The 71,098-nt window shown below is 38.1% G+C and overlaps 4 protein-coding genes across 7 annotated transcripts; 1 reads left to right on the forward strand and 3 right to left on the reverse strand.

The window, feature by feature from the left end:
* Positions 1 to 260: 260 nt before the first annotated feature.
* CZH9orf40 (chromosome Z C9orf40 homolog) lies at positions 261 to 5,884 on the reverse strand. 2 transcript variants are annotated; one of them, XM_066338770.1, is made up of 2 exons: positions 5,465 to 5,862; positions 261 to 1,586 (listed from the first exon to the last, which is right to left on the reverse strand). In XM_066338770.1, exons 1-2 carry the CDS (start codon positions 5,828 to 5,830, stop codon positions 1,428 to 1,430), a joined length of 525 nt encoding a protein of 174 aa, XP_066194867.1. In that variant the 5' UTR covers positions 5,831 to 5,862; the 3' UTR covers positions 261 to 1,427. The 2 variants fall into 2 exon arrangements, with proteins under 2 accessions (XP_066194867.1, XP_066194866.1); XM_066338769.1 differs by lacking the exon at positions 261 to 1,586 and adding an exon at positions 4,794 to 5,251 and having other exon boundaries at positions 5,465 to 5,884.
* Positions 5,885 to 6,880: 996 nt separating this feature from the next.
* On the reverse strand, positions 6,881 to 26,608 carry CARNMT1 (carnosine N-methyltransferase 1). Of its 2 annotated transcripts, none has more exons than XR_010745739.1 (8): positions 26,204 to 26,608; positions 23,586 to 23,781; positions 22,446 to 22,609; positions 15,113 to 15,253; positions 11,188 to 11,366; positions 10,053 to 10,162; positions 9,009 to 9,112; positions 6,881 to 8,758 (listed from the first exon to the last, which is right to left on the reverse strand). XR_010745739.1 is itself a non-coding variant. In XM_066338766.1 (8 exons), exons 1-8 carry the CDS (start codon positions 26,533 to 26,535, stop codon positions 8,654 to 8,656), a joined length of 1,335 nt encoding a protein of 444 aa, XP_066194863.1. In that variant the 5' UTR covers positions 26,536 to 26,608; the 3' UTR covers positions 6,881 to 8,653. The 2 variants fall into 2 exon arrangements, 1 of the variants encoding a protein (XP_066194863.1); XM_066338766.1 differs by having other exon boundaries at positions 10,049 to 10,162.
* A 4,552-nt stretch (positions 26,609 to 31,160) lies between these two features.
* Positions 31,161 to 40,175, reverse strand: NMRK1 (nicotinamide riboside kinase 1). 2 transcript variants are annotated; one of them, XM_066338768.1, is made up of 9 exons: positions 39,917 to 40,175; positions 37,893 to 37,951; positions 37,239 to 37,329; positions 36,557 to 36,605; positions 35,026 to 35,188; positions 34,879 to 34,950; positions 33,803 to 33,912; positions 32,761 to 32,850; positions 31,161 to 32,385 (listed from the first exon to the last, which is right to left on the reverse strand). In XM_066338768.1, exons 2-9 carry the CDS (start codon positions 37,919 to 37,921, stop codon positions 32,366 to 32,368), a joined length of 624 nt encoding a protein of 207 aa, XP_066194865.1. In that variant the 5' UTR covers positions 37,922 to 37,951; positions 39,917 to 40,175; the 3' UTR covers positions 31,161 to 32,365. The 2 variants fall into 2 exon arrangements, with proteins under 2 accessions (XP_066194865.1, XP_066194864.1); XM_066338767.1 differs by having other exon boundaries at positions 39,850 to 40,175.
* A 226-nt stretch (positions 40,176 to 40,401) lies between these two features.
* Positions 40,402 to 58,797, forward strand: OSTF1 (osteoclast stimulating factor 1). The gene is made up of 10 exons (XM_066339672.1): positions 40,402 to 40,562; positions 50,170 to 50,216; positions 50,879 to 50,929; positions 51,013 to 51,076; positions 52,291 to 52,344; positions 52,812 to 52,919; positions 53,363 to 53,412; positions 53,528 to 53,606; positions 54,068 to 54,166; positions 56,362 to 58,797. The coding sequence occupies exons 1-10, from the start codon at positions 40,529 to 40,531 to the stop codon at positions 56,418 to 56,420; spliced, it is 645 nt and encodes a 214-aa protein (XP_066195769.1). The 5' UTR covers positions 40,402 to 40,528; the 3' UTR covers positions 56,421 to 58,797.
* The last annotated feature ends 12,301 nt before the right edge of the window (positions 58,798 to 71,098 follow it).

The raw sequence follows: 71,098 nt of genomic DNA on the forward strand, positions 1-71,098 counted from the left end.
ATATCCAAAGAGGCACTGTGAACTGCTTAAGTCACTAAGTCACCTTCTTTCTTCAGAAGGTATTCAGAGATGTTAACAAGCTAAATGAATAAACAACAGACATATATGCGGCACAAGTACCAGAAAAAGTATCCAAATGTTTACCAAGAAAGCTGACATGCTACCTATTTTAAACAAAAAGACCTAATAAATCAACAAAGTTACAGAAGTAGCAATCTTATAAAATTAAATCAAGAACTTCACATAGTAACAGTTCCAAGTTTTGCCAACATACACACAAGCAAAACTTTATTTTCCTTTAGCAAATACATTATTAGAAAAAGATAAAATTCAAAAGTTGTCTTTTTCCATAATGGTTACAGAGAAAAAAACATTTTCTATTCTTAAAGATGAAATGTATTTGGAAAATGTAAGTCTTCCCATACAACTGCGGTCTATTATTAAAGACATGTCTTTCTACTTGTATTTCAGTTTGTAAATAAATTGCAAATCACAAACATTAAGTTCATATTTCACAGGAAAAAAAAACAAACAAAAAAAAACCACTATTTGAATTAACTTCAGCAAAAACTTTCTGCAAGATTCACAGTCTCTGCAAAAACAACACCTCATTCAGTAAAGTATGAAGGAGTGTGTGTGGTCATTTTATATTGCACTAACTTTTCTTGACACAGCTGCCAAAACCTGTCATTCAGATGCTATCAACTGGTTTAGAGCAATGTCACAAAGACTAAGAACAGCAGTAACTTTGTAACCAAAAACATACAAAACTGGGTGCCCTCTGCTGTGCATAATGTGAAAAAGGTGAAAAACTTTTTCACAATGAGAATGTGAAACCTTTCAAAACAGCAGCAGCTTTCAGCAGAAAGTAGCCCCTTTTCCTTCCCCTTCTCTGCCACACTTGATTTTTAATTTGCATAAAAAAGGGAATGTTTCATCTGATTTTGATGGACTCTTATTTTTTGGTTTAGCTATTATAAAGAAATATGAACACATCAGAAATCACTAGAGTTTGTGTGCTTTATGATAAATTCACATGGTAAATATTTCACTTTCAGGTACCATACTTTTTTTTGTTAAAGACAGACAAAATGATTTTGCATTTCCTTTCAACATGTAGCATATCCCCATTTGTTTTAACTGCATCCCAAAGTTCTAATTTTCTGTATTCTTCTTTCAATCTGCCTCCATGTTTTCAAGTATTCTTGTTAGACATTGTAGGCTCCTCCTTACTGCATACCTTCAGACAGCTTACTGTTAAGTACCCAACACCGCCTATGCCATCCACTAAGGCAACTCAGATTTGCTTTTAAACACTTCTCCAAGACAGCAAAGTATGCTTATCATTCATTCACCCAAGGAATAAAACCTGAATCTCAATGGAAACAAGTTTCCTAGGGACAGATGCACAGCTATGAAACGACTGATCAGGTTTCCATTTCGGTCTCTGTGGTATCAGTCCTTGCAGCAGTTTTTGAGCCAGATGGAGTCTCTTCATCTAGGTTCAGAATATCTGACAAATCAATAGCAGGCAGCGGTGCTCTCCAGTAAAGGAATGAGTTATATTGGCAGAATTCTTCTTCTTGCTTTGGAAAGAGACAGATAAACAAAAAGTTAACAAAACATTTATGTGTATACCACCAGCAGAAAACGGTAAAAGGAAACTTTTTATTTGAGAAACTGAAACTAGGAAGAGTTAGTCAGCTATTTCATATTAGCTATTACTTTAATTTTTTAAAAAGGTCATTATTTACTCCTGCCTTTTTTGATATACTTGCAAAGAATCATGTAACAGCTTCCATAATTCCATAAATTTCTTTAACTTACGATTTTTGCAGAAAAAAAAAAAGGTGCAAAACTTGTGCAATTACTGGACTTTGCATACAGAAATGGCTCACTGCCTTTTCTTCTCATAATGGTATATACAATTTTCATGCACATTTAGACACTGGTACTCAAAAGAATATATGAAGGGATGATACGTGCAGGATAAACAATGCATTTTATAGTGTTTAAACCACATTCTATTCCTTCTTCGCTGTATCCGAATTTTGTATTCAAGAGAAGAAAGTTCAAGAATTACAGAATGTTCTGAGCTGGAAGGGACCCACAAGGATCAGCAAGTGCAGCGCTTAAAGGAATTGCCCATATGGGGAGCAAGCCCACAACCCTGGCATTATGAGCACAGTGATCCAACCTATCTAACTAGACAGTATTTCAAAAAGCCTTGGAGAAACACATCCTTACCTACTAATTTACTGTGGCACCACAATTTTAGTTTTTTTAAAATGTCTAGGAGAAAATGCATTGCCTGTTTATAAACATGTCGTAGTTACCAAGACTGGCCAAGCTGTACATGTTTCTATGGACATGATACATGTAGGAAGAGGAATTATTTAAGCCATTCCTTAGGTCATGAGCATGTATTTTCTTCTGGTATACAAAAACAGTGAATACCTTATCTAAATCTAATCTTTCTTATCTAAATCCAAATCTAAAATAATGCATGTCCATATTATATTGGGTTTGCATTTCTCCTAACACACGATTCGAATTTTTAAATATTTTACTTCACTGTCTCAGCTGTAACAGACGATGAAGTACTTTTAACGAACAAACTGGTATAATTGTTTTGGTATTCCTCAGATAACAAAGTGCAGCTTGTAGGGGGTGAAAGCACCACCACAATCCACACACAAATTAGGTCAACTTCAGTGGCCCTCTACAGTGTGGTTCTTGAAAAAATTAATGACTAGTCCACTGGTTTTGCAACAGGAAAAAAAAAAAAAAAAGTAATGAGCATCATCCCTACACCTTTCTCAAATAGCGAAAAATAATGCTTTCCCACTTCCCCAAACAGAAAAGTACAAAAAATCACCATACTTCTCATTTAAGAATACATTTTTCATTTTGTCACCAAATAGACCTCTCCTGAACAACAATCTGTTGCACTAAGCCACATCTTTCTGCTGCCTGCAGAAACTCCTGCATGATTTAAAACCTACAATAATTAAGAGAGGATAAAAGGTGTAGACACTTCATAGCAGTAAGATGGCCCCCTACCTGCAGAATACCACTAATGTGAATTTTCTCATTGGGAAAGTCAGTCTTCAGAAGATATTAAAGAACAAATGTTCTCATTTAATTGATAACAAAACCAATTAAATGACACCATGACACAAGAACAAAAGAATTGATTATACTGAAACTGGAAGAAGGCCACACTAAAAGCAGTTGCCATTCCTGTAAACTGGAAGTTTTGTATTGCATTGCATTAATAAAAATTGACAAATGTGGAAGGGATTGTTTTTCAATCTGTATTTCAGCCCAGACAGCATCACCCACACAGAACTGTGCAGGGCAGGTGGCTAACAAAGTCTCTGGAAAAAAACCTCAGGCAGTGCAGAAACTGCCAACTACTTTTACAAATTCTCCCCCGCATAATTTGAACTCCCCTGATATTTTATTAAGTTTTCTCTCACACTGAGAGCTAAGTACCTAAAAACAGAACCCTGATGCTTTGCACACATAAAGTGAATGAGAGCACCCACGTTTCAAAATTATTGGAGTATAGAATTTCATAAACACATACTCAATTTTGGACTAAGACTACATGCATAATTAATCTCAAGAGCTTTGAGGTTTACAGATCAGCAATATTTCAATGTGAAAATGAAAAAAAGCATCCAGTACAGAAGACAGGCACAAATGTGAAACATTTGTATGTAGAAGGCAAAATACAACACCAAATATTCACCTTCAACTAAGTAAGTTTCCACATAGGTTTTGAGCAGAAATTCTATCAAGTTGGCAACACGTAGCAAGCTCAGAAATACAAAAGCTCCGTTTCTATAGACTAAGTAAGATAATACCTAAGGAGTTAGTTTTTCAACTCTAGTTGTAGAAGTGTACTTGAAAATAAAATTAAAACAATCTTTAGTCTCTGACCAATTGTAGTATAATGCTTTCAACTTTAACAAAAACGCTGTTAAATTAACAGTATCTTGACCATACTTATTAATGAATCAGAAATATCATTATAGATTTAAAATATACAGGTCGGACACAAAAAACAGGAAGAACTATCTCTAACCTGAGGTGTTAATCAAGCTTTATTTTAAAACTAAAACATTTTTTATACAATATTGTACTGAGAAACCTGTTAAAAAAACACTCCTAGAAAAGTATTTCATATAGAGAACTAATCTTTACTATGTGGAAATTCAAGGGGTTTGTGGTCTTTCAATCACTGCTAAAGCTTACAAAACCATGCCAAATAATGCCACGAGCAAGTAAAAATTCAGCATTATACCTGTGATGGGAGTCAAAGTGTTCTGTAAAGGTTTGTTCAATTTGTTTAATTACTATGTTTATGAATACAAGTGCTCTTTCATCAAAAATTAAAGAGATGCATATGTTTAAAATGGCTGTATAATATTCATCAGAGGCAAAACTTTTCCTGAATTTCTCCCTGCCTTAATTTTAGCATCCATAATCTATAAACCCCACTAACAAATCAATCAACCAAGAAAACACAAAAAGGCAGAGCTTGAAAAGGAAAAGCCCCTGCTTTCTCTACAGATCAGAAGTGGGTGATGTACTAAGAAAGTCACCGAATTCTCAAAATCAAAGTCTACAACTGCCATTCAAAGCCCATCTAACCTGACCAGACTTCCTGTCACTTCTGTATCACTGAATCTAATAACTTGGTCTTACAAAATTCAGGTGGGAAGAAAAGTCAGTTTAACACACACCAAACTTCTGTGTCTAAAAGGTGTGAAATTTGATCATGATTTTTTTTGGTTGTGTGGGTTTTTTGAGGTTTAATTAAAATTTTCTTTGTATGCATCAAATTTTGTTTTCTGAACTATTGCGTAAAACGCAGTCAAACTCGGGAAGAAAAATGTATTTTGTTCAAAAAAACCGAAAGTAGTTTCAATACACTCTATTCATTACGACACTGATGCCCTTCCTCAGACCACGGCCTCCACTAAATCTTGGTTTAAAGACAGTTCTGGCATTGCTGTTAAATGTCAAAATACGAAGTTTAGGAAGCCGGCGCCGTAGTGAGCCTAAACCTCAACCTGACACAACGGAGCCGACACCAGAAAAATTTCTGAAAGCTTCCACTGCATTGCTGGACGGGCCTGAAGCTGAGCATAACCTCAGGTAAGGTGGACAGGCTGTTTCCCATCCATTTCATGGGGCGGAGCAGGGAAGGACGCGTAAAGGTGGACGATACTTCCTTTGCCTCAAGGAAGACAAAAATAAAAGAACGTTAAGCGGCCCGCGGCCTGGAAGTGCAGGTGGGGCTGGCCGGCACAGACCGCCGGCCGTGCCCGGCAAAGCCCGCCAGCACCCCCGGCGGACACCCGCGTCCCGCAGACACGCTTCGGCCGCTACAGGCACCGCCCCTCACTTCCTCCCCGCGGACGAGCGACCCGGGCCCGTCCCGCTCAGTTACCTCGGCGGCGGTCCGCTCTTCGCCGCGGCCGCCCGCGCGTCCCTCCTCCGCCGCCGCGTCCCGGGGCTCCGCGGTCCCGCCGCGCTGCCGCCGCCCGCCACCCGCGGCCGCCGGCTGCGCACGGGGGGCGCCGGGCCCGAGCCGCTTTCCCGGCGGCGCCTCCGCCTCCTCCAGCGGGCGCTTGGGCGCGGCGGGGCCCGCGGGGCCCGGCTCCGCCCGGGAGCGCCGCTCGCCCGCGCGGGGCAGCGCCGGCTCGCGCAGCAGCCGCTTCACGGGCACGTGACACATCAGCGTCTCCGCGCGCCGCTTGGCCATGAGGGGCCGCGCGCCGGCGGCGCCGAGAGGACGGGTGCCCCGCCGGCGCATGCGCGGCGCGCGCTGTAGTGCGCATGAGCACCACGCTCGGTGCAGCCGCGGGAGGTGGGGCCTCCCGCCGCAGTGCCTGACGGGAGGAGCGGACAGGAGGCGCCCCAGCAGAGAAACCCGCACCCGGCCGTGAAGGGAGGAGCCAAACACGCGAAACATCAAGCTTTACAGCAAGCTTTAATAACCAAAAAATCCAGTCCATTACACACATGTGGAAAGTGCACACAGAGACATGAAACTTCCCATTCTTACCATCTTTGCAACCAATTTCAGAACATTAACACGTTAAAAAAATACAGGTTGGTTTACGTTTATCAAACTCCATTTCAAGAAGTTTTACACTGAAGATAATGCAGCATTTTATTTTACACCTGTTACCATCCATAGTTTAATAATGACACAAAATTAACAATCGCAGCTGACAAACACGTTGAGCATTTCCCCCTGAATATAAAACTAAATAGAACAATGATCAAATTCTATAATACACAATTATCCCTGTGCATTACAATACAAGTGGCAAAGAATTCTAAGAACTCATAAATGGGACTGCAAGTAAAACAAAGCTCACACACAAGATTATTTTGCTTCCAACTCTTAATGTGACTGTTGCAATTTGAAAACAGAATGCTCTGGGAAAAAAACCCAGCGCCTTCTAGATCAGAAATAAAAGCATATCACTGTATTACACCATGTGTCAAAACATTTCAGAGAACACAAAAATGACACCTGTGAAAACATGGAGTGGCAAAGAAAAAAAACACCAGAACACAGGACATTGACACTCAAACATAAATAAAGAGTTCTGTTGCTTATTTTTGAAAAACAGACTGTGTAAGGGGCAGCAGCTGGGTAGTATTACGGATGGGTATGCTACTCACCATCAGCTTAACTGACATTCACCTAATCTCTGTCTTATTTCAAGAAGCTTGAAAATCAAGTAAATTACTAATCATATTCTACCTAGGAGAAGAAAGGCAGGTTGAAAGCAAAGAATAAGAAATTTTCTCAAAAATTAAATGGTACAATATGGAAACTAAAGCATGTGGGTTTTTTTCTTTTAGCCACACAAGGACTTTTATTTTTAAATTATCTGTTGAATAGCTGTGTTTCATCTTTAAACACATCTTCCTTGGAACAGGGTAGAACTTTGACAGTTCATGCACTTTTAGAAATACAGAATTCAAAGAAGAGTAGTTTAAGCCAAACTTAAACACTTCTGTATACCAGCAGCCTCTGTTTTCAATCAGCATTCTGAGCAGAAAGGGGCACAATACTGAAACATATACAAGCATGTGCTCTCTTACACAGTGTGGAAAATAATTTTTTTTTAAAGTCTGGTTTCCTTCCTTGCAAATTTTCAGTTTAGGAATAAAGCCACAAATATCTGGCCTGTATTAGAAAAACTGAAAAGCCAGTAACAGATCTATTGAAGAGATGTGATTAGGACATTACCATGAAAGACAGGACAAAAAATAACTGGAAACAAACAAGCTACTGCTCAGTGTTCTTATAGCCAAATATGAAAAACAAATTCAGCCCTCATCATTGTGGTTTTATATTTTAAACATATTTTTGAAAATGCATCCAAATGGTACTTTAAAGTAATCAATGTATCACAAAACCAAAATATTTAACATGACACCTCCTCTCAGACTAGTGAATGTTAATTAAGGTTTTTCTCATGTACTTAACTTCAAAGTGACATGAGATTGTATGTGACACCACAGCCTCTTGTATAGTATCGTGACTTGTAGTTTAAACAGTCACCTACCTAATCCACATCTGTTAGGAAAAACCCCACATTAGTCGGAGGAACCAAGAAGTTACAAGGAAATTGTATACCATTTCAGCTGCATATCCTGTCTCAGGTAGAAGTAATTAGGTTATAACACATATTTACATGTAACTGCACTGGACCTGTTCCGACTGGTAGTTTTATGTTGTACTACCTACATATGGCATGGATAACTCAGCTATGTTTATCAACTTTAAAAGCTCTGGCTTAAACAGTAAGAAGATGACTCAAAATCAGTGTATTTCAAGAAGGCAAAGCAACTGATACGTTTCAGCTCCAACACTAAGATCAATCAAGAGCAGTGTTTTCCTGAAGTTAACATTCTGCTCCTCTGTCATATTTGTTTTTTCTTCACTCAGTATTCTGCTTTCATATAGTATTTCAAATTTTCCATAGGTTCTGGTTTTTGATTAAACCTTTAACAGTGGTACAGCCAAAGATCAGATTTTGTATAATATCCTATTTCACTTCACAGAAAATACCTATTTCAGTTTCACAGAAAATGCTTCAACAGTTTTGATGACTATTTTATCTGTCAAGAATAATTTTACCACTTCCCAACCATTTCAGACTTCATAATTCCAGTATACATTTAGAAATACTTCTCTAAAAGTGACACAGCTAGTACAGTAAGCACCTCCATGCATTCCTAATACCATCAAGTAGAAAAAAAAAGCACTATAAATCTATGAAAAATGGCAGCATCAGCAGAGAATTAGCCTAGCTATGGCAAACATTAAATTTTGTTCTCAAGAAAACACTTTTGTTTTTATATTTAATGCATTCCAAAGCACAAGGACAGTGCATGTGAACATTTAATCTTTCACAAGTGTATTATGAATATGCATGGCATTGTATATGTCTGAATAGCAACAGAGATATTAAGAAAATAGACACTATTTATATCCTCTTAGGAACAAGAAGGCACCACTGATTTGAGGTTGTGTCCATACATCACCAGTTGATTTTACTCTCATTTCTAGCTTTCAAGCCAACATTATTTTCTAATTAACCTATTCAGACCACTACTGTTCTGGTTTTCTCACCACAAACAACACGCATTCATAGTAGTATTTCATCATGGAGAGTTCATTCACAGTGTAAGTTGACAGTACAGATTCTTTCTCCACCTGAAAACAAAGCAGCAGTTTTCAAGACACCTTCTGTACAGGAACTATACAAGAAAATGCTATATGGTTATTAAATTATGAGGCTCACTTCTTATGAAATGAGAAAAATAGATAATTTTCAAGATATATGACACTCCCAGAAGTCATCAATATATGCTATTATACTGAATTAAATTTACAGTGGTTTATTCAAAGCAGTTTGTCTGATTCATAACAATACTGCTTACTGCAAACTACAGCACCTTCTTACCTCTATGTGGAATCCATATTGCAGGATAACATTTTTTATATCCTCGTAGCTTAATTCTATGGAAAGTTCATTTCCCAAGTTTTCAAAATGGTAAAGGAGAGGACCTAAAGTACAAAGATACAACAGAAATGACTATCAAAAAGACAAAATATGTGTTAAAAATCAAAAGTACCTACAGATACTGCAACAACTTATACCCAGATTCACATACTCTAAAATAGTGAGGGTTCCCTGCCCAGGGATGGTTGGAACTAGAACATATTTAAGATATTCCTTCCAAGCCAAACCATTCTATGATTCTATGAATACTGACAAAAGAATATATTGCTATTACTTGAATATGATTCTTATAATGAATTTCAGAATCAACACAAAATGAAAACTAATTTCTTTAGCTTTTACTCAACAATTTGCAACATTTCCTACCAGGTTTTGTTTTCTGTATCTTAAAATTTCTTCAGTCAAGCATCACTGCTGTCTCTATACCTCAGAATGTAGAAGTCTGCTTAGGAGCTCTGCTAAAGCTCTGACTGGCTGGGACCGAGACAGTGACCGATAGACCAGAGGCCGATCAATTTTTGCTATGCATAATGTTTAACTGTGTCTTGTCTAACATTCCTTCACCATGGAAGACTCCAATCAAATCTCATTCCCAAAACTTATGCTTCTCAGCAGAGTACCACTTAGACATTGGAAAAAAACCCCAAAAAACCCCAAAAAAGCAAGGATATATTTTAAAGTTCTGTTTTCTCAGAAAAATAGCAAAAGACAACACAGAATACTACATTTGTCACAAAAACAAAAGTTTGACACATGAACGCAAAACCTGCCACTGCCAAGATTTACTTACCTATCTAAACATGAGTGTTGACTTGACTGTAACTAGCAAACATTTGAACATATTTTGAATGCTTCTAAAATAATTTCCAAGCCCTATATTTTTCTAGCTGTACAGTTTACTGCATAGATGCAATTATTCACACACATTTTTCAAGTATACTACCAAAAAGAAGTCAAAAAGAGCAACTGGTCATACTTGCCTACATTTATCCATATTCCTCCAGGCTTTAGTATTTTCCATATAGTATCAATATAATCAATAACATTATGTGCTGTATCTATGAAAAAGCAAGTCGCTACACAGTCCCATGTATCTGCACAAAAAGAGCAAAGCATACAGAGATTAATTTCAGTGCTTTTAACTCTATAAAAGTTCGTCATTTAACCCTTGTATTTGTTGAGACCATCAGAATCACCTTCTACCAACTAACAGCAGCTGAAGGCTCAGAATTTTGTTTGCAAGTAAATAAAGTATTTTGATTTACATTAAAAACTGTTAACTTTGGGTTCATTTGACTTGCATTCATGTTTCTGTATGTACACATATACACACTACAGTATTACTTATACTTACTAATTCACTTAACAAAATTGTTCATACATTACATAAAATTATATAAGTTATATACTGTAAAATGTAAATGTTGTAACACATCTTATATAAATGAAGGCCCTAGTGTGCTATTTCTCACCTGTCCTACGAACTTCATTATAAAACTTGTTAAAAATACAACTGCAAAAATCCCCAGTCATTTTATGCCTCCCTAGTTAGTACCTAGAACAATACAAGTCTGCACACTTAAGTGTACTTTCAGAAGTCACTCAGCTTTAAAACATTTTAGTCAGTGTTTGAGTATGTCCCCAGCTGTTTTTAACTAGTCAATTCAACAAGCAGGGGCTTTTGAAATTTACATTTTAAAGCATGAGTCTCCCTGTTTTTCTCTAAGCAGGCATTCTGGAAATAGCAAAAGTTTTAAGTTCTGTAGATAAATAACATCAGAAGTCTTTTTTACGCCAGTTTTGAATGTTCTACTGTTAAAGACAGAATCTTCAGAAGATTAAGCAGCTATGTGGGAAGGCTCCTGTGAGATCTGTTAGACAAGGAGGTGCCCACATTTTCCATAACTAGAAGAAAATAAAAGCTAATTTGGAGTAAGAAATAGACCTATTGATACAGCTGGAGAAATATTCTGAGTAAGAATCTTGCTGCAGCTAGTTCTTTATACTAAATACTGGTAGATACACCAGTATCTAAGTACCATTCTCTTTATAATCTGTCCCAAATACTCTGAAAGGATGTGAAGTTACATGGATAGCCTAGAAGTTTGCATTTACTCACTGCACTCAGAATATATCTCCTGAAAATCCCCTGCTGTCATAGAGAAGTTTGAACCAGAAGGAAGACTGTGAGGATCAACATCTGGGAAATAAATTGGTCGTATCTGATCAGCAGATCTTCTGTTATTGCTAAACTGATGAATCCAGGGATAAAGCTTACATGAATTAATTTGAGAGCATCTGCAAAATACAAAGACCAGCAAAATTTGTTTCAATTAACTGCTTATCTATAATCTAGAAATATTCCAGCTGAAGTTCTTGTAACAGCTCCACATTTGCCAGAAGACTTAATCTCGTTCACAACACTTTGGACCTCCCATAATAACAAACTGATCAAAAACCAACTTTAATACGACACAAAATCACTACTACAATGTAACTGCCTTTTTTAGTTTTAGAATTTTCTTTTATGACTTCTTACAATTTTCTCCAACTTATTTCTCTGCTAAGAAGAAAACACATATGTTTATTTTGTAAGATCAATTACATTTATGATTTGCTAATTCCATAAAGATGAGATTTGCTGGATCATCTCTCTTCCTATTAAAAAACAACAGCAAAACCCAAAAAGCAGCAGACAAACAAAACCTAGTAGTATTACTTCCACGATTTTTTTTTGGAAATGTTTATTCAAGAGTTTTCTGAACCATAATCATAGGAAGTTTTGAAGCACAGCTAAACAAAACCATTTTTCAGATGCTAACTGAAAAGCTGCTTTAAGAATTAATGATATAAACAAGCACCATTTTGCAAAGCATAATAATAGTAATTTTAAGTTTGTAGTCATGTGAAGTTTGTAACACCTTTGTACAAGATTTGCAATCATGCTAAGAAAAGATGTTGTAGAATAGTTTCTGAATTGACATGACTAACTAAATCAACTCATTTTAAAAAGTGATAAAACACAGCATTTAAGTCTAACAGGAAGCTTTTCCCACCATCCTGTAAAATTAGTCTGTAACTAAAAAATGAAAAGCATTTTCTTTCAAAGACAACAGAAGCCATATCTGTCCCATAAAATACATACAATCAAGCATTCATAAACTGCAAGCAATCTATTGGGTTATAGAAAGTGCACTCTTTTGGCTGGTGATTAGAATATACTTGTGATAAAGTGTTTGAAATAATATTTGTTACCTTTTCCATGTCATAGCTGTATTTCATTTTATCAGTTAAAAACTAAAACTTGAGCAACAAGTTCATCAATTATACAGTGTTCAACTACCTTCTTCATATATAAGTAGGTATCAGATGTATGCAGTTGGTTAAAAAAAGCAAATCCAAAACACAAAAAAGCCCCCTAACAACTATAAAAGCAATAAAAAAATATTAGAAAGGAGTTCATGTTCACACAGACTTTGAACTAGTTTCAATTTAAAGAAAATAGCAATCTCAACCAAGCTTGGAAACCTCTATTTCCAGTTTCAACAATTTTTACTTCAAAACCAAGTACTCCAGTCCTTGGCAATTCCATTCTTTTAACAAAAGATGTGTAATATACATTCTGTTATAAAAATCTAATATATATAACTGTGACACACTTCATTATTTTCCATAGGGGTGGGGTATTAATTGTTCAACATTCAGCTGAAAAGACAGTTCTGGGTAGGTCAAATCTCACTTCTCACCACTGGTATACACGTAAAAATTTTCATCCTAAGGCATTTATAGACATGCAACAAACACAACTAGCAGTCTCCTCCAAGTGTCAAGATTTATCTAAAATTATATTCTTTCCAGAAAGTAAAGAAGAAAAACACACCATGTAAGAACCTTATGCATACAAGGGAAAGCAGAATTTACCACAAAAGGACTGAAGCAGCCTTGGAGCCACGGCAGTTTAACTAGTCTAGGGTCATTTTATTCTCGAATTAGTTTCCTCAAAAGAGTAACAATCTCTAAATAATTTCACATATTTACAGTGACCACAGTTACACTGTGATACACACTCTACATACAATACCATGTAACAGAAGTTCATGATTTCAGAGGCATAAAAGTTTTTTTTTAAATGTGCGAAAATCAGTAAATATCACTTTGCACACAAACATTAAGCCAGTGTACCACATCTAGGAGCCTAATGCAGGACATTCAAAACAGTACTTCATCTTCCTAAATATAAACCACCATCAGAGAAACAAGGTAAAGCTGTAAGCTGTAAAACAGTAAGCACATATGAGCAAAATCCTCATGCTTTTTATCAACTAAAAATAAGTATAAATTAAATTGAGACTATGGTTAAAAACTAATTGCCAAATTTTTTTCTGACCACTCTTCTTTAGGTATAATCTTCAGCTTATATTGATCATTGCTGTTTCTTCTAGTTTCAGAAAAGCAAATGTGCATTTCAGAAGGCTAACCGTGAACAGCCACTTAAGACTAAACTGAAAGAATCTTCAACTCCCTAAAACCTTCATAACAGAGACATCAAGCCCACAATAACATCTGGCAGAAAGGAATGCTTGGACTTTAACTAAATTGACTGCTGCTCAGTCATGCTAGCAGTATTCTCTTCCTAACAATTTGTCCAGCAAAGATGAAGATTACAGCAGTTGCACAACACTCAAATGTGCTGTCCAAAATCTCATACTGTTAGCAAGTTTCATGCATATACACCTCTTTGCTAAATATCCTACATAAACAGGAAACACTATATGAGCATTAGATGCTAAAATTACTACCATTAGTAAAGTATGAATCTTTAGGATTATTTCATATATGAGCCAAGACTCTTTAAGGAAGCATGTCATCAGAGGGTAGGGGAGAAGCTAACTAACCTCTGCGACACCTGACCAGTGCTCCAAAATATAAGAAATGAATGCTTTTATGCTGCTTTGAAGTTCCAAAGCATGACAGGAATATGGCTTCCTTTTAGTAGCCAAAAGACATCAGTCATAACAATTGATACATAATTTCACTACCAAATGAGTCATTTGAGAATAGAAAAAAAGAACACTTGAAGCTCCAATAAACACCTATTATCCCACAGAGCACTACTGCTATATGCAGGTGTGCAGTAGGCATGTATGAGATGCAAGAGCATCACAATGCACTGTGGACATCAGTCTATAAAACAGTCTCCAAAACAATATGGTAATACAGAAGAAAAGGCCAAGAGTTTAGGTATTTTCAGCAAAGGTGAAAAATTTCAAACTGAAGAACCGTCAAATTCTGCCTCTGAACTTGGCACTAATCCCCCCCCAAAATAACACACTCCAGACTTCTCTGAATACCTGCCCACCTGTAGCCCTCCCACTCTCTTTCTTAAAAGAACAGTTGCATGTGCTGCCTTTTTTTCTTCTCTAACAAGGTCATTTTGAAAACCGTAATTCCAATGCAAGTAGAAGAATATCAAACACAGACATTTTAAGTAAAAAGTGTAGCATGAAATTTACTACATTTAAATTTATTTTCTGAGCATGATTGTGGAACTATTAACTCTTAGTCTCTTGCTTAGCACACTTCAATTATTGTTTTTCATGTTAAAATTTTAGTATGGAATGTGATACTTTTTAAACAGGTATCCTCTGTTAATAATCACCACACTTACACCATTTATTGAGGTTGCATTTACTAGCCCATACTCAGTAACAGTAAGATAGGTGTCCATTTTACAGAAATAGGTGAAATAATGTGAAATAAATCATCAAACCTAATCAAAACCTTGCAGAAAACCTATTGTAGAATTTAGAGATTTTAAATCTCAAAAGTTTACTTGAAAGCCATGTTTCCTGTAATTTTAATGACCCAGATATAATACTTCCTTCCGTTTATCCCCAAGACCTTTTCCTTAAAGCACTCTAAAAAGTGAGTATGTGTGCCTTGTACTATCTATTCTTGTGAGACATATATAATATTCAGACTTCTGTCATTTATAATTTTGCCTCTCTAGGTTTTATTCAGCAAGTAAAACATAAGCTATATACCTGTTGAGTACAAAGTTAGAAGAAAAGAGCATAAAGAGGCTCCATTCATTTCCTTGGCAAGCATAACCGAGCATAGCTATTTCCCACGCCAATCTACCTAGCCCAGCACCAGGTACCAGGATATTAACTTTGGAGAAATCCCTGCAACAGAACAAAAATAATAGTTAAGTCTTTATCTGATACCCCTTAATAAAACTTAGAGGCCCAGCCAAACATTTTCCCACCATATACTTCGATACTATATTATGTCTTCAGTATGACTTCACTTTTAAATGGAAACTGAGACTGTTCTCATCAGATTGGTTAACTGTACAGTCAAAATAATTCACAGAAATTACTCAAAAGAACATATACAACCCTCATTCAGAACACAGAGCATAACTGCTATACACAATTTGTTTTCCTTAAAAGTTCTAGAGTTATCCAGCCAAAAACTTCTCAAGTGAATTGAAGAGTATTATCATATAGCACAACATATTTTTCTTTAAGCCCCACTGATAATCAGAAAGCATTCTAGACATATCTTTTGTTACCCTGCAAGAGAAAAATAAACAAATCTCCAAGTATTTTGACATGAGAAATGAAAATATAAAATCTCCAAAATCTGATGAAGAATTCAGAATATAAAAACCTTATAGTGACTGCTCCAGCAATGGTGGGTTCTTCATATGCTGCTCACTGTTTCCCCAAAGTACTCTAAGTGACTTATTTCCTAACTCAACATACACTGCAGCTCTCTAACCATCTACCCATAAACAGGCATCAAGCTGAAGACAACCCGAAAACATCCAGCAGTGTGTTCACTGAAATACCTAGAAAAATCTCTCCCAAGTGCCGCAACAAACAGAACTAAGAACCTCAAAATTCGCTCCTCTTTGAGGCAGAAAAAGGCAATACACACATATTCTAACACCACATTTCCACCACAATGCAATCGAACCTTCAATCATAAAACAGAAACCACTCCCATGCCAAACTGAAGATACTTAATCTAACAAGAAATATTTTTTCAGTTTCCAGTCATAAACAAGACTTCAAGAGTTCAGAATTTCATACACCAGAGTATGAATATTCATACACCTCCCCACTGTTTTGCATATCACCTTCAGAGACAAAACAAAGACCTCCCAATTTATATGCAAGTACATGAAGGAGGCCACAATCAGCATAGAAGGCACCAAAACACAAAAGCTTTGACCACGAAAAATTCAGAATGCCAAAAAGCATTCAAAAGAGTAAGGATGCTGCACAAGCAGGAAGATGATTAAAAGAGTTACATAAATCCTAAAAGCTGGAAATTTCTGAATACTATTACCCAGAACCAAAAGGAACTATTCTTTTCTAAAAGCCACACAATCTAACAAAGCAGTTTTAACAGTGCCTTTTTAGTTTTGATTTGATCATCTAGTTACGGAAGTCTCCGAAATGGAAAATCATTCCATTCATTTCCATTCCATTATACATCCAGCCTCTTTTTCTGATTTAACAAGAAGCTGGAAATCAAGACTTTCTTACTACTTAAGAGCACTCCTGTGAAGCAACGGTTCTCATTACTTCTCTTCTACAAGGGAAACCAGAAGAAAGCTAGCACAAAGTCCTACTGGGAAAAAAAAAAAAAAAACAACACAAAAAAACAACCCTTCAGGAGAAAACTACATGCTCAATATGAAATTTTTGAAAATAGGGAACCAGAAGAAAGAAAATGTGCCTTCTGGTAGAAGCTAGAAAAGCTTCTACCTTACAGCTCTTCCTATTTATAATGGTATATCATTAATCCAAACGGATTTTCTAACCTAATCTATTTCTCTATTTCTTTACAATTTCACTTTATTTATGAAATATTTAGACTAGCTCTACAGAGATTTTAGCACCTCCATGTGGACACTTCTATAATAAATGGGATGAAAAGCCATAAATCACTTTCAAGATTACAACACATGGATTAGAAGAAAAGTCTTTTCTTAATGTCACCTAGTAGCTAATAGTAATGAAGGTATGTTCACATTTTGAAATCTGCGCCTTTATGCACCCTGATAAAGCCTCTAACAGTCGAGTGAGCTGACTTTAAACTGCCTGTAGTTGTCTTGTATCTTTTCATTCACGATATAAGTTTTTGTACTTCTAAACTAATTTTCCCAATTCTGTCTTAGAAAATAGCCTTCTATTCTCTTTTTCTAGGGCAGACTTATCTAAACTTTTGTTTGCACCTTTATTAAGGGATTAAAGTCTGGAAATTTGTTAGCAAATTAATTCCTACCCCTACTCTTCATATCAGTTGCAGGAGAATGCTCCTGGCCACCAAATCCATTTCAGCAACAGAGCACAGCTAATAAAATACAGTATCATCAAATCTCAGTCCACCAACACTAACCTTCCACGAGCATATTTTTGAATTTGTAATCCAAGAAATTATGTATGTGGCAAACTTACTGCATAGTAAGTAGTGACTGTTGATAGTGTCCCCTTAATAGAAAAAAAATGTCTAAGACCTTTTTCAAGACTTGAAAATGAACTGTTTGTGACAAACTGTTAATGAATTATGTTGAATTTTGAATCCTTATAAGAGCTAAAAATCTTGAATTCCACAGAATTTGCTTTTTTAATGGCTATAATACTTCAAGAGTCTAGAAAAAAACAGCTTTTCTCTGGTGATTATGTGATTTCAGCAGTTACAAAGTTAACTTTAAAAAGGAACAACAGTGGTAACATAATAACCCAAAGTGACTGACAAGTAAAACTAGTCTTGAAGGAGCCAACAAGGACAGGATTTCCAAGACACACATCTAGCAGAGGTTAGGAACATAAATAACTATCCAACAAGTACCCCCTGAATACCTGTGGGCCAAAAGGGAAGTGGCATCAGCCCGTTAATCTCACAGGCGTGGGGAAAGCTGCTGGCCAAGCAGTGGAGAAAAGGGCTGCACTGTACTATTCAGTTCAACTACTGAAACTACAGAAATTCTTAAAACAGAAGACAGTGGAGAAATACCAAAAGCAAATCTGTCATGCCCTTTTCACATCGCATGTTTCAGTGTTATATGTTTTCAGCTTTAGAAGACTATTGATATTAATGAAGATCTTAACTTTTTAAAGATGCCATTTTTAAAAGGGGGAAATTAAACATGATAAAAATGGAGGCTTATTTCACGTCGATTGTGTTGTAATAAAAAGTAATGGTGCTGAAGGTGTAAGCATGCTCAACAAAACAAAAATGAGAGTGTCTGATCAAATATAAACCTCATTTGCATAAACTAAACACTGCAGTTCAATTAATAAATACATATTCCACACTGAGATGAGGGCTTCCGATCAGTGGAAGTATCAGCATAGAAACACACTGTGGGACTCCTTTCCTAATGTTGACGAGGTCTGTAAATTTAGATCATGAACAAAACCAATTCTTAATATATCACATTTTGTTATTTTACTTCAATCATATTGTCAGTGATTTTTTTTAAAAGACAAATGCTAAGCAGCACAATCATTTGAAGAGCAATTCTCCAAATTTGGCAGCTAAGTTTTACATACTTTCATTGAAGACCTGCAAAGCACTCAGTGATGCAGTAACACTGACAAAATACTTGCTCTTAAATCCAGTGCTTAAAGCGAGGTTTAGGCTAAGTACAAAGACCTGCAAGGACAGATGTCTTTCACATAAAGTCAAATAAAATTCAAATAAAGCAGAATTTTCAATGGCACTATAAATGTGACTGAGCACACCCAAGTAGTATAGCCAACTTTGGGCTCAGAACTAATAAGCTGGTTTTCATATTAAAAGGAAACTAAGCTCTGGTGGTTTTTTGGGGGGTGTTCTGTCAGCATCTTGGAAAATATATTGATTGCTGGACAGCATGACACTGATGAATTTCAAGTTATAGCTCATTCTAGAGGCCTAGTTTATGAGAAAACTGGAAAAAAATACCTAAGTATATTGGTTTTGGCCGAGGAATGGTAAGTAACAAAATTAATTATTTCATAGATTTCTCTTGGACATTTAGCTGATGATCTTTATAGCGTTTCGCATAAGCACGAAGAGCAACACTAGAAGTGAAAGGAAACCAAGATGACTGAAAACAAGGGGAACCAAAGAAAACCTTATGATACTTCCCTATAAAAATGCTTCAGTAAATACACTGATAAAGAAATAAAAACTTATCTACATTTTACTATTTTCTTCTACAGCAAGAGGAGTTCATTCTAGTCCAAGAAATCCAAGACAGCTTTTCAAAGTTAAATATTACAGAGCTCCTGCAAGCTGAAACACAAATTCCAACCTGAACAATGCAAGAAATCTATCAGCTCTTCAGGAAGACCTGATGTCATGGAATTTACTTAAAACTGCTTTGTTGACTCTGCTAACAGATTCTGCGTTAAGGCGCTAAGCAGAAAGAGGCAGAAACAACTTTTGCCATTTAATTTATTTTTAGATGATAGCCTTATCAGAAGACTAGGCTGAAACACAGGATAACACATGCTAAGCAGCACCTACTAAATAACTATTCTGATTTACAGCTGCTTTCAACCATTGCTTGTACTACTTCTACTTCCCAAAGAGCAAGCATATACAACACTTAGCAGCTTTTCCTGCTGTTTACATACTAACTGAACCCACACACACCAACTGTGCAAACTGCAACACTACAAGGTGTGTACGCACAGAGTGAGACATACTCGGGTAGTTTCAAAAATTTAAACTCCATTTTCACGTAATTCCAATGCATGGAATTAATAATGCCTATAAATTATGTTAACTAGAAACCGAATGCACCATTCCATTGAGTATTACAAATTTGATGAGTACTGCAATTCCTTTCACAAAGTAAAAGGTGACTGGCACTGACAGTTTCAAATTTAAAATATTTATCATTTTCAACACAAAATACATTTAGATAAAGTAGTTTTTATTTCACTTTCACTCAGTGCAGTTTTTCTCTAGCATTTTCATTTCATCCTTTCAGGAGACTTTAGTGCTCTGTGCTACAAAAGGAAACGCTAAAGCAAGGCAAAGTTGTACTCTGAGGTTGACCTACAGGCTGGCTTTTTTCAAACATTAGAGCCCACTCTAACAGCCAGACCTCTCACACTATAAACAACAGACAGAATCACTCACTGTGGTCAGTTCAGGCCCTGCCAATCCCTTCAAACTGAAACAACTTCTCCACTCCAAAAGTCACTGAATCACAGAATATGCTGAGCTAAAACAGACCTCTCAGGGTAAGACAGTCCACCTCCTGGCCCTATGCAGGACACTCCAACAGTCACACCATGTGCCTAAAAATACTGCTCAAACACTTCCAGAACTCAGACAGGCTTGGTGCTGTGATCACCTCCCTGAAGAGCCTGTTCCAGTGCTCAACAACCCTCTGGGTAAAGAATTTTTTCCTGGTATCTAACCTAACCCACTCCCCCTCCCCTCAACTCAGCTGCATGCCACTCCCTAAGGTCCAGTCACTGGAGAGTGAAGAGTTTGTATAAAATTCGTATAAAAAACCCAGACTGACCAGCTAGCCAACCCTGCCAGAGAAGCTACATCTTGCACAAAGGTGAAGTGCACAAGGACACTGCCAGTTAAGCTTCATAGTACATGACTCTGCTTCTCACCTCAAAAAGGTAAGTACACCTTACCAAGAGAGCCTCCAGTCACCAGGACAAAGGAATGAGCTGACATAGTAGCTAACAATATGGGAGGAGAGAAAAGTTTTTACCTAAGTGCTACAACAGCTCCACAATGATAATTTAAGTAATACACATTTTAGAAACTAAAAAAAAATTATGTTTTACAAACTCAAACTTGTAGTAGAGATGTTTGATCCATACAGTGATGTATTCAGATTTCAGCAAACACAAAACAAAAATCAAATGAGTTACCACAATAGGGACCAATGCCCTGCCACATTAGTTTTGTTTGACAACAGCTATGAGAATTCCCTGTAAAGAAGCACAAAGCTGTCAACTTCAGATTCATCCCATTTGTTACCACACGTTGCTTTCTAATATCAATTGAAGGTTTTGAGTTCATTGATGAAAAATGTAAAAATTAAGATTTTCTAGCTTCAGTCATGAACCTCTTAAGATTTGACATAAGCTACCTCTTCCATAACCAAAATCCATTAACAGCTATGATACAGGAGAAAAAGCTGAATTCTTACTTTGGAGATTTGAATGATTTCTTGCAAAAATAACCGTGAGTTCTCCCACATCAGAGATATATCTGCTACATTTTATTTAAATGATTTCTTATGTTATGTAGGGCACTATTAGCACTAGAAAAATTGCAGAAAATTCACTTGCAGATAGAACATTTTTACAGGTGTATCTATCTTTAGGTAAGTCAGTTCAAGGCAAAACAGAAACCTTCTACACTCCATGTTTTCTCCCACCACAAACAGCCTTTACTAACAAAACTAAACAATGGCTAGTGAAAAAGACTTTTCAAATTCACACAAGGGAATTATTAACAATTATTATAAACAATTAACAATTATCAAAACCATTTCTGCAAGAGAAAAAACACCACAATAACCCTACTATATCAAACCCAAGTCATGGCCTGTTACCTTTATGAATAAAAATTCTCAAATTTTCCTATTGTAAGACTACTAAGTTTAAACTAAAATGCACTTTAAGATGACTGGGTTGATTAACTGAGAGAACCAATAAACATGGGATTTTTATAGCACTATGACCTTCTGAGACTTTACCAGTATGCTTCTACCTAAATTACCTAAAACTCCTACATCAATGACTATTTTGGCACTGCCAATATTTACAAAATGACCCTCACACATGCAACTAAGTTTTTTAAGAATTGTCTTAGAACAGCTGTCTGAAATCAAAGTTAGATTTTACTAGTTTGAGAGCAAATTCTAAGTACAATTAAGTGCAACTGCAGCAGAGGTTAAGTCTTCCTCCTTCCATAATGAAGAGGTAAAGACTTACTTCCTGCTGTCACAGAGTCCTTCCTCTCACCTGCAGCAGATGCAATCTGAGAATACACTAACCTGCCAGCTTTACCTCGCTAAGCACAAGTGAGTTGACTTTCTGAAGTCTCTTACTTGAAAGATTTACATATATTGTTACACCCAGCTGCAGAACAACAACATAAAAAATTATTACTGGTTTACCTGGTATTATTTTGTGAAGCTTATGATTATACTCTTTTCCAACATCTTGTATTAGAAATAAAAACTTTCTTGATTGAAAAATAAATTCCACTGAGTTCATAAAAAATTTTCTGCTTTTGAAACAAAGCTTTTCATTACTCCATAAATTCTGTTTTAGATTTTTGCAACAGTGTAAGTCCACATAAATATAAGTTTTAAGACACTATTACCATCTTTCTTTTGGAAAGTTCTTTATAATTTCATTAATAATTGGCTGGTAGCACGAATCCCTCTCAGCCTTTCCCTCTTCACTCCAGTCTCTCACAAATTGTTTCAATGTGGACTTTAATTTATCCATGTCAAACGTTGAAGCTGGTGTAATCTTCCCGCTTCCCTGAATAAAGTGGAGAGAAAAAAAGTTAGTGGAAAACACATCAAGTATCTGGAGTCTTGAGGAGGAAAGCAAATTATGAAGAGAAAAAAAGCCATGCTTCAAGAACTGCTGGGAGTATCAGCTGACAAAGCACTTCCCTTTCACTCCTGGGACACAGGCTTAAATCCACCTTAATATCCTATACAAACTGAGTTTGTTTGGCCTCTCTTTGGCATTCAAAAGTCCAGTTTCCACATCAAAACCCAATATATAGCAAAGCACAATTGGTAGTCCTTATCCAGGAAAGGATCAGGGCTTAGCCAGTGCAGAGGCTGAACTGCTTACCCTGAAAAAAGGATCCCTTTAGATACTGATAAAGCAAAACTGAGAAGCTCATACCAGAGCTGACCATTACTGTATCTTGCCTGTATCCAAGGAGGACTTCAGTTTCCATCCCTGTCAGTCCTTCAAGTCTTGGTATAACTTTTTTTTGATAGAAAGTAGGTCAAGTAGTAAAATATGTTTACAAATAACAACATTAAAAATACTTACAGTCTAGAATTGCAACCAGTTTACAGTGTTGTTACATATAAGAACCTACACTAAGACAGACAATATCACTTATATTCTATACAGTTAACAGGGAAAAAAAAAACAAAACAACACTTTAAAATGTAACTAAGATAAAGCTAGAACTCTGGAGTGAAAACAATTACTTGCCAGACTCAGAATTAGATTTTTTACAATAATTGCCAGAGTCACAGTTAGTTTTCGTAAGTGTAACTAACAGAATTAACAACAAATAGCTTCATTAAGTATCAGCTTTGCAAAACATGAAAGACAAGAGTGATAAAAGCGTGAGCAAACAAGATACGATAAAACAACAAAGGGAAAAGAAAAGAAAGTTGGAGGTTTAAAGTATTAAAAACAAATGTGGAAAATCCCAAAGCATACAGAATTTAATTTTGGAGCAAGGAAAAAGCCCATTTTAACATACATCTTCTCCATATTCCTTATTTTCAAACATATGAACACAGTCATTCACAATGGTTTGTAGTATTTCTTGATTATGATCAATGCACTTCCGAATCTTGTCAAGGTGAGGAAGAAATTGAGGAAGAAGATTCTGTTGATTAGCTGGGAGAGACTTAAACTGCCTCTCTGTTCTGTTCACTCGTTCATGCATACTCGTTCTAAAAAGCAAAAGTTTTAAATATTTAGAAGCAATATACACACACGTAAATAATTCACTCTAAGCTGTTCCAACTACAATTATTCACCTTTTTTATACATAGAAAGTGACCAGACTTTGTAGTTCGTTACCAGAGAAAAAGTTTTCTAGAATTTTGATGAACAAGTTTTCTAGAGTTTTTCAGGCAAGAAAAGAATTTTAAGCTCCAGTTCTACATTATCACTCTATTTAACACATTCCAGTGGACTCTTCCTTCCTCCTCACCATTTCACCATCAGCCACACATCCAGAGCAGGTAATCAGTACCTTAACACTGATGTTAAATGGATCTATAAAATTTAACAAACAACCATCTCCCAAGTTTGTTTCACAAATCCTATTTAAATTAAATTAATTTGAATGCAGTGGTAAGGTTCAGTTATAGAAGTAATAAAGATGTGGAGTGGGAATTGGGATCCTCAAAATCCACTGCTTTCAAGAAAACTGTAAAAGTCTCAGATGGACCATACCAGAGTGATGAAAGCTAAAAATAAATTTCCATTCCTCCAAGATAAAAGTTCCATTAAAATGGTGACTCTTCTGAGATTTTGCTAGATTTGATTTCTGTCTAAAGACAGAAGGATAGTTGCTAAGCACAGTCATGATGACTCTAGAGAGAGAATTCAGTAAGAGATATTCACCCTTTGACCACCAAATTATTTCAGCTGGTCAAGTCATACTGAAGTTTCCCAAGTCTTGTGTCAATATACAGCAGCACAAAGCTGAAAAGACTAGCCATTATGAGAGACAGCTGCAATTGCTGGCACTTTAGTTACAACCTCATTCTGGAAATTTGACCAGGAAATATCTCGTTCATGTCTTACTGAGAAGGGCCTGTTTACTGCAATAGCTACACTTGCTTGAAATTACATTCAAGGACAAGAAACAAGAGAAAAAATAAACTGATGCTCTACATAAAGCACATCAGCTTAGCTCAGTAACATCTTCTTAAAAGTTTTATCAGCAAAAAAACCCTTTGAATCTAATTCTCCACCCTTTCATGCTAAATTACAGCCATCTAGCAGCATGAATAATTCACTGAATTCAGAAAAACTACAAATAACAAAGTTATCTATGTTTATGTCTAGATGACAAGAACAGGATCTGGACTCATTTGAAAGTGTGTTACTGTCTTATTCATATAGATGTTTCCAAGTTAACTGGAAATATCTGTATGAACAAAAAAAAAATTCCATTTATTAAGTACCAAAACGGGTAATTTCACCTAAATTTCTAATTTTTTCTTTGAGACAGAGGTAATTTCATTGAATTTCTGTACTGGAAATTCGAGTCGCACCCTTTTCTTATGTTTTTACTGAAACAAGCATTCAAGAGCAACCACAAAGACCGAGAAAGATATTTCCAGCTTCTAAGGCCTACGGGTACAATTACGCTAATATAAATAAATAGAGGTTGGAATTGCATTAGTAGCAAACGGTAACTAGGTTTCTAACTAGGTCTTTGATACGTCCACACTGAATTAGAGAATTCACTTTGGAAGAGACATCAGAGAGCCATTCAGACCAACCTCCTGCTCAAACACTTGTCCTGGAAGACAAAACTTAGATGGGAGAACCTCAAACAGAAGAACTTACGTAAACATCACCCACTCCTACCAAGAACCTCACTACCACGTACATGTTCTGCTTCTGCTACACAGACAAACAAGGGTCCAGCACACAGTAATGAGCCACATGATGGGGCTTCATTAGCTGAAATACAAACCTGCTTCCCAAACCTAGAAACAGGAATGGGTTCACCAAAACACTGAAGAGGACTGGACTTCTCCAGCCAGGCTCCACTATCTTGCAATATGAGTTGCTTCCCCGTCTACTAAACGGATTCAGTCCTGAAACTAGATGTCCCCACCACTGCTGGCTCATTCCATGGAGCCAGCAAACCCTCTTCTGACACAACAGATCTTATTAAAAACGGCATCCATTATCCTTAGCAATACATCTTATATCTTCTGCAAGGTAAAATGTTTTTCAAGAATTACCACCCACAATCGAAACACCATATTGCGTTTCTCTGACAGCAGGAGATACTATTGTTTTGAAGGCTTTACAGTGTCTTAGAACATTCTAGCTCCTAACTGACCTCAAGACACCCTTTTCAGGTTTGATGCCGTCTTCTATGCTTTCGAATTGACAGACACCAAGGCGACTTTGCACGTATCCCCAAAGTAAAGCGGTGCAGAAGCCCCTTCCCGACTCGGGGCTCCGCAGGCCGCCGCCAGCACAGCGCTGCGCACGGAGCGCAGACCGGGAGGCGGCCACACCGAGAGCGCCCCGCTCCGGGGGCCGCCGCGAACGCTGCGGAGACCGCTCGGGAGCGGCGGGGCTCCCGCAGGGCCCCACGCCCAGGCTGCAGGCCTCAATTACCCGTAATATCGGAACGCGTTGATGATCCTCCGAAAATGTTCCCGCTCCAGACGTTCCTCCTCCTCCACCGCTCGGGCCGATGCCGCAGTCAGCGGTCTCGGCTCTAGAGGCTGCCGCCTCCGCCGCTCGTCGCTCAGCGGCGCCGCCCGTTCCGCCTCGGCCTCTGCGCCCATGCCGCTCGTGCTCTCTCCCGCCCACGGCAGCTGCTCCCACTCCTCCTCGCGGCCTCTCGGCAGCCCCCTGCGCATCACCTTGGCGGACGGCTCCCTCTCGCTCTGGGGACGCGGCCTTGGCAGCGGCGCTTTCCGGGACACGGCGCACGTGGCCGACATGCCCCGCGCCCTCTTGTGCCCGCGGGCACAGCCGGCGCGCACGCGCACCGCCGCCCTTCCGGCGCGCGCCGCCATCCCCGCTCAGGAGGGTATCGCGAGAGGACGGGGGTGAGGGCAGGGCCGGGCACGCGCGCCCGCAGATGGGGAGCCGCGCTCCCGAGGCGGTGTCCCGGGGACGGGGAGCAGGGCCCTGCCCGCGCTCCGCGCTCCCGAGCCGTTTGGTGTCACACGGGCCTGGGGCCTGGTGCCCGGTGCCCGTCCCCGCTGCGTGAAGGGGCACGGCGGGGTCACCCGATGGCGGCAGTGGCGCTGAAGCACCTCAGGCGCACTGGGGGAAGATGCACAGATGCCGGGCTCCTCGGGGGGACCCAAGCACATGAAATACCGGCTCAGCAATCAAACCTCGACTCTCCGCCCGGCTGCCGACTCTAGGCTGCGGTCAGGTATACATCCAGCCCCGCTGGCAGGCAGCCGGGGCAGCGGAGTCACTGTGCTGAAAAGAGGCACTACTTCACTTCAAGACGGGCTATGTTTCCCGGGAGGATGGGCCAACTGTGGGGAGGGAAAAGCAAGGTGTCTAGCCCTACATGAGTCACTAAATACTAGATTTTCCCTCACAGCAACAGACTTCGGCCTGGATGATGGGCACATCCTCCTCCACCTGACAAAACTTGTTTTACCAGGTGCAGACACCATGCCATGCAGTAAGTCACACCATACACCTTTCCACCATGCTTTGAGAAGAGGTGGCTGATACAAGACTATCTCATTTGTAAAGGCCCATCCCATCAGTATTAAAAACTAAAGAGCACTACCCTATCTCCTGCCTATCTAAAGACAGGCAGTCATTCAGTAATCCAAGTAATGCAACAGAAATAGGAAAGGGTTTTGGCACACTAACTTCCTCTCTGTGGAAGTAGGAGCATCAGATTCCTAAAACAAACACTTTCGTTTTACTCTCACACTGCTCCTGCTCTCTTGTAACCACAGTAACTGACCAGGCAATGGACGGACACTGGACACTGACAATGACAATGCCAGAAAGAAACCAAAGACATACCAGTTTGATGGACAGAAGATTCACTGTTCCCAAGTGGGTATGTAAATCAGGAAATTTGCCTTGTGTGTGACAAAACCATCATTTGAATAAATGGCACATAGTCTAAACAGAAATTTAACTTTTAGACTTTGAAGGTTAAAGTGGGAACCACAAGCTCTGAGAGATAAAAAGTTTGTTCCTACTTTATCAGTGTTTATGACTTGTCATGCTCTGTTATTTTAACATCAGAAAATATCAAACTAATCTAACATCTAAATATCAAACTAATAATATACTTTTATATAATATAATGTATTTCTGTTCTTACATAAAGCCATTAGCTTTTTATTAAAAAAAAGATAAAAAAAAAGTCACCACCTCTCTGACTCCTCATTTCTTAATATACAGGACACTTTCTTTCAGCTTTCTTTCAGCTGTGACAGCCTGAAAGTTCTGCCAGCAGATGACACTACTTCCAGAAAGTTACCTATTCTTCGCTAAAGAACCACAGGCTTTTGTCATGCAGCTCTCTCCAACCACTTCACAACTAGCACAGCCCTGGCAATCAAAAAGCATTCACCAAGAGCAAATCAGAAAAAAAAAAAAAAAAAAGGTTTTTTTCTGTCAAGGGCTGTACCACCTTCAAATCAAAAGCATTCTGCCAACATGCCAAGTTATAGGCCAGCTCTGTAAGCTTTTATAATGGTATCTGAAATACTTTATCTACCAAACAGACTCAGAAAAATGTTCATTATCTTTTGTGGCTGAGTTGCTCCAGCAGAGCACACAATTCTGGCACACTGGGTGAGCCTGGTCAGTTTCTACAGTCCATCCATGATATAGCACTGCTTGCTTCTTTACTATTTCTTATGGGTGAAGTGTCAATGAATCTTCTGGATCCCTTCTGAACTTGCTGGTACTGTCTGCCACCTTTGCCATTACATCTCAGTGTTTGCTGCATATAGTATCATCTCTATCCCTGTGAAATACACCCTAACATAAATTGGTCAATCTGTTTCAAATGAGGAAGTGCCCTCCAGGCTAGTATTTGTGAAATGTGAGGAATACTAGTTTTGCTTCCACTTTACTCACAGCTTTCAAGATGTTGTAAACTGTGGTTCATTTTCCCCTTGGTCTTCTCTCCACAGTGAGTGGTCCCACCATTTTCAGTGTCTCCTTGCAAAGCAACTTCTCCATTCCCTTGACATTTAGTTGCCCTTCTTTTAATTCCACTATGGACTGCCTCTAAATGCAGAAACTAGAACTGCCCAGCTCTGAAAACATGGGTCCTGATCTTAACAGGAGCCAAGTTAGACCACCTGTTTTGTTTGGAGCGGGGAAAAAAATTATGCAGGTCCAAACTGTGGCATGGTTACAGAAGAACTGTAAAAGATCTATACCCTGAGCTCTTATTACAAGTTGCTGAAGCACAGTTCAGTGCCATGTTTATTCCAATAATGATGTACACCACAAATGCATAGATCTGTATTGGAGCTCATCTACTATTTTTCCCTATAGTAGGATCTGACAAAACTGAGCTCCTTGCCACAGCACCAGTGTTGGGACTACTTGAGAATAAAGTCAGGTGACACCATTGTTCATTCCATTCCCTCTTCTGAATCCCCATGAAGAGCAGGTGAAAGCAGAAGACTGATCCTGTGGGAGGGACCCCACTCTGGAGCAGCAGAAGACTGTGAAGAGGAAGAAGCAACACAATCCCCATCCAACTGGGCTGCTGGGAGACAGGAGGTAGAGAATTTGTGTGGGAAGTCAAGCCCAGGAAGAAGGGAGGGGTGGTGGGGGTGTTCTATGATTTGTTCTTAATTCTCATTATTTCTGATTTTATTGGCAGCAAATTAAAATAATTTCCCCAAACCACATCTGTTTTGACTGTGTGGTGGTTTAGCATGAATGTGAAAGGGGTTTTTTCCCCACTAAGGAAGTTCTAGCATGGATTGACAGCTTGGCTGACGAATAGGAGTGTTGTATATGCCTCTGGAGACCCACTCTTAAATCACATATCCCAGGTGACTTGGCCCTTTCCTTTTCCGGCTGGCAAGGAGCCAACATCACCTCGTGAGTCAGAAGTTCGGGCTGGGCCCCCCAGGCCAGGCCTGAGGTGGGGCCTGCCTGTGGGAGAGCAGCTGAGGCTGGCCGTGTCCCCTCTGTCCCTCTCTGTCTCCTCCGATGGGGAGAGGGGGAGGATTGCAGATCAGCAGTGTTGGCCCTGCCCACAGTGGCAGTGCTCTGGGCTTCGCTGCAGAAGCCTCTGGTCCGAAGGAGGAGAGACTTTTGAGAACTTTTCTCCAGAGCCCCAGGGAGCTGATCCAAGTTTTGAGTTGCTCTAGATCTGACCAGGGGTGGAGGAGGGTCGTCCATCAGCATTCCTAAGCAGCTGCCTCTCTCCTTTCCTCCCCCCATCACCTGTGGCCTTGAAGTTCTGAGAGTCAGCTGGAGAGGAGAAAAAAAAAGACTCTGGGCAAAAACATTACCTGTTTTTTCTCCTCCATAGAAAACAAGAGAAAATTTGAAATGTTGAGCATTTCAATGACAATGACAGCATTAAGACAAAGTCAGTGAAAGAACTGAAAAAGACTATTAGAAAATGGGATAGAAGAAGTGGACATTTTTGACCAGACTTCTCTGGATATGAATTATAGGGAAATGAACTGGATTTTAATATCATAATGCTGCTTGGGAGAATGCAAGTTCTACCCAAAGGGTTGTGTGTATTGATATACATGGGTTTTAATTGAGAATTTTGAATAGAATATGTCCCTGGCTCCTGAAAAAGAATAAGAAGGTCTCTATTTCTTTTGAGATAGAGGCGATTTTAAAGATTGAAGAAGAGAATCCTTGTTTTGTACTAGAAAAGCATTCTTAAAATGATCCCCCAAACATGGGATCAAACAAGGCCCATAAGCAGCTTAAGAAACTGTTGTATGGGTGGGACTGCACAAAATCTGCAAAATTCCAGGCAGTTGCAAATCTGTGACACTGAAAGCCACCAGACCTTTTCTTGTGGCGTGTTCTCCATAACTCTAAAGAAATGCCTCTCCCAAGGTGATGTAAAATTGTATTTAAATAGTAGCAACTAACCAAAAATCATAGTTTTCTCTCTGTGTTGAGTGGGAAAATTAACAGTTTGAGGTAGGGGGGGAGAAGGTATTTGAATGTCTCATTTTTTTCCGTCTCTCTTTCTTTAGTGTATGTTAACAAAGTCTATCTGTTTTTACTTTAAAATTGTGCCTATTTCACCTTTTTCTCCCAAAATCCTATCTCCCAGTTGATAAACAAAATTTGGCAAACATGAAGCCGCAACAGACTGTATTAGAGTAACTGCTGAGTGATCTTCTTGTCCTTATCTTGATGCATGAGTCAAAATGCAAATCCATTGCATTTTTTCCCCTCTCCTGTCAAGGAGGGTGAAGTAATAGAGCAGTTTTGGTGGCTAGCCAAGGTCAGCCCACCACAACCATTCCATGCATTAGCCAATCTCTTGCAGTTGTACCCTTTCCAAGGGGAAATAAAAACAAAAAAAGTCAGACAGTCCATCACAGCATATCAGCAAATGCAAGATTAAGTATTTTTAGTGCAAAATAATAATATAAAATTATATTTGGAAGCACTTTGTTTTAAAAACAGCTAAACACAGCTGTAATCTGATAACATCTTTTTCTTATACATAGATTTAGGACTTTTACAATTAAGTACGACATTTCAGTCACTGACTAGTTCAGCTGTCACATATCAAGTAATATAATTCATCCTTTGCTTTCCATGTTTGTAGTTTTATTTTTATTTTGGCTGATAAAAATGTAACCTATTGTATAGAAAATATAAGAGTTAAGACATTACTTATTCAGCAACAAAATATGATCCAATTTCCCAATTCCCTAGTTTGCATAAATATATCTACACAAATTTTATAACAAAGCTTTCACATTTGTTTAGCATTCCTGCTCTCTGAACATTTCATTCACAACATTAGTTTCATTTCATTTTCAATGTGAGTTACGAATGTCAATAACAATTATTTCTTCCTTCCTTCTCCCTGAAGCATGAACTTACTATCTAGTTGTCTGTGCCATCCCAGCCAATCTCTGCACAATGTATGTACTATGTCTTGTTAATAACACATCTCCATTCTCTAAATCTTACTTCCCCATCTTTTTTCAACAATCTGAGTCCTGTTTAGACTTGTTTTTATTTTCTTAACATCTATTTCCAACTGCTTTAAGCAATACACAACACAAAAATTACTGTGCTAACACCAGAGAGGTATTTAGCAAGTCTGAGTAAGTTCAGCTGTGATTCAATCAGTTACTGAATAAGCAGCATAACAACTTACATAAACTTACACAGCTAGTTGCTCTAAGCATATTTATCAGCGATTATAGGCTCCTAAAAATATTAGAGGCAGTCACTGTCATTCCTATATGATCATTTCAAGTTGCAATCATCCATGCTTATTAATCCAACAGAAGTGCATATTTATGGTTTAGTTTTGTGCCCAAAAATCTTCTCGTTCTTCAAAATGTACACATTCAATCAGATTTAAAGCTCAGCCAAAGCAGGACTGATTAAAGGAATTTTAAAGAACACACTCCTAAATGGAGTCTCTGTCTCCATATTCAAGAGAGACTCAATAATTACTTACAAAAACTCTTGTGTTATATGAAGTAGCATTATGTTCATACACACAGCATCTGCTCAGTTGGCTGGCTTGTCATGTAAGAGAGTCTTGGTGTTTTCAATTCATATCAAATGGAATCCAGGCTTTCTATGTTATCATGCTGTGACCTGATGATCTAAAATAAATACAAAGTACATATCTAACCTGTAGTGTTTGCAAGTGACATCACTGTATATTAGAAACCAACACATTTGTTTTCATTGATATTTTATCCCATATTCCTTCTATTCCCTGTTTTTTATTATTTTATCATTAAATAATAGTGGATTCAACTATGATCTTAGAATTCAACTATGATCTTAGCCCCATTTCAAGGAACTCACAGCTTTAACTGAAATTGACTCAGAGTAATGAGCAAACATGGTACTATAGCACATAAAGACATATAGATCTATATAATTCTTGTAGTATTTTCAAATAAAAGTGTTAGCTTCTTGTTAACACTGAATGGGATAGATACATAGATTCACTTTCTAGTAGCGTTACTTACTTTCTTCCCTCAGCTTGTTTAATTCCTTTATTATATCGCTATACACATAAGATAAAAGCTCCTCCTGGGATTTTGTTCCATCCAAATAATCTGAGGAAGAAAAAAAGAAGTGTTCATGAGTTCTATGCCAGCTATCTGTGATGGCAATTGGCAAAGTTTTCAGTATTCCTGTAAATGCCATCAGAAGAGAAGAAAAAAATAAAAACCAAGAACAACACCTCCCCTTTTCCTCTTCCCCAAACTTGTTTTACATGTTAAAAAAACCCCAACATAATGCTAAAGTATTCTAGTTAATAATTCATTCACAATTTTTTATGGTACAAAAATCTCCATAAGCATAATGGTAACTATGTGAGGACAGTGGAGCAATGGAATAATTTGGCCAAAAGGTTTCTGTGCAGTAGGTAATTTCAGGTTCCTCAGTTTCAGCCTTTGAGCAAGTTCTGGAAAGGCACTGCAGTTCTTATTCTTACCACACAGCAAGAAGCAATGTGCTAATGATGAAGAAGCCACCCAATTTCCCTTCCCTCTGGCCCCCACTCCAGAAGTAGGTGGTCCAAGAGCTGCTGAAGTGTGAACATCACACAAACCTGTGGCACTGCCCCAGCAGCTGGCCCGGCTTTGACACTTTTCATGCAAAACTTGTGACTGTATTGTAGACAGTCAGCACCTAGAAAGTATCTTCAAGACTTAAGTAGGATTTCAGTTTTGTTCTGAAGAATTCTGCCAGTGCATCAGCTATCACCTCAGAAGCTTCTTATTTAGACATATGTGTATCTGAACAAGTTGTCTTGTTAAGTGGACTTAATTAGTGATCAGAACATTTCTATTTTTTAACTTCCTAATTTTCATTATTAAATAACAAAAATGAAATCCCTATAGGCTTTAAGTATAAACCAACAGAAATGTCAAAATCTACTAAGTGCAACAAAAACATTTGAAGAAAATTTTGTCCCATTTAAAAAAACTCCTACAATTCAACAAAAACTGCGCAAGTGCCACACTTAAACATTTCATAGGTTTAAAATTAAGGATACCATACCAACTTGCATACTTGGATTCTCTTCCAATTCATTTTTATATTTCAAATACATAGGCCACACGTGTCCATCAAAGTACCCTGGTGTATCTGCTGGCTGATAGACTCTGGTGCTATAAAAAAATACATATGTGTTCCCATATAAGTTTTATATTTTCCCCTAGTGTTAGCTGGTTAAATAAGAGCTTATATCCAAAATAAAAAAAAGAAAGGCTGGCTGTATTTTTGTTGGAGCCAGGGAAGCTCCTTTGTTTTAATTCAATCCATGATATGAACTTCTGCAGTCTTTTGCTATCTCACCTATTTCTGCCAATTAAACCACATTTAAGATAACATAAAAGTTTGGGGGGTTTAATTTTAAAAGGTATTACAGATAATTTCAAACACTAGTATTGACACTATTACCAAAATAAGCTACTTTTTCTCTTTTTATTACGCATACAGATTTCTCAAGCTTTAAATTACTAGTTGTTCAGTCTAGACTCTTCCATTCTGGACACAAGTCTAGCGAGAAACCAAGAAAGTGGTATCAACCAAAGCCAGCTGAATACAAGACTTCTTTCAAAGTCAGATTCTGACTTTGTGCACATACACTGTTCCAAGCACACAGTATTGTTCCAAATTTAGAGGCAGGTCAGACACTGGGTCAATAATCTAGTTTAGATCCATGGTAAAGTTAATGGACAATCTAAACAAAACCGTACACTAAACCCACACATGAACATCATTACTCTAAGAATAATCATCAGCTAACTCTACTTAACCAAGAATAAGAATGCTTAGTATTTTTTTAACCATTTCTCATTTTAAACATGGTTTCACTGAAATATGTGATCTATCAGTAATTAAATAATTTATCAGGACAAGAAATTCCCCTTTTGATGTTTGTAAAGCACTTAATACTTTAATAACCATGTGCTCTGAAGTAAAAACCAAATCAAACCAACCTCAAACTAACAGAGGATAGTTGATCTGAATAGCATACATTTTGCAAGCACTGAAGAAAAGCTAGTTCAAAAGGACCACTTCAGTTCATAGGGTGCAGTGACTCTTTTTAAACAGTAAGTCAATAATCTTACCTCCTCCTCCTTTTGCACTCTTCATAAGGAAGGGTCAAAAAATATCTTCTATTCCATAGTTTATTAAGTGGCCTAAAATAATAACATCTTTAGTTCCCTCTTCCATTTTAGGGTAGTTTTTAACTTAGGTTACATATTATTGCTTACTCATAATTGTAAAGGAGAAAGCCTTCAACAATCAAAATATAAACATTTTTCAGATTGTCACACGTTTTCTGTGGCTCTTTTGTCACAACACCTGAGCTTGCTGGGCTTTTCATCCAATTGTGAATACTTGTCACCATTTCATCCATATAGAGGGCATCAAGTACTAGATGAAAACAAAGTTAAACATCCCTTAAAAACAAAGAAGAGAAGAAAAAAATAGAATCCTCAAGTACCCCTACATTAGTCAGTACTAATCAAATAATCTACAGACAAATTTCAACAAAGGAGAACAGGACTACCCCAAAGACTGCATCTGTACTTCTGTGTTTGCCACTGATGATTTCCTGAAACCAAAGCTTGCACCAAGATTTGGAGTATTTCTGTTGGATGTAGTCTCTTGGAACTTTAGGGCATCTAATATTGTCTGAACTGAATTCACAGCTTTTCACGTCATGACGGAAACTTCAGGGACTGCTGTCCACTTTCACAAAACTTGAAAAAATTTACTAACCCTGAGAGCTCCACCTTTCTGTCAGCTGTCAGAGGGGGGAGTGGACACTCAACATTTTTTGCTTTGGGTTTTTATAAGGTTCATTAGGTGGGCATAGAGAGAGGCAAAGGAGCACGGTGTACAAAGGAGAACAAAGCAAAATGTAACACCTGTTTCTGTCTGTAGACACACAAGAATATACTGAGGAAGTACTGAATGGTAGAAATAAGGCAGTTTTTTGATACCATAACAGCAAACACATTTTTAAACAGCTTTTAAGAGCAGCATTAAACCTGGATATTTGAGTAAGAATGTCCAATTTATCACTCTAGTTTCACATTCCATTTACAAGAAGTCTAGAAGTTGAGCCAAAGACTGCATTAGCTGGTAATCACTGGTTTTCAGGTGCAACTGAAGCATATGCCCAATATACTCAGCAATATATTTTGTGATCACAAAGTATCAACACAGATTAGCTACTAACCACGCATCTATTTACAAGTAGATATGACCTGGCCTAAAGTGGGTCTGCATCTAAACATCTCTAAGAATAAACTGAGCCGGCATTCATCATGAATTTAAAAATATATGTTCTTTATGTGAGATCTGACATAGAATAAAGGTGTTAGGAGAGATACAAGTTTTGACTGACTTGTAAAACCCAAAAGTGATATCCCCATGAGTTCACTAGCAAAAGTGGGGCAAAAAGGGGCAGTGAGATTAAGCTTATGTCAGTACTGCCAGACAAGACTTTAGTACCATTTGCTACAAAACCAGACACAAGTGAGGAAACAAAGGAAAAGATTCAAAAGAGAAAAGGTAAGGTCAAGCCCTAGCTTGAGCTATTTACTAGTTAAGCAAGTTTTCTTAAATATCTCAGTGAGCTGAATGAAACTAAGAGAAGGATTGCTCTGAAGCAACCACTTGTTTACTGCCTTGCTTGGAAGGGAAGAGACCAAGGGAATGGGGTGGAAGAAGTGTTGAAGCTCAGCACAACAATTTCAGTACAATGCTCAAAACTAGTGCATCAGAATTCCTTACCATCATATAGCTTAAATCCACGTTCATCTGTTTCTACTTCAGACTCTGGCTGAAGGGGGAAAAATTATTTTTTCAAAGTTGCTTCTATGACCATGCTGAGAGATATATACTCGGGTTATAAACATAAAGGTTATACACTCTTGTATCCAATTAGTTACATTTATCTTCAACATTAAATTGATGTAAACTACTGCTAAAATATGCTACAAAAACTTTATTTAATCTAGAACAACAAACACTCCAAATCATATGACTTAAGTTCATTAGAGCTTTGCTTGAGAAATAAGACCTCCTTCATCCTTCTTAACGAACATCCCCAACATCAACACACATGCTGTTTTGACTTGGGAGACAAAGAACTACTTATTGTGGTATGGGTGTAGGCTTAAGACAGTATCATTGAACTCATTAGCACAAAGGATCTTGAAAAATGCATCCATCATACACCCATGCCTTATTTTAAAAGAGCGGCAAAGAAGACAGGAAATTTCTTTTGGCCGAGTATATTCAGTGGTTTGGACACTTAAATTTCAATTACCCCCAGGGTTCATTTTATGATTCTTATGAAATTAACATTACTTTAAGCAGCACCAATTTTAAAAGTTTATCAATGGCAAAACTGATAAAAGAAGTGAAATCTACCCAAGCCTATTTTTACCTATTTTACCATTAAAACTGTTACCTTAAAGAAGTCATCTTGGGAGATTATGTCACAGTTGGGAAGCATATTCTTAAGTTTTTCTGCTAGTGTTGTTTTTCCTCCATTTGTTACACTATTAAAAAAATTATAAAAAGTTCACCAACACAAAAACTAATCTTTTAAACGAAAGTAATGTCTTTAAACATCTAATCTTTAAACAAAAAAAAAATATCTTTAAACAACTAATCTTTAAACAAAAGTACAAGCTCACACACTATATAGTACGTACGTTTAAAAGATTTGGTTTTGCTCACATTACTATGTAGTTATATGCAAAGAAACAATACAACTTCCCCCAAATTTTAGTCATATTAAATACTCTCTATCTCTAGAAATTTTCTGGCTTTCTAGAAATCTTCTAGAAACTGTTGTTCCAAAAGTTTTCAACAATCAGTACAGTAAATCAAGCAGTGTCAAGAAAGATGCTACAGACACCTGCACCTGAGGTCTCCAACAGACACAGAACAATTTCTCAAGAGTTACATGCTAAAAAAATATACAATTATATATACAATTATATGCTATTTGTAATCCAGTTTCAAAAAGTATGTATTCAGAAACAGAAATTGTATCATGTCATTCTGAGAAGAAGACTAGTCTTAAGCTGTAGAGGAAATTTAATCTTGTATAACTTACCCCCCAAGGCCAATAACCAATACTTTCATAGTTTGTTTTCTCCTTGGTTCTTCCTTTTACTGTGTAAAAACAATAGCCAGTGAAAAATCTTAATTCAGGAATAAGAAGGCAACTGTGGTATTAAGAAACACCAATTATACAGATGATTTATTTTCTCTTCTGTTGTCCATAACTTTTCTTTTAGCAAAGATACAGTCAGAATCTCAGCTGCTTGTTCTCATGCTAACAAAAAACCTTCAATATATACGCCCTATGAATTCCAATGTACTTTATTTTTGACAATATTTTAATAATTTGAATGAGAGTCTGGGAGACTCGGTTCTAACAATACTAATATCATACAAGTTCCTAAAGAAAAGTACAATCATTAAAATAAAAAAGACGAGGTAAACAGAAGCTGTGGTGGCAAAACAAATAAAATCATTAAGAATGAAACAAGTGGCATGTTGAGGAGAAAGATGTTTTAAAATTTAATGAAGACTTTTAACAAAGAGTATATTCAAAACCTCTTTTATGAACCTGGTCTCAGCAATGTAATATTGACTGTGTAATTCACCACTTTCTTTCTGAGGATATTAACACCACAGATCATACAAATCCTCCTCCCTTGCTCCACCGCAGATTCATCTAGAAGCATTAAAACTACTATAAGGGCAGTTTAAGCCATGCTAGCTGAGTTAGCATTAAAAAGGACTAGGTAGCACTTGATTTTCTCCTGAAAAGATCGAAGAGTAAACTCTAAAGGTTAATTTGTCCAACCTGTTGCCATCTATCCCTGTTGCTGCCACCATATCCCACCAACTCTGAGGCTCTGACTGCCTGAACATCTTCAGTAGTCAGAGCTGCCAGGAGACACAATTCTGCCTTGCCCCAGCTCTTTTCCCTGAACTTTCTTCTGGAATGGTTTGCAGAGTACATTGTGAAGTGTACTGGAAAGCTACTGCAGCTGAAAAACAGTTCTGGGAAGACAGAGGGAAGCCTGTTTTCAGTTTCACACATCAATTTACAACTATTTAACCACAGCAAACACCCTTTTTTCACCTGCTCTAGCCTCCTAGGTCACACTTAGGAAGGTAAGACCTATGACTCCTAAGACCTGAAAGGACTGAGCAGGTAAAACTCCCTGCCTCTGACGAGAAGTTATCTGTACCGCACTAGAAAAAAGACATGGCATCAGCATGAAAACAAAACCACACTGTTTCTGTGAAACTAAGCTTCATGAGGAGCTTGATATAACATCCCCTTGCATTTGGTGCAACGACTGGAAGTTCCACGTTTCACATGTCTGTGATATGAACTTTGCATGTTTTTTAATGTACGGTTATGTTTAAAAAAAAAAAAACAACAAAAGATCTATCAACTAGTCCATGCCACCACCTTTATGATAGGCATTGCTTTGTCATGGTGTCCCTTATCTACAGTAGTCAGCATTTGCAAGTTTTTAAAGTTAGTATACATTAGTTGTTTAAGAATATAATAATTTTCAAATTCAGTGATAAGAATGCTTATAGTACCGGCTATCAATGCAAAGAGAGAATATAGATAATTTGTTCTTAAGAAGCGATGATCTTCAGGCTACTTAAAAAATAAGATAAAAAACCTCTTTTCTAAAAATCGTCAGAAAAGTTTGTGTTGCAGAGGATTACCCTTTGTCCCACAAAGGACGTTATGCAACAAACCGGACAAACACGTTCACCTTTGGACTTTAATTAAGTCATTGTCTATATGCAAATTAATCCCTGTCTACAGCAAAAAATACCATCGTAAAAAATCACGCCAACTCTTCTGCCGCCCTGAGTAATGTGTAAAAGAAATTTCTAAAGCAAATTTGTCACAAGTGCTGCAACACAGAAATCCTGAACTACTCTATCTTGGGTCAGTTTGGCTCTTTAAATAGAGCACAAGCCCATGACAACGCTAACGCATCATTGCTGCCACCCCGTTTTTCAGGGCATACCGCGGCAAAGTTCCCAAGCACGGGACGCCCGAGGGAGCACCGGACCCGGACCGGGAACGTCTCTCACAGGTTTGGGCCCACACAGCGGGGCTGGCGGAGGTTCCCGGCCGCGCCTCCACTAGTTGCAGTTCCAACACTTCAGCGCCTCCGAAGTTCGCACTTAACTTCACCCACGCCGCGAGGGTGCTAAGAGCACATCCTTCCGGTAGCAGAGCTCGGCCCCGGCGGAGCGCCCGCCTCCTGCGCGCTGTGACGGCGCTGTCCGGGGCGCGCCCACCTCCGAGCCGGGCGGCCCCGCGCACACCGCGGGCCCGCGCACACGACGCCGCAGCGCGCACGACGCCCCGGCCGACTGCGAGGAGAAGCCGCCCTCGCGGCCGCCCCGTCCCTGGGGCCGTCCCATCCCTGCGGCCGCCGGCCCCGGCGCCTGGGCGGCTCCCCCGGCCCGGCGGGCCCGGAGAGGGAAGCGGCGGGGCCCCGTCCCGCGGCGCGCGCTGATTGGCCGCGTTCCGCCCGGGCCGGGGCGGGAGGGACCGGCCGGGACCCGCCCTTCGTCCCGGCTGCCGCCGCCGCGCCCGGGCACTGCCGCCGTCCGTGCCTCTCCTCACCGCGGGCCCGCGCCCGGGAAGCCCATCGCCGTCGCGCCGCTCCCCCCTCCGTGCTTAGGCGGGCTCCAGCCATGTCCAAGCCGCCACCTAAACCGGCCAAGCCAGGTGAGGGAAGGACAGAGCGGCCTGGGCCGTTCTCCCCGTGCGGGGCGCGACGCAGCCGCTTGCCCGCTGGCACGCGAATGGCTTGGGTCTCGGGTCTGCGCTCTCAGACCCCGGGCGAGGGTGGGAGTGGGGCAGAGCCGCCCTTCCCGTCCGGACCGCACGGTGACGGCGAGAAGGGCTGCCGCTTCCGTGGCTGGAAAGCACCGGGGGCTACCCGCGGGCGTTGTGTCCAGCTCGGGAGAAGGTTCGCGAGTGCCGCCAGGTCGGAGCCATCGCCCGGGGACAGGCTCCGTGCCGCCGGCTGGGCAGAGCCCGCTGGCCCCCGCCTTCCCCGTCTGCGGCGCCCGGCGGTGGCACTTGGCGTCGTGGCTGCCCGGCCGGCAGCAGCCGTCCGGGAGCTGCTTGCGTAGCCTGAAATGCGCAGGAAACCTTTTAGCCTTTTCAGAAGCTGTGCTGAAATACTCGGAGGTTTGCCTCGTGATTGCGCGCATTGGCAGTATATTGACGCATAAAATTAGCTTTATAGTATAGTCGCGTGCAACATTGTTCATCTTAAAGGATGGAATCCACTGTTTCACCTTGTAGGACTCCTCTAAGAGCCAAACTCTGAATGTGCTCTTTGAAATTCAGGTGTCGAGGTACACATCACCCTTTCTAGTGCGTTTAGTCATCGATGTGTAGGGATTTGCTCCCTTAGTTTTCTTCAGAAAAATTCACTGCAAAGCTGGTTTTCTAAAAAAATTAATAGCAGCCATAGCTTTTTCTAAAAAAAAAAAATATTGAAAAGCCATTCAAGTTGCACAGTTTTAAATTTTAGAATAGAAATGACATTTTTCAGGTAAATACACATTCTTACATGAAAAATTTAACCATTAGCTTTAGGGTTTTGAGGTTTTTTAAGTAAGGAATTGATCTGAAAAATGTAAAAAAAAAAATTTAAAAATGGCTATTTAGCATGTTTGTGTATTATCTGTCAGTGTAAAAGCATAAATTCTTACTTAGTGGATTTAAATTTTAGAAATTAAAAATCCACTGTGAGTTTAATTAAATAGATAAGACTAGTTGATGTCTCCCAAAACAGGATTATCTGATCCCTATCTGATCCCTACATCTGAATTTCAATTTTTTTTGCACCTGGAATATTGTTTGAGATTCTAGTGTAAAAAAAAGAAAGATTAATGCTCAGCCTAACTAAGTGTTTTAACTAGACAATGTATAAAACAAGTTTTTAGTTTGAAGTCAAATTAAACAAGTTGTTTAATTTGAAACAGTTCAGACTATTTAAACCATCAATCTCATCCTGCGTGCAGGAGCAAAATCTGCTAAAGCTCTCTGGCTGTAATTTTATCCTCAGAAGAATTTCCTCTGCCCTGTAGATTGCTAAGCTTCTTTTAAAACAGCTTACTTTAAATGAAAAATACAGTAAAAAGCATAGCTCTTGTGGACCTTTACTGAAAACAGTCAGTTCTGAGGAAATCTGCATGCCTCTGAAAGGATGTGGTGTTTCACAGCTGAATATGTGTTAAACGTGGGATTTTCCGATGAAGTTGATAACTCAGTTTTCTGTTTTTCGGGAACATAAGTTAAATCTAACGTAAGATTCTTAAGGAGTTAAAGGCTTTAGCCCTGTCTAACTTACAGGAGCTCTCAGACTGACTCAGGCATGTTCTGCCTAATACTAGGCATCTCTCCCTGGTTTGGGGGGTACGGCTTGTGGTGTGCTTGATCTGATAAAATGTGGACTGTCATCAAAAGGACAACTTCCCTACCCCCACCATCCCTTTCCGTTTCGTTTAGTTACGTGACAAGCTGGTGGTGCTCTTAACTTTTTTTATGTAAGGTTATTTTTATGTCTATGTAAGGTTATTTTTATGTCAGGTGAACTTGCTGAGCTGGTTTGCCAGCATGAGTGCTTGACACAGCAAAAGGAAACTTGTAGTAAAAGGAAGACACAGAAAATAAGACTGTCTTCCTAATGACTTTCAGAGTTGATTAAGGGTAATAAGATTAATTTTTCCATATCCCTAACTTTTGAGGAGAGGAAATTTTATGGCATCTGTTGTGTCAGATTTTTTCAAAGTAATTTTCTGAAAGAAATTGCCTTCCAAATCCAGCCAGTGGAGGATATGGAATCTTATACTTCAAAATAGCTCTGTAGTTGCATATCTGACTTCTGTATGTTAATATAGAATACAGATAACACGCCTTTGATACTGTAATCAAATTTCTTAGGGTTATAGATGGATGTTATTTAAAGACATAAATATGGGAACAGCATGTGGTGGTATAGTTTCTACAGCAGTGGAAGGCTGTCTCTTTTGGTGGCATTTTGACTGCATTTGCTAGAATGTCTTGGTGCTTTTGGTCAAGCTGTGTTGATTTCTCTTCACTGATCATTATTAGGTATCAAGTGTGTAAGTTCTGTCAGGAAATAGCAATCCTGCTTGCTTTGCTGATCAATTACTACAGTTCAGGACAGACAGAAGAGAAAAGAAGACACTGGTCATCCAATCCTCTATGTTGGGAAACAAGAAGTGGAGATTGGATAGAGAAGGAAGGAAATATTTTGGTGGTGGGGAAGTGAAAATATATAGTGAAATAAATATCCTTTCTAATACAGTGAGTCTTCACTGCTCAGCTCAGGGATTTTAGACACTACATTTGGACAGTGCTTTAAAAATGTAGGGAAAAGAGGAGATGTGAAGGCGGAACACGAGCTAGCTGTGCCACTATAATTTTCTTCAGTACATGACAGCATTTTTTCTGACAGATTGTTTTTCTGTAAATCCTGTTGCATGCACAGCACATAAGGATTTCAGTTACAGAGAGATGGTTTTTGACATCAGCATATGTTAGATGGTTATGTTTGTGAACATTTGAGCTCATCTTTTGAGTCTCTGGTAAGTCCTTGGATAAGATTGTTTATAGAGGCTCTAAAAGTCTTTTAACTTACAGTGTTTTGAGGTACCTTTTTTTTAAGAAGAGCTTTGCTTTTCTCATGTAATTCTGTATTGTTATTGTTTTCTAGCTGTAGTTTTTATTTAGACTTACTATTGGAAATAAAAGGGAGTGGAGGGGATGTTGAAAATAGCAGAAACATACTTTCCTGCCAGCGTTACCCAAGAGTAGGGTTTCCCCTCCATCTTTTAAGAAATCTTTCAATGTCTCAAACAACATTGTTTGCATTATTATATATCCTGTTGGATATTAATCCTGTTTATGAAAGTTACTTATTAAGTCCTTTGGATTTGACGAGCTTTAATGGCTTCTGCTTAGTTGTCTGCTGCTACTTAGGCAGTGTCTTCTTGAAGAGCGCTACTGTCTGGTGGTATCTTTTGATTAGAGCCTTATACAGTATGCAGCAAAAGCTTTTGGGGAGATGAAAGGAGCGTATTGATATTTTTAAAAAACCTTACTTTCATGTTCACAGGAAAGTTTGTTGATCCTGGCCTAGAGTTGACACAACATTTATGTTTTATGGAAAAAGACCAGTCTTTGTACTAAGGAAATTATAGTTTAAATTACTCCAGTTGAGAGGGAGGCAGGAGAAGACATAAGGATTTAGCATAAAGGGTTGCTACCCCAAAGCAGTTTTGTTGACTTTTCTCCTATTGGTAGCTGTCAGAGTTAAAAGTAGGATTCTGGACATAAATACTTAGTTTGAATCACAAACAAGTTCACCTCAATTCTAATGTGAAGTAGGAGCTGTGACAGCATTCACAAGAGCAGAACCACTTGCATTGAGTCACATGCCTAAGGCCTTGGCAGTAGGCTTAAATTTGGCATAAGTGATGGTGGTTTGGGTTTCTTCTGTACTCAAAGAAAGGTTTCTGTTACTCAGGAAGATGTGAGCATGTGAATGTGGGGAGTTACACTGCAGTCATCAGATCTGAGGGGAAGAAAATGTCAGAGAAACAAACAGTTCCCAATCTAGTTTCAATATGAATTAAAAACTTTCCTTTCTGACCTTAAATCCTCTTATTACTGCAAATTGCTGGGACCTCCAGCAAGCTTCCTGCAAGTGAAGGTATTTGTGAAAATAAAACCGATAAGAAACAGAAGATTTCAGCATCAGGTTATGACAGTGACATTGTGTTCACTTGTAGCTTCTCTGAGAGTGTTTTCACTTCTGATTTTCTATAGCAAAGTGATGGGTTTTTCTTCGATTCCAGACACTAATTAGTGCAGTCCTTGATTGTTCCTAGATACCCTAGTTTGTCATCTAGGCTGATACCAATCTATCCTTTGCGTTCTTTTTAGTATGTTCTTAAACATGTTACTAGGCATGCTTGCCTTTTTTTTTTCAATGTGCCCTTTCCCCCCTCCCCCAACATGTATTCTTGTGTTCACTTCCCCTTTCTAATAAGCATTAGAAGTTGAAGATGGTTCTCTAAATACTGAGGACTCCACCTTTTTCTGTCTCAGTTGTGGCAATCCTTAAATGCTACGGCACTCCTGTAAAAAGTATTTCCAGTACTTTTGTAGCTGTTTGGAGCCCTGTGTGCAATGCACCTTGTATTGCAATTCTGAATGCCGCAGGCTTGGGACAGAGAGGCTAAAAAGCTTCCTGGAGGAAAAGGACCGGACGGTGCTGGTCAACAGCTGGCTGAACATGAGCCAGCCCAGGTAGCTGAGAAGGCCACTGGCACCCTGGCCTGCATGAAGAGTGGTGTGGGTAGCAGACAGTAACTGGTCTGCGTGCTGGTGAGACTGCACCTCACGTCTTGTGTCCAGTTCTGGGCTCCTTGCTACAACAAAGACATTCAAGTGCTGGAGAGAGTCCAGAGAAGGGCAGTGGAGCTGGTGTAGGGTCTGGAGAGTAGGTGGTACAAGGAGTGACTGGGGGAACTGGGGTCTTTATCCTGGAGGAAAGGAGGCTCAGGGAGACCTTACTGCTTTGTAGGACTATCTGAAGGGAGGTTGCAGCAAGGTGGCTGCTCATTTCTCGTGACACTGAGTGACAAGTGCCAGGACAAGAGAAAATGCCCTCAAGCTGTGCTGTGGATTTTTGGGTTGTATATTAAAGAAAATTTCTTCACGGAAAGTGTTTGTCAGGTGTTGGAACAGACCTTGAATATTGTCTCCTTTTGAGCCATCTGTTACAGGTAGGGGTTCAAATTAGTGTTTTTAGTCAAGTTGGTGCTAGAGTTACTGATTCTGAACTGGTTTTGTGCAGCATTATGGCAGCAAGGAGAAAGGTGGCTGATGAGAGCCCAGGATTAGCTTGAACCTTTTAAGGGATCGATAGATTTGTGGGTTTTTAACCAACTGTGGATGACTGTAGTCAATTCTGATTTTCTACAGCACAGAGATTATCCCCTCTGTATACTGTAGGTACTGACAGTGCGTTGTGACATGCAGTGAGTCGATTTCATCTTGAGTTAGTTATTCTGATTTTTATGGTAGTCTTGAGCTATTTAGTCTTAATATAGCTAAGGAAAAGATGCTGCATCAGGATTGATAACTGATTAGTAGCATCTTTGAGTCAGTGAGATTTGATTATGACTCTCTATGACAGATGCTGACAAAAGACTTGTATCAGTCCAGTGGGGCCAAGCCTTGGTAGCTTCTGTGAATATTGACTTACAGCCATCATTATTTTGTTAAAATATGTATGTTTTGAACCAGGGGACTGTGTTGGAGTGGGTTTTTGTTTGAGGACGTAACTGACAGCCAATGAAATTTCATTGTCTCCCCTTCTGTGCTGAAATTTCAGCCTAACACAAATACCTAAGTAATGCCATGCAGGTATAGGTCAGTTTTTTCTTTTTTAGCTTTTCATTGCGGGGTTGAAAGCAAATAAGAGTGGAGAATGTTTTGGTGGCAGAGGGGATTTTCATGCTAATATCTGTGGCGGTTTAGGGAAGCTAGAGTAAAAGAACAGAAAGGAAGTGGGAAAAAATAAGTCACTGTGAGAGAAACAGTAGCTCCTTGTCACTATGCTCCTTATCACTTCTTTGGAAGCAGTCTTCTGTTAGTGATTCTACAATTGATTTAAAGTAAACCTCTAAGTTGTAAGAAGAAAATAAAAATCTTAGTCTTTTTAGAAAATGGTGTTTTGATTTTGTGAAGTCTTTTTATTACTTAGCATTATGAACCACAGCAGGTATCTCTCTTCAGTACCTATCAGAAACTGTATTTTTAAGCTGTTTAGTTTCTCTTTTTCATTGCTTTTATGCACTTAGCAGGGAAGGGATCGTCTTAGAATTATGAGTTGCATGTTTCCCTTCCTCAGAAAAGTTGGAGAAGTTTATGGGTAAGTTATTTAAAATAAATTAAATGGTGTGGGGTCAGCCTGACGTTAGTTTTATGTTGCTAGTTACAGAGAATAGTTAGTTTGACTGCTTCACTGTGGTGCACTGCTGAGGGAGGATTTGGCATGCTGAGAATAAAGTAATTTGTGTGTGCCTAGTGCCTTGAAATTTTGCAAAAGTACATATATGCTCTGTGTTCTAGTTACTTCGTCATTTAAAAGTATGTGGTGGGGAGGTGCAGTCATTCGACTTTGGGAAGTTCAAATCAGTGCTAATTACTGGTTCACTGTCCTACAGAAATCTTGAAACGCTGTTTGTATTAGAACGATGGTAGTAAGTGGGAGCAGAGGAAGATCTTGGGTGCTTTCTAACTTTTTGCATCTTCCAAAGCAAAAATTACTGCCAATGCAAGTTCTGTCTGCATGCCTAAAGATAGGTATTGCTAGATAAAAGTACTTCCAGTGATTACAGGTACCCATAAATAATATGATAATAAAATATTGTTTTATTAATAAAAATAAATTATAATAATTTAATAATAAAATATTATTTCTAATAAAATATTATTTCTCCGTGTTTGCAGAGCTGGGATTCAAGCCTAAATGCCCCCTGCATGCTAGCATTTTGTCATTTTAATTTTCTAGACTGAATTTTTGCATTAGAATTTGGTACCAAAAAATCCATTACAAATGCTGAAGTCCCTTTGTTCTAAGCTCTTAAATGAAGCAAAGTGAACAAGCCTAATCCCTCTTTGTCAAAACATTTTTAAAAGATTGGTGCCAGATCAGTAATGAGTAGTGTTTAACTTCAATATAAAGTACAATGAAATTAACATTAGCCAGACCTGTAGTTCTATAGATGCAGATGTGAAATACAAATACTTTGTGTTTCATCACAGAAGAATGTTTCGGCATCTGTTGGTCTGTCTGCGACACCACAGTTGGACATTTGGGGAAGTAACTCCCTGTTTCAGGTTTATGGAATTTAAAAGAACCCCACAAACAAACAATGTATTGCTTTTTGTTTAAACAATGTGTCAGACATACTGCAATCAACAACAGCATTTTCAGTTTTCTTTGTCTTCACAGATGTGATAGCTTTAGAAAATCTGTTTGCATATATGTGGTACATTAGTATGAAAGACATACGCAACACACAAATGCATATTTCCTCCTTTTCCCTGTCTTCTGCAATCTTCCCATTTCCCCTTTTAACATTTCTTACTCTTCCCTTTTGTTGTCTATTTCCTCACCTTATTTACATTAAACACTGAATATTGGTGCATAATGGCTGCAGTTTCCATAGTTCTTAGTTGTGCAGTTCTGTTTTGTGTTTCTGTGTCTTCTGTGTGAGAAAGCCAAGGAGAAGGGTCAGTACTCCTGTCTTCCATCGTGTTGTGTTGTCTCTTGCTCTTTTTCTTTTTTTTCTTCTTTTGTTTTTTTCATGTTGTTGCTTGGCTTCTCCATAGCTGCAGTTCACATTTCGTGCTGAAGCTCTTTGGCCTAGATGCATTACTGTGTGCTGTCCTTGTTCATCATCTCTATATAGGTAGTAAACATCACTCAGGTTTCATTCTTTTTAGAGTTGCTACAGTTGCAAGTATTTTGTTTCTGAGGCAAAGGTTTGAGAAGTGTTGGACGTTTTATGTCCAGGAAATGGCTGCTTGTGAAAGAGAGAACAAATCAATAAAGCCAAATTGAATTTCTGTTATTAAAAATCAGGAACTGCGACGAGCAGTTAGATATTGGAGAAGAAAATCCTTACAGTATCTACATGCACTTGGCAATGTGTTTACACAGGTTCATTTTATGTGTGTAGTTTAACATACACTTTGTAATAAAAGAAATGTTTTGCTTAGTATTTATGCCTTGGCAAGTATGCCTTGGCATTGCTGTTGCTAGAGAATATCCAGAGGCGTTTGAAAGTATGATTTAGGAGACACCCCAAGGGATGCTGCAAGATGGCAGTTGGTTACCATCCTCGTTTCTCAAAGTCATCAGCATATTCACCTCCAAAATGTCATTTCTACAGCCCTTTTGTTAACTTTCTAAAATGATCGCTTTTGTAGGCAGGATTTTAGATACTGGGATCTAAAGGCTACATCTAGCAGAAAAGAAAAGACAAATTCTAGATCATTCTTAACTAAAAACATAAAGGCTTGCTCTTGAGACCTACTCTGTCTTTAGCTGCTTAGCTCTGTTTAATAAATGACACAAACTGTTGCATATGTACACTTTATTGTACAGTATAGCCTTTGGTAGTAAGTTCATCAGTTTCTCTGAGAACACAAAATAGCCTGGACCTAGTGTGACCTACGTAACACATTCTGATGGATTATATACTGCTTCAGTCACAAGTTAATCTGTATAAACACATATAGTGTGAGAACCTGTGTGTAACCTACTTGCAAGCTGAGAACATATAAAAGTAAACAAACCTATATGCTTAAGGCTAAAAGTAAACAATACAGAACAGTCTGCATAATAAATTCCTCCAGTAAGTCCAGCATGGACTCCAGCAGTTTGGATAATTAAATTATGTAACATACATGTTTCTTCTGTGTTTGTACTTTCTGTTCATGCTCTTGAAATGTATCTTTAGTATTTATTTTTAAAAAAGGTTTGTAGGGAAGCTTCTTTTGCAATTTATGCAATTTATTTTGAACCCCTCTGCAATAAGGTTATTTTTTCCTGGCTTGAGTGCTGCTGACAGTCTCTTCCAAAGGCCCTATAAAACATCTGTAAGCCACTTACTGGAATTGCAAACTCCATGCCTTATTTTAAGCATCTGAATAGAACAGGACATCAGTTGTACACTAAATAGGACTTTGTGACCATTTGTCATATGAGTTTTGTGTCACTGCATTATTTTCCTAATAATGTCTGCAAGTAAGTATAAAAACATGTTGGTGACATTGGTTTGTTTCTTTTTTCTTTTCTTAATTCTTTGTCATTTGACAGATTTGATGTTAGTAATTAAAGTACATACAGCATATATGAGCGTGTGAGGGAATATATGAGTGAAATTACTCTTTCCCTCAGAAATCAATGACAGCACTTCTCTTGCCCAGTGAGCTATAAAGACCATGTTAAGTGTGCAGAAGAGGCTACTTACATGTAGCTGATCAGGTGGCCAGTTTCCTTCATAGCCCATGTTGCTGGGTTTTTTAACTCAGGCTGCTGAGTCTTTTCCTCAGGATTTTCTTTGATAGAGGCATAGCACAAATTCATTCAGCAATCAGCATTAAGCTTGAAGGAAAGGAGTATATTTGGATTTAAGGGCTGCATTTAAAGGCATGATACTAGTACTGATTTTTTTTAATTGGGTTTTTTTTTGTTTTGTTTTTGTTTTAGGGCAGGTTAAAGTATTCAGGGCCCTGTATACATTTGAGCCCAGAACGGTAAGTATGTCTAGACTTCAGTGGTTTGAGAATCTCACTTTTAACCCTGTCTATAATATTTCTTCAGTTCTGATGTTATTGCCATATTAGATTTACTCTACTAAATTTTTAATAAATTGTTTATGGATAGTCATTCTTAATGTGAATAACATTGTCTGATTAATCATCAGTCTCTTTTAAGAACAGCTCTGTTTAAAACCAGCATGCTTTCTTCTGTAGTATCAGTTACCTACTATCAAAGATCAGAAATAGTTAATAATTTATTTTTTCTTCCAAAGATAACAGTAATAGTTGAGAGCTAAGAGATCTGGAGAACTAGGACGAGCCAAAAAGGGGACAAAGTTAACAAACATAAGATATATTTCAGTGCTTCTGTTGCACAGTGCTTTGTTGGAAATGCCACTGTTGTTAGGAAAATTATTGATCCGAAGGTTAGCTATAAGCAAGTCAAACTATGGACTTGCTTATAGCTAACGTCAGTTTGTTGTTATCACAAAACCTAGTTATCACACTAGGTGGAGAATTTGAGTTATCATTATTTTGAATGAAGAGATGAATGCATTATAACTTAGCCAGGTATTTGTTTTTCCAACATACACACAATCAGATATATTTTATTTGTCCTTTTTTTTTTTTCTTTTTTTTTTTTTTTATTTTTTAAGCCAGATGAACTGTACTTTGAAGAAGGAGATATCATTTACATCTCAGACATGGTGAGTCTGAAACATCCCACATGGACTGAATACTTCTGAGATGCAATATATCCCATCTAAAATATTTTCCCTTTTTTCTTCAGAGTGATACAAATTGGTGGAAAGGAACTTGCAAAGGGAGAACTGGACTAATTCCAAGCAACTACGGTAAAGTCTAGAGTATTTTTATTTGGTAAGATCATTCACAATCAAAGGAAATCACTAAATAAAAAGGTGGCTTTTCAAAAACAGACCATAGTACCAATACTTAACGGTACTCCACCATGTATTTCAGAATACATCCATCTGCAGTATCAGTTACCCCTGTACATCAGCAGTGGACAAACTGTCTTGTATTTTTATAACCTAGGGACACCTTAAGTTTGCTGAGTGTTCATGTTTCTGGTTATGCTCTTAAGAGATACTGAGCTTCTCTCAGTTTTGAGGAGAAGAACACTTAGATCTAAAGGATGGAGTTTTGTTTGCCTTTTGTTGTGTTTTGGTGAATATATTCTGCCACAGAAAACATTGGTTTCTTGGGGTTTGCAGCACGTTAAATATCCCATATTCCTTTGGGCTGAATAGAAACTACTTTTTCAGATTGAGCTAAAATCACTTTTAAAAGCCATGAGTACAGACACATATCACAACTCCTCCAAGTCCTGCCAAGAGTACCAGTTGTCATGACAGATCACATCACATCAAGCTGCCAATATGACTTAGGCTGATTCATGTTGTTCCTTCTTCAGTAGGAGATTTTATGATGGCACTGCTGTTTCCCTGCCCCATAGTTAGTAGAAATATATTAATGGCAATCTGTGGTGTAGTCATTGAGGCTACATCAAATTTCACTTTAGTTTGTGACTTCAAACTTACTACTCTTGCTGTCTGCCAGAGATCAGAAGTCATGCACTGTTCGTATGCAAGAAGACTAGTTTATACATGCTGCACATCCACATTCAAATTTCTTTTGAATATTGAAGTGTGTTTTATTTAAAATAAACCAAACAATCTATTAATTCATGTTCCCACTGAGATTTGTAAAGCTTCAGTTTTAGACCAGGGTAGGAGATTTCTCTGTCTCCACGTTTGCAAAATTACATATATAAGCAGAATAGAAGCTTTTGCAGACCTTGAGAGTACTAGGAGCAAATCTTCTGATGTAAAGCAGTTGTGCAGTGTGATGCTGTTTGAAAAAAGGTTTTTTCTGAATTAGCTTCCCATACACTGGAAATTAAAGTGCATTTCACTAGTCTGTCACAAGTCTGTGAGTGTGTCTCACTCACAAATCTCTTTTCAATTTAGAATCGAATATGTTTTGTTTCCACACAGGTGTCAAGTACATGTTTCAGAAGTAGTTAGAATTTACTCTTTCATTTCAGTGGCAGAGCAAGCAGAATCTATTGATAATCCACTGCATGAAGCTGCCAAACGAGGTATGTTTGGTTTTTCAATTGTGTGATGCTGCGGTATGATTTACTTGTTTTCTACTATAATAATAATGCATTTAGGATGAAGATGTTCTGCCTGTTTTGGTTGTCTTGTTTATTTAGCAAGTTGTCTGGTAAGTTTTACAGCTTTGAAAAGGTGAGATACCGCCTGGTAGAATTATCAATCTGTCTATACAGACAAAAAGTGTGGTTCCATCCATTCATCTGCATAGAGATATAAAGGTCTTCTGGGAATGGAAGAAAAGATGTTTAGTAAACGTAGTATGACTTTGGTAGGACTTGATATGATTTAATGTGATTGTTCAATGAATTGTAAATGTTGCTGCTAATCGCTTCCTTTCTTCATAAGTTTATGGGAAGACCAACACCATTTAGAAAGTACTATTTACCTGTAATGGTTCTTTTAACTTTCCAAAGAAAAGAAGATAATCAAAACTGATTTTGTCTTTCAGGCAACCTGAGCTGGTTGAGAGAGTGTTTGGATAATCGAGTTGGTGTCAATGGCTTAGACAAAGCTGGAAACACAGCTCTGTATTGGGCATGCCATGGAGGCCATAAAGGTATCAGAGCATTATTTTGGCATTATTGTTCTCTGTTTTTCTTGTTATTCTTGTTAGGTTGCTTGATAAAATTGCAGGGCTAAATAATAAAGCCAGGGTATTTTCAATGTAATTCTATTTTTTTAAATAAAAATCAGGGTAGGAGGGAGGCTCAGCTCCATCAAGTGCTGTGTGTTTTGTTGTTGCTATTGAAGCAGACATACTCATTAGTATAACTTAGAGGCAAAGTATAAGGACAGATGAAAAAGAACTGTGGTATTATTTGGGGTATTATTTCATGCAGAAGCATTTTTTTATGACTAATTTAAGACCAATCTGACTTACAGATTTTCATTAGTTGATTTGGTTGGTCTTTCATTGAGTCTTAACTACAATGAATGCAAAAATAGCATAACTCCTTTCCACTAAATTCTTCTCTTATCATATCTCCCTGTTTTCCGCAGATGTAGTAGATGTCCTGCTTACCCAGGCAAACCTAGAGTTAAACCAACAGGTAGGTTGAACCAACAGACCCTTAGAATAGAGGTGTGATGTTACTCACCCTTAGTAGAAGCTGGAAGGTTTTTTGCTGCATTTTAATCCTGTTGCTTTTCCATCTAACTCCACAGAACAAATTGGGAGACACAGCTTTGCATGCTGCTGCATGGAAGGGTTATGCAGATATTGTAGAGATGCTGCTGGAAAAGGGTAAAGAACTTCACCAAGGTTTCAACAATCTATGTGCAGAGTAGATTCTTGAAGGTTTTTTATTTTCTATTTCTTAAGTGTTTCCGTATAACTCAGGTACAAGGCTTTAGCCAGCTCACCTGCCTGACTTTCAGGAAAAGTCTTGCAGAAAATTCTGGCAGCTCTTTGAAAGGTAGACATCTCACCTGCTCAAGATAATTTCATCCACTTTACAGACAAAATTAGGCGCTTAAACCCCAGAACAGCAATGACATCTGCTTCTTAAAAAGGAGGAGCAGCCTGCAAGTTTCCTAATCAGTATGCAAGAACATCCATAGCTTTAGGTCTGCTTCAGAGCAGTCCGTAGCTCAGATTCCCTTGTCCATTGCTGTTGTACCTACGTTAGTGAACTTCATATCATAATGACATTGGTTGAGAAATAACTGGGATCATGATTCATGATGAAAATTTTCTTCATGAAGGGGCAAGAACAGATCTGAAAAACAATGAGAAGAAACTGGCTTTAGATATGGCAACGAATGCAGCTTGTGCTTCCTTGCTTAAGAAGAAACAGAGTGCAGGTATTTCTGATTTTGTTTTTCTGATAATTTTACTTTTGGAGAATTAATATTTTAGCCAAATACCAATATACTGATAGCCGTAAAAACCGTTTGGAAAGTACATGGGCTGAGAATTGTGTTTGTAAGGGCTTGCATGAGAGGGTTAGTTTAGGGCTATGATATGAACGTGATTTATCATATGGCATGCTGCTGACCACCCAAAATGCCACCTTGTGTCAGCAAGAGGCAAAAAGAGTTCAGAAGGTGTGAAAATAGTAAGGGAAGAGATGAAAATAGAAGACAAGCCTTTCAGACAGAATGAGAGCAAGGATGAAAACTATTTTAAAAGTAGCACACCACAAGGGACAATGTACAAGAATAAAACAATGTGCTGTCTTTCTCCATATGCTTGTCTCTTCCTCCAAACTTAAGCCAAACAAGCATCAACATATGATCCTCCTTTTCTTACTGCTAGATTTTTTAACTTTATTATCTCTATGTGTCTCTGAGTGACTGTCTAACAGAGAAATAAAGAATGCTTTCAGGCAGTCTCACTGCCTCCCACTGTGTTCATCTTTCCTAGTAGCATAGTGTCCATGTCCAAAAGACTTAAAAGAGGCTATTTTAAAAAGCTGAACAAAGACTGAATTGTTCAGTATTGTGTAATTCTATTGCCTATAGTTTTCAGGAGGCTGAAATTAGGGTGCAAACTCTAAGTGAAACAAGAAATTACTTAAAAACACAGGCAAGGTTGCAGTCAGTTTTGCTGGGATATGCAGTACAATTGCATCATCACGGGACTTGTGGAAACAGAGGAAATGCTAATCTGTAGGAGCCTGGAGGTTATGGTGATTAAATGGACGAATAGCTGACTGCAACTTGAAGAATAAATGGAGGAGTAACATTAAATGGAGGAATAGCTGACTGCCAGGAAAAGCAGTTGCAGCAAAAATAATTGTCCTGCTCTTTGGTAGAGGCAGAATCAGGATTTTCCATAAAACTGGGAAATTATCTCTTCCCAATGATGGTTCTTAAGAAAGCAGTTGTAAAAAAGGGTAGAAGTCCTTCTGTGTGTGTGTGTATGTACATACGTACATACATATATAATATTGATTGATATTCATAGATATAGATATATACATATAAAATACAATTTTTCCTAAAGTTACTTGATCCCTGTTAGGAACACTTTGTTCATTTTGCATGTCAATTGTAGCCACCTGGTACAGGTGTTTTCTCTGTTCTGATGTCCCAATAATTATACTTACGTTTTATTTCCCAGTACTAAGTGACTAATCTAATAACTGATCTATTTCTTCACTCCCTTTAAATTAATTTCATTTCAATAACTGACTGATTTTTTTGTCCTTAGTCACCTAATCTATCACCAGTCTCTGGTAATTTCACACTGTGTCTTTTTTTGCTTGCCTTGATATAGCAGCTGATATTCTCAGTCTAACTGCAGTTTCAGTATTAGCATCCTTGTTAATTTTTCTGTCTTAACTTGGCCTTCATGTAATATCTCTGACACCACTGGTGTGTATACTTTTCTTGCATTTTGTGTTTTCTTGGTTATTTTCACTAATCTAATTTTTCTGTCTCTTGAGTCTGCATTTACGTATTTCCAATGTCTGGAAGTGAAACATTGTTCTTTTTCAGAGATTCAATTCTATATCAACAGTCTTCTCTCCCTTGTTCCTGTTTAAATAAGGTTTCTATCCTAGGCCATCTCTAAAACTGTTTTACTGGAGGAAGCTTACTTTGTCTCCAATCCAGATTTATGTTTTACATGTACAGACAGATATTCAAATGTCATTTGCTGAAGTACATTTTAAAAAATGAAAATTACTAAAATCACGTCATAGAAATGCAAAAAGATTGTGTTACTTGTGCTGCTAAGCAAGGGAACAGAAGAAATGGAGAGAAGAAATGTAATTTGTACTTTCCTGAAGTATGGCCCCTTGAGCACAGGGCTCTGCAATTTCTTTTCTTCGTGTTCTCCTTTTGCTGCTTCTCCTCCTAAAAAAGAGAAACATGATTTTTTTCACTTAGATTTCTTTTCTCGAAATGGTTGAGCAGGTTCATTTTAAATTTACTCATTTTTTCCTGTTCCAGAAATCTACAGTAAATGGTTATCACTTCTGCAAATTACGTCAGTCATGTTGCCTCTGTGCCTGGTATTTTTAGTACTCTTTCTTAATTTTGTTTCTTTCCAGGTACAGTCCGAACATTGAGTAATGCAGAGGAATACCTTGATGATGAAGACTCCGATTAGCTTTTTTAACTCAGTAGGAAAAACTTGCCTTGTCTATGTTGTTTTCAAAACGTGTGTTCACAACTGTAAAAATATCTCAGAGTATCGCAGTATAGCATATAAATGAGAGGGTGAAATCATGCTTTGCAAAGGAATAATCTTCATGTAGCCAGAAGATGTCACCTTTTAAATCAGAGTTCCTTTTTGGAATTAGCACAGAGAAAGTATGGCCCGCCTTTATCACTGAATGGGCAGAGGACCATCTTCTATACTCACAGGTTTTGTCTCAGGCCTTCTCAGTAAGTGCCTTGTATCTCTGGAATACTGAAAGGTCCTTGTGGGACACCACTGCTAACATTTCCCTGAATCTCCCTGGGTATATGTTCCTTCATGCAGCTAATACTGACAGTCAGTACTGGCTGGCAGGCATAAACGGAGATGCTACTGTAAAGAGGGGCCATTGTTTGCCCTCATGGGAGACACCATTATGAGGTTGGATTTTTAATTCTGATAAATTTTTTTCTCTTTCTTCCCCTGTCTCTCATAAGTGAGGTGCAAAATTACCTGAGACAATCTGCCTCAGGAATGCTTTTTCTTCTCTGTTGCTGTGGGCCCAGTGAAATGTTAACACTGGTGAAATGCTTGGTTAAGTCAGGTTTGCTTTAGAAATTCACTTGGACTTTGTGGCTTGATTATTTTGCTTTTTGAAATGTATTATGCTGAAACTATTTGTAGTGAAAGGAAGACAGAATATTTTTCTATTTATCCTGCCTAAAATTTTTTAATACTGATCTCTTGCTTTTATTTTTTGCAAGTGCTCTTATGTCTTGTCCTAAATTACCTCAAAGTTTAGCTGTGTTTGAAGTAATGAGGGAAGATGTGCATCAAATATACCAAGGCATCTTTAGGAGAGATACCTGAAGTTGAATAATCATTTTTAAAATGTATTGCTGCTTTCTCTGAATTAAAGAAAGATAGAAAATAAATTCAGCCACTTTTAAGCTTCCCTGCAGAGTTAAAAAATAGTACTTCCTTCAGATTGCTCAGTAGCTGTAGCCTAATACTGCACATTACTGAGATACTTTCTTATTGTGATGGTAAGTGGATGTTACAAGTATTTGAGATACAATCTCATTTTCAATTTTTTGTTGCTAACTTCTCTAATAGAGACTCCTAACAAATTCATTCTAACACAGCAGTCTGTGATACTAAAACAAAACCAAAGAAAAGAGAAAAAAATAGGGGAAAAAAAAGCTCTTTTGAAAGACCGGGGATAAATGAAAAGCTCTTGTGGAAGTCTGGGGATAAATGAAAATCACACTAAGTATTTAAGAGATTTTTAAAAGTCTACAGCACTCTTTATTTCCCATTTTTAAAAATATGTTGAGCCAGATTTTTTATTTTTATCATCCTCGAAAGAACTAGATGCCAGTAATGCTTGTTAAACTCTTATCAAAGAAGGCAGTGTTTGATTGACTAGAACAGTTTGAGATGGGAACATTGCACAAACAGTCATCTGATATAATTCTAGACTGTTTAAATGTTTAAACCATAGAACCAATGTTTTAGTCCTATGCTGTAGTGTGGTTAAATGAACAGTGATGTTTTATTTTGTATGAACTTGAAGATCCTAGAGGGAAAGAAATAAAATCAAAAGCTGCCAGCTTTTTCTCTGCCTTTCATTAGAACCGTTTTTAACATAACTCACAATATTTAAGACTGTCCTGCTTCACATTTAATCAGCTAGCTCTTTTACTAGCTCAGCCTTTTATCATAGTTAAGCCATATGTTATGGTGCATATTGCTGATTAAAATTATGCATTTTCAAAGTGCAAGCTTTAAAGTCCTGTAATGAGAGGCAAGAGGGTTCAGCCATCTGTTACATGAGTCTTTTACCTGCATAAAAAAGCTCACAAGCTTAAAATTCTTCAGTGTCACAGGACATGGAGAGAATGGTTCAAGTCACTGTTTTTTTTGTTGAGCTATGGAGACAAAGTCTGTATTCATAAATAAATCTGAATGTAATGTCTTCTGCCATGGGTTCAGCAGCCTACAAGGAGGATGTTATGCTCAACGTCTGTGTAATTAACAGCTGTAATTAATGAACAGGGAAGACACTGTGTTCTTCTGCAGAGAGACCTAAATGCTGCGCAGGAATGGTGACAGAAGCACAAGTTTGAGCCCAAGGATTGCATCCAGAGTTCTTGCTGGAGTCTCCTGAAGGAAGCACATTTACATCATACGACGCTTAGGGAGTACTGTCATTTGTTTCCAGGACAAAAATTAGTGCTTTTGTTTTTTTCCCACAACTTTGTTTTACTTTATGAAACAGTCTATTCATCTTGTGAAATACAAATCACTGTGAAAGCTTTCAGGCAATAAATTACTTTTTGTCTAACTCTACGAGTAAAATTTTGATTAAAAAAAAAAACTAAAACAAAACAACAGAATAAGCAAAGAAAACAAAACCAAAGAAGACCCAAAACAAATGTCTTACAGCTAGAATAAACTACAGCTGGAGTAAGCTGATACAACGTCTTACTAGTTATGCAAGCCTACTTGCTTCCCCTACTTTTCTTCCATGTTTGTACCACTGCAGACTTATTTAAATTTAAGACTTTTTCCAAAGGCAGGTACATTTAGGTGTGTAACGATAAGAAAAATAGGGTTTTTAAGACCAGCAAAAGGAAAGTTTTCATGCTTATGGTATCTTAAAACTGAAAGTTGAAAGATATTTTGTCTTGCATACTTCTGGTTGAATTAACGTGTGTGCCTTTGTTTTGAAAATCAGCTATGTTCCAGTCAGAAATTTTGTGCTGTTAGGGAATAGAAAGTGTTTGGATTGATTTGAAGCTCTTCCAAAACTAAGTTAGTAAATTTTCTGTTGGCTTTATCAGAGGAATCAAATGCTTGATCCCTGTTTTGTAGGAGAAAAAATGGGACATTTCTTGCATTTTTTTAATATAGTTCTTGGATTCTTGATAAATTTCAAGTTAGTATACTTTAGTCTAGGACAAAGCCCATCTCACTGAATTCCACTATTACACATCGCATCACCTGAAATGTTAATTGCCTAAAACAGTTAAGATCACACTAAATGTTTAAACTGAGTTTTCTAATTTTCTAATGAAGTCTCCAGCTTTGAACCTGGACTTCTAATTTCTGAAGACACTAGGGTGTTCTTGTGTTTGAGTTTTATATCTAGGGTCAAAGATTGCTGAAAGTAAGTGAGCCTGACCTTGTAGTCATTTCATTCACATGCTGCCAAGTCAGATGTTTGAGCATGCAACACACACCAAAATAAAAAATCCGTTTGCAGCCGTTGCCACCGTCTAAGGAAAACATTGAAACACATCACAGAAGAGAATAACAAGTAATGGGCCATCAGACACCTGCTTCATTAGACAGATAAAAGCTGAAGAAGTGTTTTAGGACAATATTAGTCATCTGTGCTTTGATTCTATCAGGAAACACAAACAAGCAGAAATGGTTTTGAAGAACTTGGAACAGAAATCTTCATAAGAAATTATTTTGATACAAAAGCAATATCCTAATCTGCAAAATAAATAAAAAGGCTGGGTTGGTTTTGGTTGTTGCTACACATTAAATCAACAGAAGCTAAAAATAAGACAATACTACAAAAGCAATTTGGAAAAATTGACTTTACATCAGAAGTTTTGGAAGAGATTGTAGACTGGTGCTAGTGTCTGAATGTGGCAGAAAAAAACTACTAAGTGCCTGTTTACCTGATGCCTGTTGTTTCTCAGCTGAGAGTTGATGCTGAAGATGATGTATCCCATCTGCAGCCTTTTCTAGAAAGCCACGTCATTACTTAATCCTTCTGCCAAGGTTAGTTTTCTTCCTTTGGGCTTTGTAGAGCAGTCCATAGTGCACCAGAGAACTCTTCTGAAAGTGATTCCTCTGTGACATTGTGGCATTGCTAACCTATGAGCAGTGCCACTGGGAAGAATTGTGTTCCAGCTAATGGTCACCCTCAGAGTTACAAAAACAGGGTTGTTTCCTGTGGTTGTGAGCAACTCCTGACATCAGAGGCTGAAGGAATCTCTTGCAGAGATAATGGTAATTTAGCTGGGATTTTTTTAATGTTCAGCAGCACAGAACTTGGCAGGGTACCAGCACTCAGCTGTTACACATGTCAAATTTATGGCCAAGAAAGAGTCTGTAACTTGTACCGTTCCCTTGAGAATTACTTCTTTCCCTGAAATTCTGAAGCACACATTACAGTAACTGTTCTGTTCTTTCTTCCTCTCTATCCAGAGATGGACTTCTAACTTTAAGGAAATTTAGTGAGATTTAATGTAAAATAGGTATGAAGACACAAAAAAGTGCCACAAGAAAATTGGACATTTGGAAGTTCAATACAGTCATATTTCTGAGTTGAAATATCAAGCAAGTCTCTGGAATCCAGTGTTTACATGGGCAATGGAGGACCTCTGTTTTTAGGCTCAGCACAAACCTGTATTCGTTTTCTTGATTTATGTTGCTTTAATAGAGTGTATTTTTGCTCACAGCTTTACTGCAGTCACACCAACAATTAACCTTATGTCTACAGAGACATAGTGGAATTTATCCTTAACCATCTTCAGACATACTCAACTTAAAATTAGAATTAAATCCACAAAATTTATATTCAATTTTAATGTGTCTTTCCTGTTCAGCAGACTTGTACAGCACAAGTAATTTCATTACTCAGACTTTCTTAGTTGAAGGCTCTAATTTTACTTTTTCGTATATATATATATATATATATATATATATACCATTTTATGGTAAAATATGGCACATTTCATATAACCTGAAATTCATTAGAAAGTAGTGTATATTCTTCTCAGTCTGTCAGTTTTTCACTTCTATGTTTTTCCCTAAGATTTCTGTTAAAGCCGTTTTTGCTAGAAAATTCAAGCTGCATAGCTGTGAGTTTGAAATGGAAGACTAATGAAGAAATAAAAAATATGTCTGGCCTACATGCACTTACACTGAAAGCAGGAGCAATAAACATTTTGTAGGCCAAAACATTATTTTAGAGGTAGATTGAGTAGTGGGCATTGTAATTACGAGAAACTTAGATTGATTAGAGCCCTGAGCTAGCATTTGCTTTAGCTGTAACAACTCCCTTCTAATCAAAGAATGTGGCCAATTCAGTTACAATTCTGTGGGTACTTTTCTAAAAAATAGTTTCTACATAGAGTTACAGCAGTGGAAAGTCATGGCATAGTGCGATTTGGACCAATTTTCATTCTACTAAAAGATTATAGAGTGCACTCTAGTCAGACAAAAATAATTCCAAAGTTCAAATCACTTCAGAGGCTTAACTACAGTGAATATTTTGTCATCTGTAGGACAATATAAAAATAATTTTCATAGGCTTCTTCCAACTAGTGCTGAAAGTGTTTGAATTACTTCCAGTAGATGTGACAAGATCATTCAGACTAAATGAGTTTGAAATGAAAAGCCATTATTACACAGCAGAAAATAGGTGGAAAGGATATAGTGGTGTTCATATTTAATTAGGAGTCATTTCCATTCAGTTATAACTGAAGACAGCCTACACCAGACACAACTTCAGCAGTTTTCTAACCACCTGAAGATTCTGGTTTTATTCATGTTGTTTTAGGGAAACTCCATTTTAGTTGTGTGTTTCCATTTTATGGGCTGTTGGCTGTTAATTAGCTGACCTCTGGCTTTGCACTTTTCCTGGTCACACCAGTTGCTGAAGCCTACAAGCTATTATTCTTTCCATTTTAGCCTAACACTCAGAAAGTTTAAATGAAATTTAATATTCTTGTGCTAGGCTTAGCTTTCCATTTATTCAAAGTGGATAGCTGAATGAATTGCACTGAGCCATATGCTTACCGTAGTTTAAAAGTATCTTGAAATTTAAAGAAAAAGGAAAAAGGTAAGCCTAGAGCATAGAAATGCATCTGTCAGATGCAAAAAGGTGACAATGCAATATGGTACCTCTTTGGAAATACAATAGAAAGGCACACTATTTAAGTACCTACACACCAATATAACAGCATTAATTTTGTGTAAGTCCATACAGGCAGCCTGAAATTTTTCTTACCTGATTGTGTAACTAAAGTATGCACATATCTACTTTGGCTTTCTTAAATTTAGTTTAATTTATCTGTCTGAATTTTAATTCGTTTGTCTGAAATTACTTTATGGTTTCCAGGATGCATTTGCTTTGGCCTTAAGTTAGAAGAATGAATTTCAGTCTCAAATGAGAGAAGGAAAAAATATTTCTCCTATATCTAATGTTTTTAAATATCTGTAACTTAATGCTTGTAGACATGAGTTGGAAAAAACATCTGCTTTTTAGTTCATGTTTTAAGACACAAGTTGAAAAATTCTTCATACAAAGTAACTAAGAGCTGTTGAGCATTACTAGTGTACTTCCCACTTCCCTGTGTGAGAAGATAGTTTGATCCAAACTCTAATATATTACTGCTTTTTGGTCCTAAATGTCAGAGCTTTATTATTTAAACAAGCATTTTCATTTTATTTTAAGTAAGGTTATGTAAACTAATGATTTCTTGCATGCTGTGCTCTGAAAAGTGATCACTCATCTGACTTGATCTATCCAAATGCATCACTTCCATTAGCTTTTGAAGTGGACTTCACTAATGAGCTACGTGGTTTCTTATTTGGGTTTAAAGAGCAAAGCTGAAAATTCTTATGCTTTCTATATCAAGTCTGCAGACCTCACAACATTCTTTATGCTATTTTGTTTTCTGTGTTGACCAGACCCTGGTCACTGTGCTGTACAAACAAACTCACTGTCTGTTCATGGTGGCTGCCCAGACAGGCTTTGCAAAGTGCAGCTGCAATCAAGGACACCAAGGACACAGAAGCTAAAGAACAGTGTCCAGTCTCTCAGTTTCTGGTTATGGGTGACATAACCTTCTTAATGTAAAAATATGTACATACTAGACAGCAAAGCCTGATTTGTAGAGCAACATCCTGATTGATTCTTCTAATAAAAATATATGTATCATTTTTCTGTATTGAGTAGTTTCAATAAATAACCTCAGTTTACATTAATGTTCACCCTGTGATTGCAGTGGGACTTGTTAATTTTGATTGAAAAAAAAAAAGATCAGGCACTTTGCAAAAATGTGGTAAACAATCCTTCAGTAGTTTACTTTCATTTTACTAGATAAATATGTCTGTGCCAACTTGAGTGGTAGTCTCATGATCTAAACTTGTTGTGAATGCAGAGCAGGATGTGTAACTAAGTGTAACCAACAACAACATTTCCAGACATGATCTGAAGTCAATCATATTGTTTCTATTACTCTTAGAAAACAGCTTTTTTTCCTTAAAGTGTACAATGTTATATGTAAATACCTTTCTGTTTAGCCTAAGGAATGAGGAAGGAAATAGAAGAGACAGGTAAGAGCCATTACTTGCTTAGGTTTGTGGTTAATCAATTTTTGACTCCCCAGTGCATCAAGATACCTCTTTAAAACAAGATCAAAACATTTTTTCTACTGATTTGATTTCCAAGCTGTCTACCAATTACTTAAGAAGATACATTGGTTCTCAACTTTAAAAGCAGAAACAGACATAATTTGTAGGCAAGACAAGTCACTGCATTCTCAAGTACATTAATATTATTGACATATGCAGCCATTTGACACAGTCCTAATACAGCAGACATTCAAGTTTGGTTCTGCACTAGAATGGGAGATTGTAATGGGACTAAGTGAGAAGGAGGTTTTGGCTAGTGTTTGTCAAGCATCAAAAATCTGGTAAGGTTTGACATGATCTTCTGCTCACCTACCATCAGGACCATGCACACACACGTCCCCTTCCACATGTAATGTCCAGATGTGCTTCACCATAGGTCTAGAAAAAATACTATTTTCTGCTGCATTTTTTTAAGTACATCTTAATGTTTGTGTTCTCATCCAGAGGCCTTTTGAGAAAGATGGTAGACCATGGCCACTATGAATTGTTCTAAAGAATTGTGTCAAGGTATTAGAGTAAGTACAGTACAAGATGCTGGGGAACCAAAAGAGATACTCAAGGAAAAATGATAATATGAATACTGCAATTCATTGATTTTAGGAGCTATGTTGAAGTATTTTCCAGTTCCTTAATGTAAAAGACTATAAACATTCTTAGTGATGAGTATTTAAAGCTTGAACATAATCCTGACCACTAAAAAATTCCAGAGAGATAGAAGTAAACTAGTGTGTCCATTCATAGGAAGCAAAAGTGGTATAGTTGCAGTGGGGCTGCAGAAATTTGGTATGATGGAATTTTCCAGTAAAGGCCTGGATGTCTCATCAAACTGATGGTGCTATTTGTGAAGAGGACCCATTTCCAGAAACAGCATATCTATTTTCATACAATATGTAACTTAATGATGCATGATATTCAAATATAATTACAGTATAAAGCATGTCTCATGTCTCAGAAAAAGGTCTATTTTGGCAAATCTTTCAAATCCTAATAACTGTGTAAGAACAGCTTTATCAGAATTTACAATCACTGTTTATCAGATCAGTGTCTGTAATAGCAAACTTGTGAAATAGTCAATGATGATGCAACTTCTTATTAATAAAGGTATGCTTAAATGAAGTGTTTTTTAGGAAAGCAGGGTGCAAAGTTACGGACTTAGGAAGGATGAACAAAGAGAATACCATAAGAGAACAGTGAATGGTGGTTTTGGTCAGGCTCTCTTATATCAATTTCATCCTCTGAGGAAGAATCTCTGTTCTTTTCCGAGTTCTTACCAGTCCTTGCTGTGTTTATAGGGTAAGTCAGTCATCCCATATGTCTTTCAGCATGCAGCAACTGAGGGTGACAAATTTGTGGATTTGGGGGTTTTGCATTTCTGTTTGTTTGTTTGTTTGGGGCAGGGGCTATGTGCAAGTGTAGATGAGATATTATTCTGTTTTCACTTAATTATTGACTTGTAACAGAAAAAAAATAAGATTATGTAATATCAAAATGCAAAGCCAGCACTGTAAGCTCACCTTATACAGTCTTTCTCCACAAATGCTAGAGAACCTGTTGCAATCGAAGTAATCAAATTTTTTGACAGCATGTGGCTGATCTGCTGCTAAAGAATTCAGAAGTCAATTGAGAAAAGGATTAAAAAAAAAAACAAACAAAAAACACCAACCACACAACAACAACAACAACAACAAAAACACACACACACAAAAAAAACAACAACAACAAAAAAAAAAACCAACAACTTTATGATTCCCTTTTACTGGTATTTAAGTCTGCAAGACTGTCATACTTTATACAATGCCATAGTCACATGTCATAGATGATGTTCTTACATATGAATGTATTTTACCTGTTCAATGAAACTTTTTCATACCAATGTAAAAATTAATTGTAAGGATCAAAACTGCTGTTTCTTATGTTATTTTACAATGGGGTGGCATTTTTCTGTGATTGTGTATTACTGCTCTTGTAGGTCCATTTTTCTGCTAATTTTTAACTGGGTGTGGTTTTGCCCTCTGATGCATTCTGATGCAAATTTCCACTGCGGTAATTTTTTTAAAGCTGAAGCCAGTTTCAAGCTAAGATCTTTCTTTAAGACATAAAAGCTCATTTGAGCTGTTTGAATTCTCTTTGTCTTTTTTATTTTTTCTTGATCACATATTTTCTCTGTAAAAGATTAAAAGCCTCTACATTCATGAAAAAATTCAGATCAACTTCCATTCCCTCTGTAGATACCCATGGGTCGCCATCCTCAAGCAAGCTAGTTCACACGTAGAGGTTAATATTTGAGATAGCTTTTTGTGTCTCACCGTATGAAAACTTCTAAATGACTCAACAAACTTTCTGTAAACTTCTAGAGATATGCCATCATGCAAGCTTGCTGCCTGTTTTTCACGTGAGCAGCAGATCGCTGAAGCCAATGGATTTGAGAGCAGATGCCTCCAACTGTTGCAAGGGACTCTAATAAGAGACTGAACAGAGCAATGACACGTCCCAACTGGTTCGGCCACCATGACATTCTCCAATTTATTGTTCCCAGACAGCGAGTTATATAGATTCACAACATAGTTTACAATTACAGGGTGTACAAAGAATGCAAGCAAGCCTTATTTATCTTAGTCTTAAGGTGGCTAACATGTCAGAGCTACAATTCTACATTTAGAAACCCATTATTCCCTGGGACACCTTAATGTGAAATATGAATTCTTGCTGCACCATAAATGTGAATTTTTGCTGCACCATCAAGGCCTGCAGGCCAAAGGGCCCAGTCTGGAATTACCCTCAATCAATTCAAATATAAATCATGTCTTCACTCTCCAAGAACTCTAAGAAATTCCGTAAAATACAACAGCTCTTTCGAAAAACCTAGCAATACAAAGTGTTATTTTGCACCATGTAATATGTTTGCAGCACACATCCTTGGGCCTTAAGACAGGATACTCTGAAATGACCTAATTTTTCTAGAATTCTGGACCAAATCTCCCTGTTCCATTTTGGGATGGCACCTCTGGCTGCCACACAGAATATTACAGAATATTACATGGCCCTGTGTCTTCCAGTATCAACTTTGTTTTTATCTGCTGCTCTACTTTGGGATTCAGCTGTTCTTCTAAGCAGCATCAGTAACATGATAGCTGACACCAGTCCTTCCTGACTTAGTTTCCAATCTTTTCCTTTAACAGAATTTTTAGTACCTTTACATGAAAGGTCTTTTTCCATTTGTCTGACAGGACAGTGTCATCACTCACTGACCTCGTTTGCCTGCCAATACAAGTGTTATTTACCATTTTGTAAAAGATGACAGAGACCACACAAACTCACCCAATATGTTGCTAGACTCATTTGTCATCTGAATCACTGAGTTTACATCTAGATTGTCTGTAGTGAGGTGAAGTAGGAAATACCAGCAGACTTTCCAATCCTCTTAATCGATGAAGTTGGAAGAATCTAAAGTTTGGTCCTCTTGGGTTTTCTCAGTCATCTAGTGGAAGGTGTTCCTGACCATGGCAGGGAGATTGGAACCACATTATCATTAAGGTCCCTTCCTAACCAAACTATCCTGTGTTTCTGTGATTTGAATGTTAAAATTTCTGGTGTTAAAATTCCCAAGGAAGTTTTCATTCATGCTGCTTGGAGACTTCTGGCCACCAGATGACTTTCCTATTTTAAGGTTACCGGTATCTATAAGAGTGACATATAGACCTTGGAAAACAAAATAGTTTAATTTCAAATTTTAGCCAGGACAATTAAAAGTCTTTTCACCCTCCTGGTTCACAGTTCTTCCTTCTTCCTAGTTCTCCCTCCTACACTTACTCCACCCCCATGAAAGCAAACACTGATTCGTGAGGAAGCTCTCTGATTTGGGGCACTCTCTTGCCTTAATATACTTTCGTTTTCCTGAATCACACTGTTCCTCTACTTCCAAAAGGTTCTATCAGTGTTTACTAAGGAGAAACTAAAAAACATTAAAATTACAGTCTGGCTAAATGCATTTCCAGTCTAGATCAGTTCAAGTCTGACTAATGGCAATGCAGAAAAAATAGGGCTCTATGAACTTCACTGGCTATATACTGCCTTTGCGCCCAAGCCCACACATGAAATGGTATTATGACTTTGATTGTAGAGATAACTTGCTGTCCCAGGAGAAAACACAGTCTGGAAATTATTGTTTTATTTGAGCAAGAAATCATGGCAATAGTTGTTACTGAGTTTGCTGCATATTCCTTGAGGAGATTCTTTGGGAGCTTGTCATGAAGAACTTGCCAAAGAGACACAGGTCTATTGTGATCCTTTAGATCATATTTCCTGAAACTGCTTTGTAAAGAAATTTGAAAAGAAAAGCACAGGAAAGCACAAGGCGTCTGCTTTGAATAGCTACAGCAGAGTGCCACTGAATTTTCTAGGAGCCTGAACACACTTGAGAGATTGAAAGTTGATAGCAGACAGGGTTTGGAAGATTTGCTGAAGTGTGCAAATGCTTCACAGGCCTTATGTTAGGAGACTGTTCAGTGTTTTTAAAAACTGAAAAATAATCACAATTTGAAGATAAAGTGTGTGGAAACTATTGCATGATTCTTAAGTCACTGCAGAAAAGGAAATCATATTTCCTTCCTGCAAACCAGACATGAACAGAACATGGAGACCTGCACATACTGATTGTGCTGAGTCCGAGCCTCAAAATACAAGTCAGTCTCTGTCATATATTAGTCATGTATGGAATCGGAAGAAGAAAGCAAGGAAAGAATAAAACATTGCAAATAGCTTTTATAGTCTCATCCGTCACTGTAGAAGATAATAATTTTTAAAAAAAGACAATAACAGATTCCATGGTGAGGGCAGTAGAAATTCAGGCTTAGAAGGATAAACAGAGTATACACAGAATGGAGTAGAAGTACTCTGGAAGGCTCCCTTTAACAGTCTTTGATTCCTTCATGTGCCTTAGATTGTTCTCATTTTTAAAGGAGCTTCATCTGAGTATTTTTCACCTCAAGTTGGTCTTTATAATCATTAGCTGGGCATTATCCTCTCCTTCCCTCCTTGTCCTACAACAATTTCATTACACTGTGTTTTGATTTTAAAAATGCACTGTTTAAATATTTGGCGTTTTATACTAATTCCTAGTCCTCCCTATTTCTGGTGCTCCTGCTCACTAGTTATCAGAAATTTTATTGTTAGGGAGGAGTTTCAGATATGTACTCTTATTTCTATTGAAAGACTGGGAAAAGAAAGCAGCAGAGAGATTTCCCAGCTGCCTGATTTTTTCACTGTGAAAGCAAGAAGGAAATCCCCCAGCTTAAAAGTAATCTTTAAGGATTAGAACAAACTCCTTTTGCAATGCAGAGATGTAGGTGCTATTTGTCACCCATGTTTGGTTAGGACTCAACTTAGCCATATTTTTAACTTTTCTTTGCAAGTAAGTCTGGCAAAATCTAAAAAAGCAAGTATGAACTGTGAGATAGACTCTATAAATTAAAATGGTTGTGTTGTTATGCAGCATCTGAAGCATGTCTCAGTTTATCTGTAGGTATTTTTGAATGCATAATACTCTGCCTGTAACTCTTGCTGCTGCATCAGCCCCCTTTTAGCATCATTCCACAGACACAATCCTAAGTGTTTTTTCAAAGTAGAAGAACCAGGCTTTGAAATGATTATGAAAGTTGTAGAGAATTGAGATTCTTATCTTAATATCTGATACATCCTCAATGAAAGGACTTTATATTTAAATAGAGTCTTCTGCCATAGCAACCCCCTGCAATGCTGCAGGCAGGGGATGCTGTGGCTGGACAGTGCCCAGGCAGAAAGGAACATGGGAGTTCTGGTGACAGCAGCAGAACAGGAGCCAGCAGTGTGCCCTGATGGCAAGAAGGCCCATGGCATCCTGGCCTGGATCAGGAATGGTGTGGCCAGCAGGAGCAGGGAGGTCATTCTTCCTCTGTACTGGGCACTGGTGAGGCCACACCTCGAGCGCTGTGTCCAGCTCTGGCCCCTCAGTTTGGGAAGGATGTTGAGCTGGAGCATATCCAGAAAATGGCAACAGAGCCGGTGTAGGGTCTGGAGCACAAGTCCTGTGAGGAGCAGCTGAGGGAGCTGGGGTGTTTAGCCTGGAGAAAAGGAGACTCAGAGGTGACCTTATCACTTAGACTCTCTACAACTACCTGAAAGGAGATTGTAGCAAGCTGGGAGTCGGTCTCTTCTCCCAGGCAACAACTGACAGAACAAGAGGGCACAGTCTTGAACTGTACCAAGGGAACTTCAGGCTAGACGTCAGGAAAAAATTTTCACTGAGTGATTGGGCACTGGAATCATCTGCACAGGGAGGTGGTGGAGTCATGTTGTGGTTTAAAAAACAAACCAAATAAGAGGCTCTAAGTCAGAAATAAATTTTAATGAGAAGAAAAGGAAAATAAAATAGAATAAAATAAAATAAATACAAAAAGAAAAAAACCAGTGACAGAGTCAGAATACAACCTGATCAGGGTGATGGAAACAGTCCAGACGAGGTGGTCTTCTTGAAACAGAAATCTTGTAGAAGGGTCTGGTAGCTCCGGTCCTCTGGGAATCCAGTGGGTGAGGGCGGCTTCTACTGTCCCAAATCCCAGCTTATATCCAGGTGAGAATGCTTGGCTCTTCCCCATGGGTGGAGCATCTCACAATGGGATGATGAGTCATGGAAGAGGGCCTTGATGGCCCATTAAAGGGAGAGATAACTCCCGGAGGGTGTTATCTCTGAGTCATGCAAAAGGCATTGATGGGCCATTAACTGAAGATGGTGATAGAATACATCCTAAACTACAACCCAGGACAATCCACCCCTTATTCTATTACCATCTACAACATGCCTAAATCAATACATTCTTACAGATGAATGCATATATACATACAGAATGAAACCTTACACACTGCTCTCACTTAAAATTAGGTCTCCCTGTGGTACACAACGGGTTTCTCCATCTTTCTGCATTACCCACCAAGTGTAGCCAGGTCCTTGAGCAAAGACAATCCCATGGACGGGTCTGCCTTTGCCTGAAGTGGGATTAATCCAAACACTCTTTCCTAAAATGCTCTTCATGTGTACCACAAGTACTTTGTCTCCATCCACTGTGTGTAAGGGTTCAGACTGGGCAGGACCACTTCGATTGATAGACCCTCGGGTGTTGACCATCCATGTGGCTTTGGCTAAGTTTAGTTCCCAATTCTTGAAGGTTCCC

Source organism: Sylvia atricapilla, chromosome Z, assembly GCF_009819655.1.
Source record: "Sylvia atricapilla isolate bSylAtr1 chromosome Z, bSylAtr1.pri, whole genome shotgun sequence".
In the NCBI taxonomy this organism is placed as follows: Eukaryota; Metazoa; Chordata; class Aves; order Passeriformes; family Sylviidae; genus Sylvia; species Sylvia atricapilla.

What these genes read in the sequence shown, in the direction of transcription:
- CZH9orf40 (XM_066338769.1), bottom strand. Translation starts at nt 5,830, where the DNA reads ATGCGCCGGCGGGGCACCCGTCCTCTCGGCGCCGCCGGCGCGCGGCCC. An exon ending in AAGAGCGGACCGCCGCCGAG is followed by an intron (nt 5,252 to 5,464) that starts GTAACTGAGCGG and finishes GTCTTCCTTGAG; the next exon opens with GCAAAGGAAGTATCGTCCAC.
- CARNMT1 (XM_066338766.1), bottom strand. Translation starts at nt 26,535, where the DNA reads ATGTCGGCCACGTGCGCCGTGTCCCGGAAAGCGCCGCTGCCAAGGCCG. An exon ending in TCTAACTTTGTACTCAACAG is followed by an intron (nt 11,367 to 15,112) that starts GTATATAGCTTA and finishes TGTATTTTGCAG; the next exon opens with ATGCTCTCAAATTAATTCAT. An exon ending in AATATGGATTCCACATAGAG is followed by an intron (nt 8,759 to 9,008) that starts GTAAGAAGGTGC and finishes CTTTGTTTTCAG; the next exon opens with GTGGAGAAAGAATCTGTACT.
- NMRK1 (XM_066338768.1), bottom strand. Translation starts at nt 37,921, where the DNA reads ATGAAAGTATTGGTTATTGGCCTTGGGGG. An exon ending in TGGATTTAAGCTATATGATG is followed by an intron (nt 35,189 to 36,556) that starts GTAAGGAATTCT and finishes GTTTTCATCTAG; the next exon opens with TACTTGATGCCCTCTATATG. An exon ending in TTTCTCCTTTACAATTATGA is followed by an intron (nt 34,951 to 35,025) that starts GTAAGCAATAAT and finishes TTATTATTTTAG; the next exon opens with GCCACTTAATAAACTATGGA.
- OSTF1 (XM_066339672.1), top strand. Translation starts at nt 40,529, where the DNA reads ATGTCCAAGCCGCCACCTAAACCGGCCAAGCCAG. An exon ending in ACCTAAACCGGCCAAGCCAG is followed by an intron (nt 40,563 to 50,169) that starts GTGAGGGAAGGA and finishes TTTTTGTTTTAG; the next exon opens with GGCAGGTTAAAGTATTCAGG. An exon ending in AGAGATGCTGCTGGAAAAGG is followed by an intron (nt 53,607 to 54,067) that starts GTAAAGAACTTC and finishes TTCTTCATGAAG; the next exon opens with GGGCAAGAACAGATCTGAAA.